This window comes from Morus notabilis, unplaced genomic scaffold (assembly GCF_000414095.1).
Source record: "Morus notabilis unplaced genomic scaffold, ASM41409v2 Scaffold521, whole genome shotgun sequence".
NCBI lineage: Eukaryota > Viridiplantae > Streptophyta > Magnoliopsida > Rosales > Moraceae > Morus > Morus notabilis.
In genome coordinates this window covers 464,487-533,119 of record NW_010357686.1, presented here as the reverse complement: position 1 = coordinate 533,119, position 68,633 = coordinate 464,487, and the positions used below count along the sequence as shown (strand labels likewise).

The following is a 68,633-nucleotide window of genomic DNA, read 5'->3' as shown; positions in this document are numbered from 1 at the left end:
CGAATAAAAAACTCGAATCAGCGAACTAAACGAGCGAAACATACTAATTGCATATAGAAACAATAGATAAAACGTGACTTGGTGAGCTCATTATCACCCTAAATGCAGATCTTAAAGATTGCTCAGATACAATTGAGCATAGTATATTCCGTACTTTAGCATTGTCAAAAAATGAATTTTATATGGAGTTCAAAGCTGTGTAGACATGAAAATCAAAATTCTCATTTACCATAGTCCGAATCATGAGGTCCCGGCGATGCTTCAGGGTGATATTGAAGAGACATAATGTTTTTTGCAGGATAAGCAAGGCCAGCACAGCTTTCATCATTAAGATTTACATGAGTCACTTCCACACCCTCCGGGAGGGATGCAGGATCAACAGCGTAGTTGTGATTCTGTGAAAAGAGAACCCCGGAGGAATAAGGAAATAATTAATGATTTGAGCATAAGTTGCAGTAATCTCTAACATGGCCAAGAATTTATTTCATTGCTGCATTTTCTAATATCAAGTTATCAACTACGTGTAAAATGCACATCACTTTTTTTTTCTTTTTCTTGTTCAGTCCATTCAACTCCTAATCAGTGTTAAAGAGCAAGGCCATAAGATTCTCGATGGTATTTGGATGGTTTTCCAGGTAGCAAGATGCAAGATGCCTAATTTAAGCCCAGGACTTGCTGATCATCCACATGATTTACTGAGCCATTGATAAATGCAAACAAAAGCTGATCTTTTCAAGTTTATATACCTGCGCACTAATCTCAACATGACCAGTTCTAAGATTACGAACTGGATGATTTCCTCCGTGGTGACCAAACTTCATTTTAAAGGTTTTCCCCCCTAGTGCCTGGCCGAGCAACTGATGACCCATACAAATTCCAAAAACAGGAACCTTTCCAAGTATTTGCTTGACTGTTTCAACAGCATATGGAACGGCTGATGGATCTCCAGGGCCATTGCTGAACAGAACCCCATCTGGCTTCATCTTTAGGGTCTCTGATGCCAGCCATGTCGATGGCACAACAGTAATTTTACAGCCGTAAGACGCCAATCGCCTAAGTATGTTATGCTTAATTCCAAAGTCGTACGCAACAATCTTCAAACCATATGAACAAATGATGAGTTAATTACCAAGGGTACATAATCATTTAAACAAAAAACCTTCATGATAGATCACTTACCCGGAATGTTTCTCCACCAGTGGAGTTAAAATCCCATTCTGAATTTGTTTTATCAACCCATTCATAAGGAGCCTTGCATGAAACACCACTGATTAAGTCAATTCCTACAAAGACAAATCAAGTTACCGAATCAAATTTTCTTTCGTCCCTACAAGTTCTAAAACCCTATTATTTAGTGGTCTGAAATTCTTACCAACAATGTCCCATGACCATGACATTTTTAATAGTTCCTCATCTGTCTTAGATTCCTCTGTACTCAAGACACCAATGAGGCTTCCATCTTCCCTTAATCTACGAGTAATTGCACGTGTGTCAACATCATCTGTTATATAACAAAAAACCATCATCGTCAGAAGTCAGAAGTCATAGAGGAAAGGCTAACAATAATATGCTCAATGCCTCTGCAAAAAGCAATAAATAAATTCTCTGCATGATTAACTTACAAATTCCCATGATGTTCCTTTTTGCCAAATAATCACATAGTGTTTCTTTGCATCGCCAATTTGAAGTACTGGAAAATAAATTGTGAAGGAAAACAATAAATAACAATCAATAAATAAAGACAGCTAAATCAGCAATTCACCTAGATGAATACTCGTGAATCAGCAACGGAAGAAGAATGTACCCGATACTTAAACTTCTGATCACTAAACCAGCAAGGAAGCATTCACTTGACTCCTCATCATCTAACAAGAATGAATCCACATAAGAATTTATGATCTCCAAGACAAAGAAGTCAGCAAAAGCGAGACAAAAACTTCACCTACCAAAATTTACACCAGTATTTCCAATGTGTGGATTGGTCATCAGCACAAACTGACCAGCGTAGCTAGGGTCAGTAAGAATTTCCTGATACCTGCAGTGTAGATGTAGGAAACCATGAAGCCAGAGTCTAGACTCCCACAATATAAACTTTAACTTTTGAAAGTAAACGGTGTACTTTTCCTTTTCATTTTCCTTTGGTCAATGTGATTACTTTGATTGACAGTTAACACAACAATTTAATTTTAAGTTATAGGCTTTTTCTTATGACAGGTTAGATTAAATTCAGCATCCTTCAAAGATCAAGTTATTTGGCATAATTTAGTTACCTGAACGGTTGAAGATAAAGAAAAACACATTTAAGCCTCAAAGTTCGGATCTGTATGAGATTTTCTGAAGCGGGTTAGATTCAATTGGTAAAGTTATTTAGTTAACATCAAACCACCCTCACAGAAGTTTGAAGTCATCCTCAAAGTCTCCACCTTAACAAGTATCATGCTACGTGCAAAACAATATTTATGTTTGAAAATTCCACATTAACCGCTACATAAGTTTAGATGGTTTATCCTCACTCCAGTAGTGTATTCTATACTGTAGACTTTTCTCAGAGTTTTATGAAACCAAATTTCAATCAAACAATTTCACGCTTTGGAGAATCTTGACTAATACTGCAACTTTGGTGAAAACATCTAAGCATGGCTCACATAATACGAGTGGAGAAACGTGCAATAACTAGGTACCAAATGTCAGCTTTAACACCTTTCTTTAAGTTTCTTCACTTGTATATCTCATGTGTACTTAAGTTACACCCTTCAATTGAAGGAGATTTGTATTTTACCATTTATATAGATATCTAGCTTCTGTGCTTCAGATTTTAGACAGCCACAATCTTCAACTGCAGGGAGTCGTGGAAGTTAATATCGTATACATGAACAGAAATGACTATCTGACACTCAAGTTCATCAAGGCTGCAATTACTAAGACTCTTCTAAGACAACATCACCGACGAGTCTAAAGATAAATCATGTGAAGTTTTCTACAATAAACAGCTTGACAAATTTATCTTCCAAATAGTCCGTTGCCTTCTAAAATTTCACTTTCCAGCTAAAAATTCATGTTTAGACTTATAAACCTTATAAAACTCAATGGAATTTTCCAAAATACAACAGCAACCAAACAAAAGTAATGCCATCGCCATGTTAAGCCTATACAACTGAGTAACACAGTTTCTTCTCAAAATCCCATTATTTTTTTTTCCTTCAAACATCATTAAGCTAATAGATTGATAACTCATGAATTACAACGTTTTAAGTTATCATCTCACCCAGTCAAAGATGTATTGAATACAACTTCACCAACTTGGGTTCCTGAAGCACCAAATGACTTGGCTTTCCACACCGAACCATCTTCAAGCACCAATCTAGCATCTGACACCTTCCAAGGTCTTTCTGCTAACTCCAAACAATGAGGAAATGATATTTTTTTACTCACAATGTGAAAAAAAAAAAAAAAAAAACAAAATGATTTTCTTCGAGAATTGTTCATTATCTAAGTATTTTATAAGAGAACTAATGAAATTCAGATGAACTTGGAAATCCACAGACAGAGAAACGAATAAAACATAAGGCAGTAGATACATAAAAGTAAAAATAAAGTATAATTAGAAGCATAGAAAAAATCCGAAAAGCAGAGAAATTGTAGAACCCTAAACCGACATAGAAAGAGAGAAGACATTCTTTTGATTACCAGAGGCGGCAACTTGGGAGGAGCATCTGAGAGTGAAAACCCTAAACCTGGGAGACGTAGAAGAACAAGAAGAAGAAGAAGAAGAAGAAGAATACTTGGGGAGGAAGCAAGTGGAGGGCTTTATAAGTGTGAAGGTCATAGAAGCAGACGCCATTGTTGTGTCTCCAAGTTCTGAAGAAGAGACGGTGGGTTTTGCGAAACAAGTTTCTGAGTTTTCTGCTAGAGAGAGGAGAGAGAAATCGGAGTAGGGAGTAGAAGTGCGGACAGCGGAGGGAGAGTGTCCGAGATGGGCTGCTGCCCTGTCCCTTTGATTTTTTGAGAAATGAGAGGAACGTATAGAATGAACCCTAATTTTTTTCTCTTTTTTTTATTTATGTTTTACCAAAAGTCCAAAAAAATGCCGTTAAAAGAAAATCCGAATTTCAAAACAAAATTCCAAAAAATAAAAAATTAATAAGATAATAGCAACTTACTATTGTTTTAATTGTTAAATTTTTAACAGTTAAATATATGAGTGTTCACCTTAAAATTTGAAGATAAGAAGATAAATAGCATAAAATTATTAGTAAACTATAATATATTTTTTAAAAATAATAAATTATAGCCTAATTTAATATTTTAAGTTTTAAATAATATTGAAAACCTAAAAATACCTCTAAATCTACTTTTCAACCTCACCATTCTCCCTTAAACATTTATTTTTTTAAAAATAGTAAATTATAGCATTTTTTTAAAAAAATATGTAGATTATAGTCAAGTCTACCATGTCTGGGACCCGCGACAAGCTCCGGCGACCCGGTAACCTTTGACCGTTTTTCGATGAGCAATGACCGTTTTTCCGGTGATTGTTTTCATGCAACCGTTTAACACTATATTTACCATCTAATACCGAATTTACTAGGAAATATCATATTTACCTGAAAATTTGACTACCGACTCTGGCGATCGTTTAACGCTGTATTTACAGGTAAATATCATATTTACCCGAAAAGTTGACTACCGACTCCGGCGATCGTTTAACGCTGTATTTATAGGTAAAAATCATATTTACTAGTAAATATCATATTTACCCGAAAATCTGGCCATCGACTTCGGTGACCGTTTAACACTGTATTTACTAGTAAATATTGTATTTACTGGTATATATCATATTTATCCAAAAATTCAGGCACCGATTCCAGCAATCATTTAACATTATATTTATTAGTAAATACCTTATTTACCAGTAAATACCGTATTTACGAGTAAATATAATATTTATTCAAAAATTCGACCGACTTCGACAACTGGTAAATATTGTATTTACCGATAAATTCTGTATTTACTCGTAAATATATACTTACCCAAAAATTCAACGACTGGTACATACCCTGTTTACCGATAAATATCATATTTACCATACTGTACTTACCATATTTAAACTTATTTAGTAAAGTATTTACCATATTCAAATTCAATTTTTAGTAAAACATTTACTGGTAAATATAGTATTTACAAGATCTAAAAATAAATTCAGTGAAATATTTACTAGTAAATATAATATTTACCGGATCGAGAATTGGATTTGAGAATTAGATTCAAAAATACAGTATTGACCCAAAAATATTGTGTTATTCAAAAAATCTGGCCACTAACGCCAACAAAATCACAAAAAATACACACACAAAAATAGCAACAACAATAAACTCAGAAAAACACGAGATCACAAACTTAATCTAAAAAAAAATCACAAACTCAGACAGATATAAAAATAAACAAACTCATATCTTCAACGGCGATAACGGCATGATGGTTGTCTGGATCAGCAATATCTGAAAATTCTTGTCTCTGATCGTCATCGAAAAGCTTCAGACAGCGTCACGAGGTCAGAAAGGGAAGGCAAGAGAGAAAGAGATCGTGAGGAGATTCGTCGCTGTTGCTAGTCGTGGCTATTAGCTCCGGTCTTCACAACTCCATCGCTAGTCATTGTCCTATCGCTGTCGCTGGTCGTGCTTAGAGGATAGAGAGGTGTGGGTGGGCGACCAGAGAGCAATGAGAAAGAGAGAGAGAAATGGTTGGGTTGGAAACATCGGTGTTACAATAGATCAAACACTCTAGCGCCATAACAGATCAGAAACAACCGTGCTACTCGCAATCGAAGATCTCGGACCATCATCAGTTTAACCATGGCGGAATTGCATTCCATATCAATGATCCAGAGCTTTGCGACGTCGTTGACGACCATGAGATCGAAGTCCAGGTAGATCTCGTGGTTTAGCTCTGATGGAGGGGAAAGAGAGATCCGGAGAAGGTAGAGAGAGAGAGATACTGAGGGATGAGAGAGAACGGAGGAATGATGAGATAGAATATTGGATTAGGATTTCACATTTAGGATTAGATCTGAAAGGGGTATAATTAGAAATAAAAATATATATTTTTAATGTTTAATGAGAATGTGTTATAATTTGCCAACATTTAAAAAATGTGCTATTTACTTTAAACATAGATGTTAAATGTGTTATTTGGTGTATTTTCCCTAAAATTTGAGCGCGTGAATTTCAATCTCCTTAAAAAAAACTATTCGTCTTTAGTATATGTAACTAGTTTATATGTGCGTTTCGCGCTCGTGACATTCTTTCAAAATAATAGTTATTCAAATTGTTGGAAAAGTAAAAAGAAGAAGGATAGGAAAAAAACAAAGACAAAAACGGGTGGGAAAAAAGCAAAAGAAAAAAAAAGTTTCGTACTTTGAATGTGGAGGGAGAACTTTACAAAACGTATTGTGCGCTCTTAGAAAAAAAAAACAAAAAAAAATATTTAATTTTAAAATGTGGAAGAGATGATGCCGATTAGCTAAGGGGTTGTTCTTTTGCAACAAATTTTAAAAAAATTTAAACTCAAGTTATAATTTTATTAAAGTTCACGTTCTTTTAAGTTCTAATTTTATTCAAGTTATAACTTCAACTCAAGTTATAACTCAAATTCAACTCAAAAACTACAATCAAGTTACACTTCAAAAGAACAAAAGTTACTTGGGCCTCGTTCACTTCGCAGATTCGAGTTTTCAATTCGAGTTAAAATTTGATATTTTATGAGAGCTTTTTACTCTAGCAAAAAAAGTTAGATGTGACATTTTTTGAGAGTTTTTTACTGTAGAAATTTAAAACTGAAAACTCGAATCGATAAAATGAACGAGATCTTGGTGCATAACTACGGTGGCTCTTTTTAGAGATTCACCGGAAAATACCTAAATCAAATTAAATTGTTTAAAGAAGTATTTACACAAATGATAACTTTTAAACTCTCTATTTAAAATGTGTATTTGATTTGACAATATTATTAATTTGTCTTTTTATGTTATTGAAATGATATTATTACAAAAGTACTTTTTCATGTAGGTAGTTACGAATTGTATAACCGGTTTTATAGGTGGCTAACAAAGGATTATTTTACGGACGTAAGAGTAAATATCACAAATTGTTTACATAAACAAATTACTTTTTCATCTCTAGACATATGTGTAGGTCATGTTCATTTAACTGATTTAAATTTAAAATTTGAGTGTTGCTACAGTAAAAGGCTTTTAGAAACAATTACATTTAATTTTTTTTATTACAGTAAAAAGCTCTCACATAGTCTCGTTCACTTCGCTGATTCGAGTTTAGAATTCGAGTTGAGATGTGATTTTATGTGAGAGCTTTTTACTGTAGCAAAAAAGTTAGATGTGATTGTTTGTGAGAGCTTTTTACTGTAGAAAAACTCGAATTCTAAACTCGAATCAGCGAAGTGAACGGGAATCACATCTCAATTCGAATTAAAAACTCAAATCAACGAACTAAACGGGTCTGTAATTAATTCTTTTTTCAAACTGAACTTAACCGACTCTTTTATATTAAATTATGTTTGTGCAATTGACAGGAGCCGAACCTCTGACGCGCGCATAACAACTACGCCACAACCTTTCGTTACGTAATTTTCCAAAAGCAATAATTTTTATTATGTTTTAGCGTTTTTAAACTTAACTTTTTTATTACAGTAAAAAGTTCTCACATAAAATCACATCTTAATTCGAATTTAAAACTCGAATTAAGGAACTAAACGGGTCTGTAATTAATTTTTTTTTCAAACCGAACTTAACCGACTCTCTTATATTAAAAAAAATTATGTTTCTGCAATGGACGGGAGCCGAACCTCTAACGCGTGCACAACAACTACGCCACAACCTTTCATTACGCAATTTTCCACAAGCAATAATTTTTATTATGTTTTAGCGCTTTTAAACTTTACACCAACAGATGTTTGGAGTACCACATCAGAAATTTCAGCCCCCTTGTGTCTATAAAATGCCCTTAATGCTTCAGTAAACTTCTCATTTCATATTTATGCCTCAATGGCTTTACATATGGGCCTTTTAGTTTTTGAATTTATTTAGTGAAAATTTTTTAAAAAAAAAGGCTTAAACTTTTATTTTTTCCTGCAGTTTAAACGGAAACTGATAATTTTTGGTGGTATTGATTTTGGTTATCCCCCTCTCTTGGGTGGTTTCGGTTGTCAATGGAGAGCAAATTGAAACCGATTATTCAAAAACCACCAGAAAACCGATGAACACTCCTAAATACATTTTTGGTGGTATTGATTTTGGTTATCCCTCTCCCTCGGGCGGTTTCAGTTGTCGGTGGAGAACAAATTGAAACCGATTATTCAAAAACCGCCTGAGAATCGATGAACACCTATATTAAATATTATGTACGTGTACGTAACTAAATGATCTCAAAAGGTGAAGGGAAGAAAAAAAAAAAAACTAAATTGAAGCTATACAACATAGCCAAATCCCCTGTTTTTTTGCTAATCGCGAAATCCCTTCTTTTGTCCTAAGCATGTGATTTTTTTTTTTTTTTTTCAGTAACATTCCGTTATATATAATCCACAAAATAATATTTGCATGCATCCAAATACAAATACAATTATTTTATGTCAAAGTATATTTATGCACTTAGCTCATAGGTGGAATGTTGTTATTACTGTTTCCCATTTTATATTCAATAAAATTGACATTCGTCGACATGTTATTTTTTTTCTTTTTTTGTTATTTTTTCCCCTTTCGAGTAGAATTATTCTTTAGTACAAAGACTGTCACCAGCACAGCATATGCATGCATGCTTCTTCTTTCCCAAAAATGCTTCTATAAATTCCATCTTCTATGTTAATATTTTTCATCTCAAAATTGATGTAATGATTAAGTACTAATTTTTAGTGTATCTTCTAAAAAAATAATTATAAGTCTTTAATACAAATAATTTTCTTTGGTATGTCAACATATTGGTAAACTAAATTTTTTAACTGTTAGATATATATAAAATTATGTAAAAGTAACAAAATACACAAATTTAACTTACCGGTGCATCAAACGTACCAAAAAATCTCCCTTAATACAAAAAGTAGTATACCATTGTTTCAAAATTTGTTACACTGTTTTTTTTAAGAGACATTCTCCGGTACGTCAATATACCGGTATATCAAATTTTCTATCCGTTAAATTTATATAAAATCACTTAAAAGTCAAAATATACACATATTTAACGGTTAAAAAATCTCCATATCAAAGAATCTTTTTTTTTTTTAAGGTTGTTCACTACTTTTCTATACCAAATTGGCAAATTCAAAATTTATTTTTAAAGGAAATATATGATTAAATTACTTATCATAATTTATTCCAGAAAAAACAGAGAGAATACTAACCACAAATTTGCCATTAGCAGATATTATGTGTTCTGCAAATTTAATGTTAAATTAATTGCCATAAATATGCATTCACAATTTGATAATAATCCAACAAAATCAAAGGGATCCCACACAAGAAATCTTTAGAAAGAAAAAGTTGAAGGTCAAACACTACAAAGACAGAAAGCACATAAATTCATCCTCAACTTTTCAAGTCCCAAAAGTTCACATCTTGCTTGACCAGATGCACTCAATCTCTGCCAACTTTACTTTCTTTTTCTCTCATTCTAAACCAAAAAAAAAAAAAAAAATTAGCGGAAATGACGTGACAGATTTCATCTTATCCAAACTCCAAGAGGGAATAGGGGGCGGCTGAAGCATCAACATTCACGAAAGCGTGGAGTACGCGTGTCGCACAAAGTGAACATGAAGCCCTCGCTTTCGATCATATCCCACGAGGAGTTAGAAAAATGCTTTAGGTATTGTTTGGTATAAAGATTTTGAATTTAAAATTATGATTATGATTTAAATTAATGTTTATTTATAAAAAGTAAAAAGTATGATCCGTTCAGTTCGCTAATTCGAGTTTTTAATTTGAATTGAAATGTGATATTGTGTGAGAGCTATTTATTGTAGTAAAAAAATTAGATGTGACTTTTTTTAGAGCTTTTTACTGTAGCAAAACTCAAATTTTAAACTCGAATCAGCGAAATGAACGATGCCTTATTTTAATTTAACTCTTCAGAATTAATATTTAGTTTGGATGATTCTGATTCAAGATTTTAGCTATGATGTGATGTTTTAAATTATAAATTACTCATGATTTTAAAATTACATCATTTGGTTTTAAGTGGTTCAAACTCCTAATTCTCGTTCTTGTTTCAAAACCATAATTTACACTTAAAATCATGAATAATGGTTTTGATTTTAAAATTAAAACTAGAATAATCATGGTTTAAACTCTCATACTAAACGAACCCTTAGATACACATTTAAATGGCAAAATAAAACTCAAATTTTATATATATTGTGTAAAAATAAATTAAATTTATAAGGATATACGACTATCTAATTAATACGTTATAAAAGTTTTAGACCCGTTCATTTTGTAAATTTAAATTGTAAATTTGAGTTGAAAAGTGAATTTACGTAAAAGGAAAAATTGTAATATAAAAACTTTAATTTCAAATTTTGGGGAGAAAATACAATAATAAAATTTTGAGTTGTGATCTAAATTATGAAAAGAATACGACCTTATTTCTTATTATAATATCATAATTTAACTGAATTAAACCCGTAATTCAATTAATTTATGGGTTATTTAGTTAGAGGGTTTGAACTTAAAAATATGGTTTGAACCCTCACTTGGTTGCATAGCATTTTGAACTTCAATTTAGGTTTAGGGATCATTTGAACCCAAAATTAAAGATTGAACTCAAAGTTCTTAAGATTTTAATCCAATTTTACTATTTAAAATTCAATATAGAGGTTCTCATCAACCATTTTCATTTACATTTTTTAAAAATTTAAGCTATGTTCATTTCACCGATTCGAGTTTAAAATTTAAGTTTTACTATAATAAAAAGTTCTCAGAAACAGTCACATTTAATTTTTTTAGTGCAGTAAAAAATTCAAATAAAATTATATCTCAATTTAAATTAAAAATTAAAATCAACAAACTAAACAGGTCACTGTAATTTTAATAATATAACTAAAGGTTAATTTAAATTTTATTTTGTATTTAAATTTTACACTACTAAACGTCAACCACGTGAACCTGTGTATAAATTCAAACCCAGGAAGGGACGCGGTAATATAAGATTGGCGACGGAAAAAGTCACCTCGGAGTCGTTAGCGGTAGCTTCTAGAAGGATGCAATTGGTGGAGTGGTCGCTTTCAGTAAACGGGCCAAGGTGGGGACGCCATCTGTACGGACACGCCAGCTGTATCTTCCACGAGAGGCGGTTGCCGACTTCCTCCACTGTTTGTAGTCTGCACTTGTACACGTCACTCCCCCACCAAAATAGTCCGGTCAAAGCTAAACTGGTGGGCCACACCACCACCATATTTTATCCACTTTCGTTTATCCATTCAAATGATTTTAATGCACCACCTGCTTAACGTGTGTTGTCAACTTCTTTTTAGAAAGATTAACGGTTGTGAATTTAGTATAAATTTTTTTAATGCGTGTTAAATAAAATAATATCTTACAAGTTATCTTGCTTTTGAAAATGCGAATTGTCATCATTGATTTTGTACATTAATTTGATCTGATATCTAAAACACGCGCTATAAATAAAAATATTTATAATAAAATATCTTTTTGAATATACTGATTAATTGATAAATTGCTAGGTTGTAGTGTTGATGCATAGGATTACATTTGTAACCATTGAAATTGAAATAATTAAGAGCTCGTTTAGTTCGTTGATTTGAGTTTTTAATTTGAGTTGAGATGTGACTTTATGTGAGAGTTTTTTACTGTACTAAAAAGTTAGATGTCACTGTTTCTCATAGCTTTTAAAGCTCCGTTCATTTCACCGATTCGAGTTTAGAATTTGAGTTTTGTTACAGTAAAAAGCTCTCAGAAACACTCATATCTAACTTTTTTATCATAGTAAAAGGCTCTAACATAAAGTCACATCTCAACTCGAATTAAAAACTCAAATCAACGAATTAAACGTGCCCTAACTGTAGCAAAACTCAAATTCTAAATTCAAATCGGTGAAATGAATGAGACTTATAATTATATGATAGTTTTTAGTTTTAACTTTTTTCATTAACACTTCATATTATTCTAATAATTATATAGCATTTATTACTACTACAGTACTATTTATGATGGTGCATTGTATTACTGACATTATTATAATAGTTGCGTATTAAAATAAAAGAAAATAAATTATGGTAGTATTTATAAAATATATATTTATTGGTTATAGAACAAATTAATAGAGTTAATAGAATCAAGCTTGAGGACTGTATTAGTTAAAGAAACAATACTTCTAAAACGGTCAATAGCGCTGCAGTACTACATCGTACATATGTACTCATATTGTGATGTAACGTCATAGATATTGATTGACACTATTTGTCTATTTAGTACTCGTAAGATTTTTTCGTGGTAAAAAACAGAGATCATTAGGGATATTTTCGATTTCCTTCATCTACAATAGGAACTTAGAGGTCACCGATAAATCAAAAAGGATATGATTCGATACTATCCAAATGGCGGGCTCAATTTTAGTCACATCACCGAGAAATATGTTATCGTCATTTTTTTGTCATTTTTTATATTTATTATTTTAATATATAAATTCTATTAACATAATATATTATTATTTAAAGACATATAATACACCGTATAAGTATTCCGTATTGTATTATTTAATAATAATATAATGTTTCGAGATATTTATACATTATATGATTTAATACAAGATTTAAAATTAATATAATACGAAATGTGATATCTAATACGAGAAAAAAACCTATGTATTAAACTGTATTTTACAATTTAACTTAAAATAATATATTAAAAACATATAAAATATTTCACAAATTTCAAGGCATAGGGTTGTGTTTTGAGACTGATGTTGGGATCGAGTTTCGAGACTCGAGTGATATTAAAAGTTTATATTTTTAAAAAATTATATTTCGACCTCTAAATTTTAAAAATTATGTTTGACCCCACAATTTTATCAAAATTATATTTTGACCCTCAATTTTTTTCAAAATTATATGTTTGCCCCTTAATTTTTTTAAAAATTACAATTTGATCCCATTTTTTATTTTTACAAAAATACCCATATGTAGCAACTCTACTTTCTCCCTTGCTTTCTCCAAATGTTGGGTTCGGGTCCAGTTAGAGTCAAATTATATTATGATTAGGTTTAAATTTTATCTTATTACAAACTAATATATAAATAGATTATAATGGTAAAAATATTATAATGTTTAATAATATTATCAATCAAACACCGTATTATATAAAAATTATACAATGTAATATAATATTATGGGATATAATATAATACAATATAATATGATGAATCAAACATGCTCTAAATAAAAAATGATATAATAAAATTCACGTGTCAACTAGTATTTCTGTTAGACAAAGAAAGTGGTGCATCAGATAAATCTTAAACTCAACCAAATAGGATGAAAAAAAAAAAAACACTTAAACCCTTGCATCGCCCCGTTGGTGGTTCCACCAAGCCTTAAATTGGCATGATTTGATTATAACTCATGTAGAAGGTATCAAAAGTTCGGTCTACCGCTAGTACTATGATCTGTTGCAATAATCTTACGTGTGCTTAATTTATTTACAAAAATTGCATAAACTAATTGATGATGTATCCCATTGCATAAAACTAATTTTTATTATAACTCGTTATTTTATAATTAATTTTTTGAATTGTAGAGTTCATTAAGGAAGTCGACTTTGAACCAGAACAAATATATAGTGATATTAGTATTGCTCTAAATACATTGTTCTAAATATATGAACCAGCACAAATGTATGGTGACATTAATTATTGCTTTCTTACCCTAAAAGTCGGGAGCCGTTTTCTTTCCTTACATTTGAATTGAATTAGAATATTTTATTCCCCTTCATAAAAAAATAATTGAATTTATTATGTTTTCTTTCCGAACATTTGGTGGATTGAATTAGAATACTTTATTCCCTTCACAAAAAAAATCGAATTAATATGAATTAATATTAATAATAGTTTTGATTTGTTTAATGCATAATACAATAAAAAATTGTTAGAATTTCCCGACTTAAATGATTAGAATTGAGGACAAATTCGGTCCTCGTACGCTATTTTAATCATCGTTCTTGACTTAGTTGTTTCTAAATTCCATAACAAATATAATTGAATCAAGACAAATTCCTAATTCAATCACCATACGTGTATATCTGATGTATAAGATACTAAGTTGTATGCGTATTTTCTTCAAAAATTGGCTATGGTGAGAACTGAGAAGCACTAGCAGTCCTTTCGTTGCTTATATATTACTTATTGCGGCAGATTGACTTTTTAATCAAACAAATCAGTTGAATATAAAATTTGGTTTCAAACATTATAATATTTATATGAAATAAATCTTTATTTAATTTCTAAAGGGCAGCCAATCTTACTCTAAAGACATAATTTGATGGCAGACTTTTGAACAAACACCCATAAATTAATTGGACGGAAATTATAATATTTTTTTTAAGGCAACTGGAATGATTTTTTTTTTCTTCCAGTTTTGAAATGAATTATAATAAAATTGAACTTCATTTTTATTGTATTCTTATAAATCTATAGTGTTGGAGAAAAACACACCTTTATATTCACAGAACGGAAAAATAAACTGAAATAGAAATAACAAAAAAGTAGAAAAGACAAAAATTTTAATAGTTCGGACAAATTTTCTATGTCTACAAAAGAGAGAAAAATAATCACTAATAATTTTAGAATTACACATTCAACAATTTTCTCAATCTCTCTCTACCCAATACCTTTTACACTCTTTACCTATATTATATCTCTTCTCAAACTTGTATCTTTCTCTCAAACAGAGACACTTGCTTTTTCTCCCCTTTTTCTCTCTACACAAACACCAACACAAAACATTTATTTATAAACTCTTAATAACCTTTGTCTAAAAACAAAAAATAGTAATTTACCTAAGAAAGTTAACTTTCTCAAAACCAATTTGAGACAATTACCTAACAATCTTCACATTGACTCAAATTATCTTAACTCACTCATTTGGGTATCTAATCTCGACACTCGTCATTGCACCCCTCACGGATGAGATGACGACGATGCTATTTCAACAAGAATAAACATGTGTCAAGTTTAAACTCTCATCAAACTTGACACGATGAATTGATTTCTTCTTCTTCAAAGTATTTCATTGTTATAAGTCTTCACCATCTTATTTTTATTGCCTTCAACTGTCATCATCATCTTGTTACACTTTTTTATTCATGCAACTTCTTTCGCAACAAAAAAAGACTCTTATTGACATGACTTCACCTTCATAGTCATTTTATTGCAGTGCTTTTTCTTATAAAATTTAAATTTATGTTCAAATTTATAAACCAAACATGCCATTAATATATCTATTTTCAGCAGTAAAAATGAAAGAAAAAAAAATCAATCAACAGTGATGGTTTCGTTGTTTCCTGTTGAAGGTAATCAATCTCCTACACCTGTTAGTACGGGCTCTTAATTGGTCTCTTGTTTGAAGCTTTTTTTTTTTTTTGCTAGAATTGTTTTGAAGCCGTTAATAATTTTTTTTAGGGAAATTTGAAGCCGTTAATAATAGTGTAAAAGTAAATATTTTCAGAAATAAGGTTTTTAAAATAGACATTTCATGATTTAAAAAAGACTTTTATGTAATTATTTCTTAGTAATACGAGTTGTGTGATATGTTACTTTTCTTAAAAAGGCTACTAAAAAAGAACTTAATTAAGGTTATGAATAAATGAATTATTGAAAAGTTTTGTTTTTAACCATCAGTTTTGTATAAAAACAATCAGTTTTATTTGTAATATGTTGTGATTTTAATAAAATTTAACAGTTAAAAACTCGTTTCTAAAGAGGTTTTAGGAGAGAGAATCAACGGAAAAAGAAGAAAGAAAAAGCAAACAGAATACACATGTAGATTTATATAGTCTAACACATGAATAATAGTTTTTTTTTTGGGTTCAATATGTTATGTAACCGTCCATTAACTATGGAATTGGATTCTTTTAACGACCACTTGGAAATTATTCGGTTAAATTCTCTTTTTCCCCTCGTAAAGTCTGGTCGGTAGTGAACGTGTAACCCAAAATTCTAAAGTGCTGCGGATCTTGTGAACTTTTCAAACAAGATAAGTTTAATTAATAAGAAGAAAAAAAAAACACAAGAGAGATTTTGGGTATTTTGACAAGTTGTTATTGTGTTGTTTTCTTGATCCATTCCAGGTCATTATGGGTTCGCTTATGAGTCATGCCCATGTGGAAAGGATTTGGTAATTATAGTAAGATAAAAATATTGGATGTATATATCCGTTCATTTTACTGATTTGAGTTTATAATTTAAATTTTGTTATAATAAAAAACTCTCAGAAACAGTTACATCTAACTTTTTTGCTACAGTAAAAAGCTCTCACATAAAGTCATATCTCAACTCGAATTAAAAACTCGAATCTGTGAACTAAACGAGCCTTTTGTCTCGTTCGCTTTGCGGATTTGAGTTTTTAATTCGAATTGAGATGTGATATTTTTTTAGAGTTTTTAACTGTAGTAAAAAAAATTAAATGTAACTTTTTATGAGAGCTTTTAACTATAACAAAACTAAAATTGAAAACTCAAATCGGTAAAATGAACGAGATTCTAATAGAATATACCATGAAAAAGGTGTGTGCTTTTTCCGTATTTTAATTGAAGTTTCTCAGGGTACACAAAAAAAAGGGGATGTTTAACTTTAAATCCTGTTATTTGATTTTTAAAAAAAATTAAAATTTGCTTTTATAAAATATCTCAAAACCAGTGGCCAGATCACATACTTTCCAAACTAGTGCAAAGCTTCTCATTCAACAGAGCATAATACATTTATAAAAGAGGAAATTGGCTATAATATATAAGATAGTGAATTTCTTCAGCAGACCGAATCAGATTATTGAATTTAATTTAAAAATATATTAGTTTTAAATTAGTTATTATACGTGATCTTAAACAGCTGTTCTAAGAAAAGCTAACATGATTGGGACGAATATAATACGCTTTGGCAGTTATTTTGACAAATCACACTTATATATATATATTATATATATATATATAACTATTTTGACAAATAACATCATATTACAGTAGCAAAATTGCTTCAACAAAAACCAGATATTATTATGTTAAATTTTAATGGATTTTTTTTGGTAATCAAAAGTAATATATACATAATTAGGAACTTAAATTCGAAACTTTTCGTTTTCTTTTTTTTTTTTTTTTTTTGAGGAAAAAGCTTTATTGTTTCTTCACACAATTCAGCACTTTGGAGAGAAATTTTTTTATTTTTAATTTCATTTTATCTTATCTCCATTTGGTTGACGAAAGCGAGAATGTATATGACTAATAGGCTGTATTAATATATACACCAAGTCACTTCTTCCAGCTATTTTTTTTTTGTTTCATATTTTTGCATCACAAAATTAAAAAAAATATATTCCAGCTATTTTTCTTTGAAAGGAAATCGCAGGTTCGAGTTGAGAGATTGGTAATCGCTTCTTAGCAAAAATCAGTTGGAAACTAGCTGCCATGTTAAATTGGAAGCAATTTCTTTCAGGAAAAAAAAAAGAGGAAAAAAGAAAAAAGAAAAAAAAAAGAAAAAAAGAAAAAAAAAGGTTAATACTGAAGAAAATTGTACGAGTTAGTTGCCAAATGTATCTTCCTCGTTAAGCTTCAAACATCTCCCTAGAAACATGTATGTATAGTGAATTAAACAACCAAAAAAGAAAAAAAAGGAAAAAAACAAAAAAACCCCACCAAGAACCATTGAAGACATTTCAAAAAATTGACTTTTGAAAAAGTTCAATTCAAATTAAGGGGATGTTTGGTTGGAGAATTTAAACAATGATTTGAATCATGGTTCATGATTCGTTACAGTATTTTCTCTCACAAAAAATACACGTAAATAAAAAATGATTATAATCACATGATTCTAATCCATGAACCAAACATCTCTTAAATTACTTCGAAAAGTTTCCTTAATATTTTGACTCACAACTTAAATTTTTAATATAATATTTTTCTTATAAAAATTTAAAGTTATATTTTTTTACTATATGTATTTTTTCTTACATAAATTTAATTTTTAACTTGAGTTGTCCACTTGAATGAAAAGTCTAAAATCTATTCATAAATTTAAATTACTGTTCAAACATTTTTATTATAGTATTTTCTCTCATAAAATTTAAATTTATATTCAAACTTTAATATTGTAAAATGTTTATTTGATCAACTAAATTAGTATACAATTTAAGTGCTGGAATCTAGAACATTTAAAACAAAAATAGAATAAGCCAGCCAAAAAAATTAAATAAAAATAGATAGATAATAGAAAAAAAAGAATAAATTAGAAACTCCAAAAAAGAAAAAAACAAAAACGTGTTGAATTTGAACTCTGTTTCAGTTGGTACCCTGCCCCTAACAAAACTCCAAAACGCCCCAATTTTAGAACGTCTTTTTCACAATACATCTCTGTCGCGCTCTCTCTCTCTCTATATATATATACGTGTGTATAAATATAGAGTCCAAAGCAATCGAAATCTCCCACCAAACCCTCAAAACGCGAAATCCTCAGTCAGAAGAGAAAAAACCAAACCTACACAAAAAAAAAAAAAAACACTTTGACAGAAACAACGACAACGAAAACGAAGATGTTCCAAGACGATCCGTGCTGGGCACTCGGTGTGTCAACTCAGTCCGCGTCGACTGGGTGGACTCGCGAGGAGGACAAGCTGTTCGAGCAGGCGCTGGTGAGCATCCCCGACGGCGCCCCCGATCGCTGGGCGATGATCGCCCTCCGCCTCCCCGGCAAGTCAGCCGCCGACGTGGCGATGCACTACCACGACCTCGTCCACGACGTCGGTGAGATCGACGCCGGCCGAGTCGAGCTTCCGAGTTACGCCGATGACTCGGCGCTGAGTCCGCGACGCGGCGGCTGGGACTCGGCCAATCAGATCTCGTTTGGGGTGGCGAAGCCCAAGCAGGAGCCCGAGAGAAAGAAGGGGACGCCTTGGACTGAACAAGAACACAAGTAATTTTCTTCAATTTCTTCTTGATTTTCTCCTTGTTTTGAATTCTCTTTTGTCTGTTTATGGCGATTGTCTTTCAGTTCTTCGGAAATTCAGCTTGTTTTCTGACTCTTCAATTTTTCCTCTTAAAAAATATGCACTTTTAAATTAAAAAAAAATTCTGGTAATTGGGGAAAATAGAGAAGAAATGGAGTCCGTACTTTTTTTTTTAATTTTGTTTTTTTCCCCTTTTCTTTTCAGCTGAAGAAACCTTGTTTGGCTTGGAAGTTGAGATTGTTTATTTTTTTTCCTATTTTCTGCTGGTAGCTCTTTTCTTAAAAAAAAAAAAAGAAAACAAAAAGAAAGACAGACATTGAGATTGAATATCTAAAACGTTGTTGTAACGCTTCTTCGTGACATTTTCCAGGATTTTTCTTTTGGTGTGTTTTATTGGCGCCCATTGGAATTTTTTTTTTGTTTTTTTGTTTTTTTTTGGATAAATTTTGTCTGAAGTCTTCAATAATTCAAGGGCAATAACAGTTTATGGATAATATGCTGAGGTGATAAGTTCTCTTTTAGTAGTTTAGATAGATGGATGCCTAGCTTTGCTAAAGTTCGATATATATATTTTTAATTTATAAAAAGATATGCAAAAACAAGGGCTTTAGCACGGTTATGGTGTTCTGGGTAAGCCAGTAGAATTTTGTTGTTCGAGGATTTTATTTATCTAAATTTATTGAAAATTTTCAACTGTCTGGTAAATTTGGTCAAAGATTTTCTCTGGTTGCAACCCATTAACCTTATCCGGTTCTTTTTTTCTTTTTTCTTTGGGGCAAAATTTGTAGATTTATATCCAAGAATTTTAAGGAATTTGTTTGGAATTTCTTGAACTTTTTCTTTTGAAGCCGTTTTGGTCGTTCAACTAATTGAGTATTTATTTTCTTTTTCCTTGGTAATCTTTTGCAGGTTTGACATTACAATTACATTATATCTTTCTCTATTACACGTCTAACGACACCTTTTTTTGGTGAGAAAATCGACTAATTTTTTATATTTTTCCTTATGCATCAGATTATTTCTAAAGGGACTTCAACAATATGGCAAGGGTGATTGGAGGAGCATTTCAAGGAACGTGGTAATCACAAGGACGCCAACTCAAGTGGCAAGCCATGCCCAGAAGTACTACATTCGCCAAGGTGCTGCGAAGAAGGAAAGGAAGAGATCAAGCATCCATGACATCACGACTGTTGATTCCAACGCGGTTCATGCGGCCCCGTCCGCTGATCAAAAGAACTTCATTCAGCCACCTGCTGCTAATCCACCACCTCAGCAGATGCCAATGTTGATGAACCACCCACAAGCACAAAGCCTTATGCCTAATCAGGGTGGTCCTTTGGGATACCAGACTTATGGTTTTCCCATGTGAAAAATGCATTACAATTTGCAACAATTAGTATACTCTTGTGTATATATATATATATATATATGATAGACAGAGCAATGCCTTGCATTTGGATAGTCCAATCTGTATATTCAGTGTATTTAGGCGATTAGGATTTGGCAGCTTAGATTATTGTCTTTTTTCTTAGTCATTTGTGAAGTATTGGATACATCAGTTTTAGGTCGTCTGGTTATGTGCAGGTGTCGTAATCGATTAATTGAAAAGCCATAGTAATTCTTTATATCTTTTTGCCCATTTGCTTACTTTTGTGGAAAAGCTCGTTTTGTTTTGGCTCAGATATCCTCTTGAAAGATCTCTCGACCTTTTCTCTACAAGTTACAATCATCCATTTTGCTCTCTTATTATTATTATTATTATTTATTACTAATGAGATGTTTAAGGCGACTTGGCAAGTACATTCAGCAGTTGTATAACTTGTATTCATCTAGTAACAAAGGCTTTGGCCGTTTTGGAGTTGGTTTTGCTTTTGTTTTTTTTATGTTTTTGGAGAAAGAAAAAATAAAAACGAGATAAAAACGACGTTTGGTATAATTACAGATAAAAAATAAAAATAAAAATGATTTTTTAGTCTAATGTAAAATGAGAGAGAAATGAAAAATGACTTTTAGTCGTTTTTCATTTTTTATTTTCATTTTCTCCTCTCTCGAAAAATGGAGATTAATGAAAACAATATATTGATAAAATTACTAAATACATTTTTAAAAATGATTTCTGTTTGCTATTGAAAATATTTTTATTTTTATTTTTATATAAAAAATAAAATTATTTTGAAACGAGTTTCAAATACAATATTTTTATTTCAGATTTTTTTTAAGGTATTCATTTAAAGTGGCAAGTGCTGTCCAATAATTTTACTCCTGGAAAGTTAAATTTGGGCGTTAAATGTTGGAAAGTTTTACCTATGAGTGTCTCTATCTTTTTTTGCCCATTTACACGCTTGTATTCAAAAGGTTGCCTGTGTAACAGTACCGGAATATCTGGTTCAAATCTATTTGAATAGACTTTTTGAATGCGACATTATGTTCAACTCCAAATTTGTTTGTCCGCATCTCCTGTTCTAGATTTCAAATTTTAAAATTTAATGAATTTCAATTGATTATTTTAAGGGTATAAGATCTCTTATCCTATTCATAATTTCTATTTATATTTAGTAGATCTAATCAAAATTAAATTAAAATGGCCTCGTTCGTTTCGTTAATTCGAGTTTAGAATTTGAGTTTTGCTACAGGAAAAAGTTTTCATAAACAGTCACATCTAACTTTTTTGCTACAGTAAAAAGCTCTCACATAAAATCACATCTCAACTCGAATTCTAAACTCGAATCAGCGAAAAGAACGAGGTCGTACGTAAAACATATAATTATGATAACGTTTTAAAAGTATAAACTATAGGGATTTCGGTGTAGAAATCTCATTATGGATTGATCTTAGTACATAATTTATTAATCTTAATAAACCAACATCCTTCTAATTTATACTTTCCAATTTCTAATTTTTTTTTAAAATATTTTTTTTTCTCTTTAACTAAACAAAATAACAGTTTTTACACATAAAAACAGTAAAACACACCCGAGACGACGTCGTTATCTATTCAAAGCTGCTTCTTCCACCTTTTGAGGCCACAGAAAAAAAGACCGATAAACTGTCGTAGGGAAGGAAAATGTTGTCCCTCGGAGTTATCTCGGGAATGCAAAAATCTCTGTTATCGAGCTCTACAGAGAAACTCCTATTTTTCTACCCAAGAAACGTTTCTTACGGTATCCCCACAAACAGAAGGCTTTGTTCTTGCTATACCTACTCTTTTCAAAGAAACGTTTCGGGAACTTCCGCCCTTTCCACTTCTCAAACCAGTCTTCCTTTAGCATCGGATTCCACTCCAGAAGAATCTCCTCTTTCTGGTAACCGTTTTCCTTTTTTTTTTTTTTTTTTTTGTGTGATTTACTGAGCAGAAGAGTCGTGAATGGTTATAACTTACAACGCAGTTTGACTTTGGGGCTCCTCAAAAACTTGTCTTTCTTTTATGCTTCTGATGTTGAATTAAGATTGAAGAAATGGGTTGTTGGCATTTGTTTTCATTGTAGATATCTGAGCCCATTCATGGAAACTACAAATGATCCATTACGTCTTTTGTTTGAGAATTCTGATATGAATGATATGTTTAGGAGTTGAGGATGTTTTGGCGAGCTACGTCTTTGGCAAGAAGAAGGCCACTGAAGTTGCTCACAGGTAAGTAAAATGTACCGTGTTTTTGTTTCCGAGTTATTTTGTGCTTTTCACTTCCAGAACTTTGATTGAATTGGCAAGTTGCTTTATGAACTTTTAATTATAGCAAATTATTTTTGAATTTAAAGATTCGTGTTAAAATTTATAAGGAAATTGCTATGATCGTCACTCGAAATTTCAGTCTATCACTTCACACAAGTCGACGGCGTTTACATCTAAATTTCGTCGGCCTTCATTGATTTGAGGACACTTTGCAACACTCGATTAAATTCGGAGGATGATTTGCCAAAACAAAAGGATTAGGGTAACTTGCCAGTTGTGAAAAGTTCATGAGGCAGATATGTCAAATACCCTGTGTTTTATATTTCTTTATTTTCATGTGCACTAATTAAAAAAAAAAGAAAAAAAAGACGCTCTATCTTCTTTTGCTGCACTAGAAAGTTGAGGACTGTGTTATGGCTACTTTGTTCACAAGAACATTGCAATTGCGAATTGAAAGAGTTTGTTTTTGTCTCTCATTTACTTAAGACTTGGAGGGGCGTTTGAAACTCGTTTCAAAATGATTTTGTTTTTTGTATGAAAATGGAAATGAAAATATTTTTAATCTCAGTCAAAAATCATTTTTAAAAATGCGTTTGGTAGTTTTATCAAGAGATTGTTTTCAGTATAAAAAAATCCATTAATCTCTCTGTGCTCGAGAGAGGAGAAAACGGAAACAAAAAATGAAAAACGACTAAAAGTCGTTTTTCATTTCTCTCCCATTTTACACTAAATTAAAAAATTGTTTTCATTTCCGGTTTTTTTCCTTAATTGTGTCAAACGCCGTTTCTCTCCCATTTTATTTTTTCTTTCTCAAAAAACGTGAAAAACAAAAACAAAACCCACTTCAAACACAGCCGCTTCCATGAAGATGAGAAGGACTTTATCTTGTTTCATTGACAAATTCTGAGTCATAATTTTCTATCCACTTACTTTTGATCATGATGTTTACGTTCCTTCACAGGGTATGGGAGCGAGTGGTCCGGAAAGGAGATACAGTCATTGATGCAACTTGTGGCAATGGTTATGATACCTTAACATTGCTAAAAATGGTTGCTGATGAATCTCATCAGGGTCGTGTTTATGGTTTGGATGTTCAGAAAGCTGCTTTGGAGAGCACATCTTCTTTGCTGGAACAGTCAGTCAGTTCAAATGAGGTAACCTTATTGCGGACACTTTTTCCTTTCCCCTCTCTAAGATAGAAGTTTTTTTATTTCTTTATTTTTTTATTTTTTTATCTAATACACTATATTCTGTGGAGAAGTGATGTCGAATCTTACTCAGTTATTTAGTATTAGTTATCACATATTGGATTTCAATCACACCTTAAAGTGGGCAAGTTTTACTGTCAAATGCTTAAAAAATATAATTACTTGAAATTAAATGGACAACATACAGTAAGCTTAATAAGGCATGATTATGAACTTGATTACACACACACACACACACATATGCTGATATAGTTTTAGTTCTATGTTATGTTGAGATGATCGGATAAATTGGTAGACTTTACCTTTGTTTGTTCTTGTGTACTCAGTATGTTTTGTCATCGTGTTCAAGAACATTTCTGTAAATAAACATGTTCATGAACATAGACTTTAATTTATCTATATGATATTTGAATGAGGGATGTATGATTTTATGACCGATTCAGATTTTCAAAATAAAAACTATTTTTCTTATTGCTAATTGCTATTGCATTCAGGTTCACAGGAGTGGAACTTAGTGCAATACTGATCCTTTATAATTTATGATATTGAGCCCATAATAAATTTGTAGGCTAATGCTTCTGAGTTTCATTTATCTGCAGAAAGAACTTGTTAAGCTCTTCCACAAGTGTCATAGTAAAATGGCAGAAGTTCTTCCGGGAGATATTTTGGTGAGGTACTGGCTACTAGAATTCCTAGATGCTAAGTCACATTTTGAATTTATATATATATATACACATATATAAATATATATGTATATATTTCTCAAAACATAAATTGTTTTTGCATTTCACCCTTTCTCTCCAACTTTCTCTCTTCCTTCCCCGAAACTTCTTTTTTTACAATATTTCTTGTCTAAGTTGAACAAACAAGTTTACCCAGCATAAAGCATTAAATCAAGACTTGTATGCTAAGAATATCGAGAAGCTACAGTTTCGCAGATACCTAATATTGAAGGAACTTGTAAATGGAATAAGATTTTTTATCCCTATCATTCTGATTGCTTTAACGAGAGTGGGAGGCACTCATCAACATTGACAAGTCTTAGAACAAATAAAGAGTATATAAAGGCTTTGTTCGCTTCGCCGATTCGAGTTTTCAATTCGAGCTGAGATGTGATATTTTCTGAGAGTTTTTAACTGTAGCAAAAAAAGTTAGAGGTGACATTTTCTGAGAAATTTTAACTATAAAAACTTAAAATTGAAAACTCGAATCGGTAAAATGAATGAGGCTAAAGAGTATTTGAATTTCTTAAAGAATCTAGTCTGTAACATAAGAGATGAACAATGGGGCCAAAAATTTTGAATGCTTGACCACATTTTTTGCAGATTCTATTACTCCTATGCTACTCATTGTAGGAAAGAAAATAAATTTTGATGTTCTGGGAATTTTCAGGCTTGTTGCTTTCAACCTAGGCTACCTTCCTGGTGGTGATAAAACGGTGATCACCGAGCCACAAACGACACTCGAAGCACTGAAAGTTGCAAAGAATATCCTAATGCCTGGAGGATTAATCAGCTTAGTCGTTTATGTGGGGCATCCTGGTGGATGGTAATCCTTATCTGCTGGATTATTTCTGTTTTTATTGCTCTGCTTTTGTTTCCGTTCTTGCTTTTTCATTAACTTGCCTGTTCTGGTTCATCCATTGCAGAAGTTTTAAGATGATGGCTTTGGTTTTATTAGCAGATTTGATGATTTAATCTAATGTCTTTGTGCTTTGTATATTTATATTCTTCATTCTATTCTTGCTGTCCAGCCAAGAATTGGAGACTGTGCAAGAATTTTCTTCTGAATTATCAGTTGACAATTGGATCTGCTGCAAGTTTCAGATGCTGAACAGACCACTATCTCCAGTTCTTATTTTCTTGTTCAAGAAATGTTAAACACCATTTTAACGATAACAATTTTTACAAATTTGATTATAGTTTTTTTATACAATCCTTTCAAGCATGTGACTAGTCAGTTGATCAGAAAACTAACAATGTTTGCTGTGTTTTCCACAAGAAATTAACGTAGAGTTTAAATCCATGGTCCCCGTATCAAAAAAAAAAAAAAAAAAGGGAGAGAGAGAGAGAGAGGGGAAAAGAAAAGAGGGTTATATTACAAGCTAATTTTGTGTGTGATATGCAATACACAATTACACATTCTATAGTTTTATTTGTCAAAAAAAAAAAAATTACACATTCTATAGTTTTATTTGTCAAAAAAAAAAAAATTACACATTCTATAGTTTTTGTTATGAACCATAGTTCACTACTTTTCAAGATAATGTTATGGCTGTATTCTGTTTTTCCCTTCATATTTAACCTAGAAAGAAAAATATACCTTTTAAATAAATTTGACTCTGGAATTTAGTACCCTTTACCTCCCTAATTCCTATTAAGAATTTTCTTTTCCCTTCTTTGGTCCGTTTTATCAAATAAATAAACACGCACCATTTAAGTTCTTCCGAATGAAAATATGGGAACCCTACAACCCTTTGCAGAAGAAGTCGAACTGAAGCGCAAGAATTTCATGACAGGCGCAAGTGGTATATCAAGACTTGACCAAAATTTCAATCCAACAGAAACACCTTTAGTACATCAAAAGAGTGAATACAACAGTTTTGTCAGACTAAAAACCAAACAACCACACTCAATGCATGAGAAGCAGTCTTAGTCTCGGTAAGAGCTAAAACCATGTACAAGTTTTATTCTTTACAATCTCACCGGCTAGTAGGATGATGAGCATTTTAGCCTCAATGAGTCCCCTCAGGTTTCTGCAAAAGGAGAGATGACCAGGTAAACAAATCGATTTGAAGCATCAAAGCAAAACCAGGAACTCAGCAATAATATACACTGAAAATATGACTGATGACTGATGTAAACAATAATACAATTTGCTTCACACATTGCCCTATAGTCCTTGAGCAGTTGAAATGGATAAACAAATTGGATAGAGATTCTTTTACAATGGTGTCAGTACTCGAGCTGATGTCCAAAATTCACAAAGTCCATTTGGTATAAATAAAAGAGTGGAAATGCAGCACCTTCCATATGCAATGAGAATGTATGGTTACAGGAGAGTATCGTTAAAGGCCCCGTTTGGTTCCTATACTTGTTGAACTCATGATTCTACTACAATATTTGTCATCTCACAAAGAATTTAAATTCAGAAATTTCTTCTCCTACAATACTCCCGCCTCACTAACTTAAACGCGTGAACGAAACGGACCCTAAAGCTTTTAAATCACATTACATGTGCTGTAAAGTGTTAATAGGATTTTTTTTTTTTTTAGGGAGTGTTCATAGGATTCTGTACAACTTTATGAGCCGTTTGTTTAGCGGCTTTGAACCACAAATTTTGCTATAGCAATTCAACTTTCATCAAGTTGCATCAATAAATGAAAAAGAGAAACAGAGCAAAATTGCACAGCACAACTAAGAGTTACGAGAACGCAGTGCTCTACTGAATCCAAATCCAAATTGCTTAAAAGAACTAAAATGTTGAACTTAATAACAAAACAAAGTTCTTAGGTAAATTATATTGTACAAAATTGCATAAAAGAAGTAAACTTGCATCCATAACGCATCTAATCTCATGCAAAAAATATATTACTAAGAAGGGCAGAACAAGCCCACAAATTAAACAGCTAAATTTTGTTGGAAAAAGGAACTTTCTCAACCTCATTTTTTAGTGAAAAGCAAGGAAATGTATTTTACTGGATAATATTCCTAAAATAGAGATTTCAAGAAACTTAATGAAAAACTTGACCTTATATTTCAAGAATCGATTTACCTTGTCAGCATTTTCCTTCTCCTTTTGGGCCTTTTCCTTTTCAGCTTTCTGCTTCAGTTTCTCCGACCTCTCCCTCTCCATTTTCTTCACAGATACATACACGATCATTCAAAGAAAACATTAAAATAAGCTCTTTCAGTTTTTTCTTTTGTTATTTTCTCGGGAAACAAACAGAGAGAGAGAGAGAGACCTGGATGTAAACGTTCTCAGCAGCGCGTTCCTCCTCGCTGAGAATCCTGCCCTTGCCATCGCTCAAGTAACGAGTAGCTCCCCGAGTCGTCTCCATGGACCGAGTCAAAATACCAACTCGTCTCACCACTGATCTCATCGCCATTTTGTGCTGTCTCTCTTCTCCCTTTCGCTTTCTACTGGAAGAATCGACTAAGGTCTGTGTAACAGTCGGGTCAAAATGCCCTAGATGTTTCGTCCTTTAAAAAGGCCTATTCGGGTCCAAGGCGGGTTGTATATTTTTTATTTTTTATTTGGGTACTTCTCTGGTATGCCTCCCTATTCTGTCCTACCGGTTTACTAATATTTATTAAGCGTTCGATGGAAATCGTGCGGTGTAGAGCTTAATCCCATTCAGTATTGCTTTTTTAAATGTAACCTATAGATTGATGCCTGAATAACCCTACGTGGATTGTGGTGTCCAGTAGGAAATTAGAAATATATATATAAATTATATAATATATATATTTTCCTTTTTAATTAGACTTTGAATTTGAAATCTGGGTTGAAAACTCAAACCCAGATCTGGAATTGAAACCCAAACGCCGATCAAACATCCCCTTTGGCTATGATATCCAGTGTGAACCAGCTAACGGAGATAAGATCCCAACAGAAAATCAGGTATCGTTTATTTTATCAATTTAAGTTTAGAATTTGAGTTTATATTTTGAGTTTTGCTACAGTAAAAGCTATCAGAAACAGTCACATCTAACTTTTTTACTACAGTAAAAAACTCTCATATAAAATCACATATCAATTAAAATTAAAAACTCGAATCAACGAACTAAACGGACCCTCAGAGTCTTTCACGAGGGTTGACAGATAAAAAAAAAGAGATTTCAATCATAAATTTACATAAAATCAGCTAACGGAGATAAGATCCTCAAAAAAGGGGAGACTCGTTGAAATAAAAAAATGAAATACATAAATTTACTAAAGGGATTTCAATTTAGTTGATTTTTCAAATCATATTTAGGCCTATTTATTTCACCGATTCAAATTTAGAATTTGAGTTTTACTACAGTAAAAGCTTTCAAAAACAATCACATTTAATTTTTTTACTATAATAAAAAGCTCTCAAATAAAATCACATCTCAACTCGAATCAACGAAGTAAACGGGCATTTATTGTATTTTGAGTTCGTTTGGAAAGAGAAAAAAAAGTTGAAAATACTTTTTGATTGATTTTTAGATACCACAAAGACTATTAACCTAAATTTAGCCAAGTATTTCTCACCTATAGAAGCCACAAAAGTTGGTCGGTATTTTTTTTATGATGAAATTTCTGATGGTGTTGTTGAAGATTGGCGATTAAAGTTCTTTTACCGGTCAAGTTATAGTTTGGAGACCTATTGTTGAAGATTTGTTACGTCGATTCTTATGATTTCTTTCTATACTTAAAAATTTTGTGGTTGTCAATTAAAGATCAATTAGAAGTAAATTAGGTGATAGTTGTCAATTTGGTTACTTCCCCCTTTGTATTAGTTTTCCTTTTTTTCTTGATATTTCTTCCCCTATAAATAGGATGAGTATTTTTTGTAATATACAAATTAATGAATCAAAATGTATAGTGTCTAGTCTATTTTCGTTCTCCCTTCCCCTTCTGTCTTTCTTCAATTTTCATTTTCTTATATTTCTTTCGTTTTTCATTTTAAAGTATTTTGTTTTTTATTTTTCAATTCCTTCGTTTCGACATTTTTTTTTAGAAAGACGATCCGGTAAGAAGTTATTTTCCAAGAAAAATATATTATAATTAAGAAAAATACAGGATATAAGATATTTTATAGGTACTTTTGAAACAAATAACTTAATATATCAAACTTAGTAAATTATAGCATATCATTAATTTTAAATAATTTATTTTCCAAATTTAACCTTAAGATTTTGTCCCTTTCTCTTTTCTCTTCCAATTCTCTCTTTCTCTACTCTCATGACCTCTTTCTCTCTCTCTCTTCCCCTTGGTGACTCTCTCTCCTCAGCCCCCTCCGCGACTCTCTCTCTCCTCTGTGACTCTCTCTCTCCTCCGCAACTCTTTCTCCACTGCGACTATCCCTCCATTGCGACTCTCTCTCTCTCTCTCTCTCCTCTGAGACCCTCTATCCTTTGCTAGTTTCTCTCCTATGCGACCCTTTCTCCTCCACAAGTCCTTCTCTCCTCTGCGAGTCCCTTTCTCCTCTGTGACCCTCTCTACTTCGCCATTCTCTCTGATATGGTTTTCAGATCAGAGATTGCGATATTCGATCATTATTGAGCAAATCTAGTTCAATGAGTTGCATAGATTGGGTAGTCACCGATCTGGTTCAACTGATCTCGTCGGACTTTGATTGCGACGATTTGATTCAGATAGTGTGCTTCGTGTTATAGAGATCGAGTTTGAGGACGGAGGTCCTTGATTTATGTCGCGATCTGCTATGGTCGAAGGTCTAAGGTGGCGCTGGATTTCGTAGTGTTGGGAATGGAGTCCTAGAAGCATAAGATGTAATAGGATATTTATTATTTATTTAATAAAATAGTTTATTCATCATTTTTATGTGTATATATTTGTGAATATTTTATGAATATCAATGAAAATTTCATGATTATTTATGTGACCTTAAATATTGTATATAAGTGTTATATCTGAGAGGATAATGTTTAAGGATAATAATAACAAATATTGTTCATAATGAATTTAATTAAAGTTTGAAATCTTTAATTAAAACATTATTAATACATGTCATTCCCATTTAGAATGGAACGGTGTTATCTGCACTGTTAATATGGTGAGATATTGAATGAGTGTATTTCGCATAATGAGATTATGTGGAACAAGGACACAGACACAATATGAATTTCTAATAATTTTTGTTAAGTATAGAAATTCTAATTGAGTCTACCGATGGTCATATATAGAATGGTCTTAATCCTGGGTTCTTAACAAACTTATATTTATGGATTTGTGTCTTTTGATTTACTCGGTACGGATTCTGAGATCCTAAATCTCATTCCTTGTATTTTGGAGACATTATGAAGTAAGTAGCCGGAAATATTATTATACGAGATGGAATCCATTCATTCTTGAGAAATAAGTAGATAAATAATTCTCTTGAGGGTTGATTCGGTACTTGGACCAGTAGGAGCTCCGATTCATGAATGTGTTTTATGAATCACTGTCCATTAGAGAATCAATGTTACTCAAGGATAATATGTAATTAGAGAGGTTAACGGATTTTACCTTGCTCTAATTATGAATTATTTATGGAGGATTGATCTATATGCAGTGACTATATCGAATTGACACTTCACAGTTTAGAAGTAATTTATGTTTATAATTTCAAGAGTGCAATTCCAAGTTTATAGTGGAGTAATTATTAGAATTAATTAATTAAAGTGTTTAATTAATTATTAATTTTATTAGAGCTTGGGATTATAGGTCCATTAGTCCCCGCGTCGTCCTAATAATTCTATTAGACATAAAAGGGCAAACTGAAAATTTTAGAATTTTAAAATTAAACACTAAAAAATAATTAATTGAGAATTAATTATTATTTAAATAATGTGATTATTTAAATTTAAATTTGAACACATCTAGATTTATCCATTTAAACTTATTTGACAAGTTGTTCAATTTAGAATATAAATTAATTTAAGTTTGACTTAAATTAGAATTTGAATTTGAGTCAAAATTGGACTATAGGATAAATGATGATTTTTTCTTCCTTCCCTATCTACAAATTGGCGCCACAAAGGGATGAGAATTTCCTAAGGTGGCCGGCCACACTAAGGATAAGGGAATGGGAGATTTTGTTTTAAATTCAGAAAGGAGATAATTAACAAGCTTTATCTTGGAGATAGAGATTGGATTCCTTCTAGAAGTTTGACTTCTACTCTATAAATAAGAGAATGATAGAAAATTGTGTGATAATTTTTGAAACAATTTTGTGCCCTAATCTTAGAGGGTGGCCGAAATTCTCATAGAGTGAGGAAAAATTTTTCTCCAAAAATTCCACATTGTGCATGCGTTGGTGTTTGTGAAAATTCGAGTGTTTATTGTAATCCGTTTTGTCTCAGGTGTGCCAACACACACGTCTTCGTGGATTTTAAAAATTGACGTGGAAGACATTGATTTTCTAAACACAACGTTTTAGAGCAATGATTGTTCGAGGTCAAAGAACTCAAGTTATCATTCCAATCGGCCGCCAGGTATAATTCCAAATTGAGTTCTTAACAAATCAATTAATGAGATTAATTTATTCGTGCATAAATTAATATAATCTATAGAGTATCTCAAAAGTTTTATGAAACTTTTTGTTATACACAATCCGCCTCATCCACGCTTCCGCATCTAAATTCGATTTGGTAACCAACACGGAGTGGGTGCCGGATCTGATCAAATCAAAGCTCAAGTGATGTTGTGGATGACAACCTTGAGGTCGAATGATTTTTGATGAGTTTATGATTGTGATTGTGTTTGCATGTCAGTGGCTTTTTATTTATTTTTTTAAGCTGAGTTTGTGATATGGGATTGTGTTTGTGATTGAGATTCGAGAATTTTTGAAATTTTTAGAATTTTTGTGAAATTTGGTTTTGCATTTGTCTATGTTTATATTTAGAATCGGTATTCAAAATTGTAATTAATAAAGTATTTACCTATAAATACTTTACTACAATATTTACAACTTTGAATTTGGTAAAGTCTCATTAAGACTAAATCTCATGGACCATTTATAAGATTAAGGAGATGTTTGGTTTATGAATTAGAATAATAAAATTAGAATTATTTTTCATTTATGTGTATTTTTTATGAGAGAAAAAACTGTAGTGAACCACGAACCATGATTCGAATCGGGGTACGAATCCCCCAACCAAACAAAAGCTAACTCTTTTTATTAATAGTACCGATGATTCACCTATTTTAAAAAAAATGATATTCCCCATCACTCACAAAATACTTTTCACACTTTTTTTCTTAAGTTTTGTTTTTAGATCTTTTATAGGGAGAAATAGGAAAATAGACGAAGACTTGAGATGAATTAAAATTAATAGGCCAATAGTTTACATAAGTTAATAAATAGGCCAAATTATTGTTTTCGTCCATAACTTGTCTGGTTATGAACCATAACTTGACAAGTTATTCACGATTTTTGTCCATAACTTGTCTGGCTATGAACCATAACTTGACAAGTTTGTCCATAACTTATCTGGTTATGAACCATAACTTGATAAGTTATGGCCTATTAATTTTTATAACTAAAAATTGGCCTATATACTTTCTTAAGGTTTTCATATTGGCATATTTTCTACTATTTCCTTCTTTTATACCACTTTTATGTCTATTTTTTAATATTTTTTTAGGACTTGTATAATCTTTAATTTAAACATGATTAATTACAAAAATTTCTTCTAAATTATACTAATTATAACACTTTTTCTTTTGATATTTAAAACGTAATATCTGTTCTCCTAAACAATAAAATGTTAATAAAAAACCCATTCCATTAAGTTTTAAACTGAAATTGACATTTTATTTACTATTTTAAAGATATTTCGATAATTTTATGATTTAAATTTAATTTTAGTTTAAACAAGTTTAAATATTAAAAAAAATCATAACTTTTTTTTTATTCTACCAAAAAAAATATATAAATTTTTTAACTTACATTAAATCAATAATATATATCATAATTAAAAATTCAAGTTTTAAGGCCCGTTCAGTTCGCTAATTTGAGCTTTTAATTCGAGTTGAGATGTGATGTTGTGTGAGAGCTTTTTACTGTAGTAAAAAAGTTAAATGTGATTGTTTCTGATAGCTTTTTACTGTAGCAAAACTTGAATTCTAAACTCAAATCAGTGAAATGAATGAGATTTTAATTAATTTTAAAATTCAAACCACGCAACTATAAAAATACTAAAAATAACAAATTACATGTTAATTTTTTTTAAAAAATCTATCACAAAATTTTTTTATTAATATTTTATTATTCGAGACGAACGAATATTACGTTAAAAAAGAAAATGTTATATATTTCATGATTTCATCGAGAGTTTTTTTGTAATTAACCCATTTAAATAAATCACTTTCACTTGTAAAAAATAAAAATCAAAAATCAAAACACACAAAAAGGATTTTTAGGATCCAGGCAAAGCCGCCGGTGTATATTCGCATCGCAGAGCCAAAAATCACAAGGCGGAGAAAGATAAAGAAGGGCGTTTTGGTGGTGAAAGATTGAAGATATTAGACTTTCACATTCGCATTCAACAAAATGTATCATCCTACTCGAGGCGGTGTTCGTGGTGGCCGAGATCGTAAGCTCTCTTTCTCTCTTTCTTTTTTTTAGGGTTTTTATTTTCTCTTGTTTTTGTTGGATGTAATTCTCTTGAATATCTTGATCTTCAGAGAAAATCATACAAACATTAGTACGATTCATCACATCATTTCTTAAGTTAAGGTGGAAATTTCTAGAATTGTTTAAAATTTAATGATGAATTTGTTCTTTGAATTCGCATGGGCGTTGAATACGTTTTGGAATTTTTGCTAGTTGAATTTAATGAAGGATTGAACTACTGAATTTGGGACTTAGTTTAGAAGTAGTTTTGCGAGGTATTGAAATTATTTTGCTTACAATTCTTTTCTTTTTTTCTTTTTTCCATCTGTAATGTCTGGTTATGACAATTTTTGCTTCTGAAATACGCATTCAGAGCTGAGATTTTCAGATTCCGTGGCGAAAAATGTTTCTTTCCAGTTCACTGCATACGGGGCTTTCATTTTTTTACCTGCTTGTTTTGGAAATCTGGATATGTTGCAAATTCAAGAAAAACTAAATGCTGAAATGTGCTCGTTGAGTTTGACGCGGGGGTTTAGAAATTTAGAATCACATATGCTGGAGATTATCGTTAGAGTTGCTTGAATTGTTTAATTGGTAGTCATAGGAGTTATATGTTTAGGTTCGTCTCTAAATTTGTGAAACCCTGTTTCAACAATACTTGTTTATTTGCATATGGAACTAATTTGGATACATTTTGTTTTGTTTTGTTTTGGTGTTACGTTTAATTTCTTGCTGCTCTTTTGGTGATGTACAGAATTTAGTTGGGATGATGTGAAAGTTGATAAGCATAGAGAAAACTATATTGGTCACAGTATCAAGGCTTCGGTTGGAAGATGGCAGAAAGGTGACTCTCTTTCTTTTCATTTTCTTCATTTTAAGTTTATTGTTTTACTCTGGAGGAGATACTGATCTTGAACTGTATTTAAAATAAAATGGGGAAATTAGTGTGGGTGGCTGATTTCTGGCACCCACTGTAAACTATGGCCGGAGGCTTCAAAAATTAGGAGAGTGGCCGATTTTTATTTTTTGTTTCCCAAGAATTCCGCTTTTGCCCATTCTTCCCCTTCAACGTCACACTAAGAACGGTGATTTTTTCCGACAGAGTTGCTCAAGCTCCGGCATGAGCTCTGGAGAAGAAAGAACCGGATCTGGGGGAGAGAGAAAGAAATGGCTCGGGGAGAGAGAGAGAAATAGAGGAAGAGAGACATCAGACATGGAAGGTGGGAGGAAACTTTCCAGTGAGATTAAGGTTGTCACCATTGTCGCTGGTAATGGAGGAATGAATGGGCAGCAGCAGTGGAGAGAGGAGAAAATAAGGGAAGCTAGGGTTTTGGACTGAATTTGGGCTTTGGGCTAGGGTTTGATTGCTGAATACAATCAATTAATATAAAGGATTTTTTTTGTCATTTCATTCCTAAAATTTTAAAACCGGCTACATCATTAATTTTAGAAAACAAAGGTCACCTACTTAAAAGTGGGCCGCTAAACTGGCCATCTATGCACAAACCCCTTCAAATGGAGTTATTTCTCTTTTCTTTTTCGTGTTGTTTTATTCTTTGGTTTTTGCGCTTCATATTTTTTGGAACATTGAGTTCGAATGTACTGAACTTTGACTTCTCTCTCCCACCCCCTCCTGTCTAGAGTTTCAGAGAGTCCCTTGGACTTGAATAGTGATTTAGTGACACTGCTTCATGGTTGTGAAGCTACTACAAAAAGTAGTTTCAATCTGTTTCGTTTTGACGTGATGTTTATTTCTTTATTTTCAACAGCAGACTACTTTGAAGTTTATTATTCATGAAGAAATTTCTATTTTAAAATTTCTAATTCGACAGGGAAAGATCTGCACTGGTATACCAGGGAAAAGGGTTCCATGAGTGCAGACATGGAAGCTGCCAAAGAAGAGATTAAAAGGATTAAGGAAGAGGAAGAGCAGACTATGCGAGAGGCTCTTGGCTTGGCTCCTAAGCATGCAAACCGCCATCAAGGTAATCGACTTGATAAACACGAGTTCTCAGAGCTAGTGAAGCGAGGCTCTACCGCTGAGGATGTGGGTGAAGGGCATGCTGAGGCAGCACATGTTCATGGTCTTGGTTTCTCAAGGTATGTTACTAGAAAGAAACTAATAAATTTAGAATAGGTTCTTGCAGGTAATTTATGTGTAGATACTGGCAGTGACGGAGCCAAGATTTGAATTAAGTGGAGGCACAAATAGAGATGAAACTTATAACTAAAATAATAAAAAATAAATAAAGTAAAGCTCCAAATAATAGTTAGTGCATCTAGAATATTAAAAACAAAACATACAAGAAAAGGAATGAGAAGAGTGAAGAGAGAAGATGAATTTTCTTTTTTTTTTTAAAAAAAAAAAAAGAAGAAAAACAAGGCTGACAACGAATTAAAAAGGAAGGGAAGGAAACTTGTAACCTGCAGGGGTAAACCCAAAAAAAAAAGAAAAGAAATTGAAATTTTGAAACTGAAAAAGGATATGCTTAACAAATACTCTTGAGAATAATTATATATAATGTGATAGGGCAATTTTTAAGAATACCTCTTAAAATGGAGCTCCTTTTTATTTCTACCCCTTAATATTAGACATATATTTCTACTTTTTAGACTAGAATTAGTCAAGGGGTAGAGTTTTTTAAAAGAAGTACTTTTAGCAAGTCAAGTACTTGAAGAGATAGAATATGTAATTTTCTCAATGGGATATACTACTGAACGGTGAAAGGGGGAAAAGAACCGGAATTTGTAGGATACATGTTCAAAGTCTACTCACATATATGCTTTTCTAGTTGCTCGGTGGGGGCATGTGCCCCCACAACTATACACATAGCTCGTTGTCGTATTTTGGTCAATCACGTGTATCCTTCTGTTTGTTTTCTTATATTAGATCTTTCTGTGCAGAGCACATCGTCCCCATGTAGAATCCAGTGCTTTTCAATCCACTGTCAAGGACTTGCAACCTGAAATGCCAACAGCACCTGTGCCCAATCCATCAACCAGGAACGCCGAAGAAATGGAGTCGGAGGATGAAAGCAGTCAAAAGAAAAGGAGGCGTGAAGAAAAGAAACAGGAGAAGCGAGAGAGGCGTGAAAAGCGAGAAAAGTACGAAAAACGTGAAAAACACAAAAAACGCCATCCATCAGAGGACAAGAGGAAGCGCAGGAAAGAAAAAGAAGGGAGGAGACATGATTCCGACTCTGACTGAAGAAATCCCTAAACCAATAGAACCAGGCAATATGCTTCTATTTCTGATATGTTATTGTTGAGATTCGATTGTTCTTCAATTTTTTCTGTTGTGCTCTTCTGGTGTAATTGACTAGCCTGTCCACGCCCCTTCTTAGAGAGCCTGACGTGAAAATATAGGGTCTTTTGGTAAACAGATAACGCATATGGCGATGGAATCAGTATTATGTTGGCACAAAGCCAGGTAATTGTGCATGTCAACCGCGCGCTGCAATGCATGTATCCAAATGGCTTAGAAGAATCTGCATGTTCGTTATGTGTTGGTGAATTTGCCATACTAATTACCATATTAGAAATCTGATACATCAATGCGTGTCCTTGTATGGAATTGCCAATAAGTAGTTGTCCTTCTAAGAGAGTGAGAACAAACCGATTTCGTTTATCTTTAGTGTATCATCAGGTAGGGTTGTTTCGCCAAACCCGCCAACGGCCTTGCTCAGATCGCCGGCTAGAAGAGGGTGACTTTCTTGGTGGGTTACATCCCGCCCGACTTCTTTGGCGGGGGCATTTGAGTTTTGTAGAAATCTCATTATTACTCCTCTCCCCCATTCCCCCCTCTCTCTGACTCTCTCTCTCTCTCTAAATTTCTAATGCTAATATTCTCTCTGCGTCGGCCTTTCGAGCCAACCCACGTGAACTCTAATGTCAAAATGTTGCTAGTGCTTCCTTTTTGCGTCCTTCACAACCCACAAACATGCCATGCGACTTAGGGGCTTCTGTCGCGGTACCAAAATTCTGGCAACTGGCGGTAGCGGATAATAGCATTGGTGGTTTCTGATTCGCTACCAATAGTATCCTACCGTGATACTTGTTGGTAGTCAAATGTGATGCAATGAATTGTAGCAAATAGTGGTCGTTGACCATGCTATTTTGTTTTATGATCGGAATATTTGAGAAAGATTGTAGAGGCTACCGTTTTTAATGCAAATTAGAAAGCTCCTCATACCTAACCTCCATATATCTCTAATAACTCTCCATAGTCTATTATTGGAATTCTTGTCTCCTTATGAACTCTAATATTGTAAATTCACCCTTCTGTTTTATTCTATTATTGTATAATTTCCAAGTAAAATTATTCTTTAAAGGCTATTTTGTACGAACACAACCTGAATTTGATAATATAGTGCTTAAACTTTTTTTTTTTTCTCTTTATGTGGCAATTAACTTCCAAAACTTCTAATTTTTGACACTTTTAGTCATTGATACTCAAATTCGTTAAAATTTTAATGGTTTTTTGTGTACCAAACTTACAAGTGATAGCCTGAAGAGCTCATTGATAATATTTTTGTTTGGTAGTAATAAAATTTCATATTAAAATTTAGAATAAAGTTTAAGTTATAATTAAATTAAGCTCAAATTTTAAAATGTATTTATATTGAAACTAAACAAAAATGAACATCAATTCTCTTATTAGGCTATTATTTGTAAGTTAGGCGTAAAAAACTGTCAAAATTTTGATAAATTTAAGCAGCAAGGTTGAAAGTGTCAAAAATTATAAATTCATGGTGTTAATTGTCAGAAAAAAATTTAAAAACTAAGGGGTTGTTCTTTTGTAACAAAATTCAGAAAAAGTTTGAATTCAAGTTACACCTTTATTCAAGTTCGTGTTCTTTTATAAAACTTGAGTTTGAACTCGAGTTTGAGGCTAAACTCGAGCTCAAGTTTTCCCTTCAACTGGAGTTCATAAACTCAAACTCAAGTTAATGAACAATATTTTTTCCATTCTTAAAAATACCATAACTTTTTCGTTTTGATTCTGATTGAGATGATTTTTTTTCCTATGCGTTCACAATGAAAAGACGAATAAAACCCCACCATATATCTTATTAAAATTTTTCATCACCATTGAGTTTTTATTAACTATCTAAATAAAAATTTAAATTTTGATCCACCCAAATACAAACTCAAAAAGATTTTTAATTTAAATTATAACTCAAATATGCACATTCAAACACAAACTCAAGTTATAACTCAATCTCAACTCAAGATCATCACTCAAATCACCCTAACTCAAAAATACAAAAAATAGCCCCTAAATTATCAAATTCAAAAAAGTTTAGGAGAGTGTTCGTGGAAGACAGCTTTCTTTGAAATAGGTGCAGGAGCCAGGGGGTTCTTTTTATCAACGTGCCTATTAAAATTAGAAAAAGACCCAATTATGTGGTTATTTTTTTTCTCTCATTTCAAAGAAAATGAAAAATAAACTAAAATAGAATAACTTTAAATTAATAAATAAAGATAAAAAGACACATATGGAATCCCCAAAGAGGTCCCCACCTCCAAAAAGAAAGGGAAATTGTGCTTTTTTGTTGGGTTGTAATTACAAAGAAAAGTGATGGGTAATATGGGAAATGAAAAAATTGTGTTTTTTTCTTTTTTCAAATATACACGTATATTTAACGAGAAATGGAATGGAAAACACGAGAGAGAGAGAGAGAGAGAGAGAGAGAGGAAAGCTTCTTCTTCTTGTATCCTCAATTATTTGTTCTCCGAAGGAACCAACCTCTCTCTTTTCTTCTTTTTTGTGTATTTTTTTTCTTGTTTGTTTTCTTTACATTGAATTTGATTCGAAAAAACTTCAAAATTCTGATCAAATTGATCTGTCGTAGTAATAAAATAGTTTGGAGAATTCTCAGAAAACCCAAAAAGAAAGAAACGAAAATGGTGTCGGCGAAGAAGGAAATGGTGGTCTTCTGCTTCGATACCCTCGTCGCTTACTACAACAGCGAGGAGGCTCCTCCACCGGCCTTCGATGATGGTCAACAGTAATAATCTCTCTCTCTATCTCTCTCTCTCTCTCTCTATATATATATATATATATATATATCTATATATAGTAACACACACATGTATAGATGTTTACTCATGTGCCTTTCTTTGCATGTGTGGAATTTGGATGTCTTAACATCAGCTTTTGACTGATCATGATTCATTGAGCTCAAATTGTTTGAACCTTTTTCGTTTTTAATATTTCAATTTTTTTTTTCTGGGTTTCGTCTGAAATTGTTTGGATTGTGAGAAAAAGGTCTATGTTTTGAGTGGCCTTTTAAGGTTCTGAACAATTTTGGATTTCATGTATTGGGATTTCATTTTTTGAGGTTTTTATCATGTTTTGATGACTTTTCCCTCGGTCTTGTATTGGCTATACCGGGTTCCGTGGGTACCTAGGAAAGAACAAGGAGAGAGCAAGAAGAGTTCAAAGCTTTTTTATTTTTTCTAGGGGAGTTCAAGGCTTTTTATTTCTTGATAAATCCTCTTCTTTGTTTTGTTTAATGTTTTTGTTTTTGTTTTGTTTTGTTTTGTTTTTTGTTTTTTGTTTTTTTTCAATCATGCAATGTAATGATGTAAGCAATACTTTATACTATGTGAAGGTTAACTCGGCTCGCTTGAATCATGATATTTTTTGAAGCTCTGTGGAAATTTACATTTTTGGTTTTTTTTTTTTCTTGTTAATAACATTAGCTCTCTAGGAGGAATTTTAGGGTGATGGGCGAATAGAGGCGGTGTCTAACTCTATAAAAGTTGGAAGCGAAAATTTGCTTCTAGAGATTTGATGAGAAAGGCTTAATCTAGTTGGTTAATCTTTTTGCTATATTGTAATAAGAAGGGTTGTTATTCTTTTGTCAAATAAAGCAATAAGCTATTTGGAAATGGAAAAGCTGAATAAGGTTTGAAGAAATACTTTAACCTTTTAAGAAATTTGTTTCAAGGGAAATGCTAGCGAGGAATGTGGGCGTGTCAATAATTTCTAAACTTCGTTTCTTTTGGCTGTGAAGAAAGTTGTTTCTGGAAATGCTGTGCTTACTTGCTCTCTTAGTCCTCTTGTTACAATCACAGATTCACAGCTCTCTAGTTGTCGCTGGCAGATTGTCAACACGTGACAATTATGTCAATTTTCTACATATTCACTTTTTTTCTCTCTCACATTTTAAATAAAATTACTTGTTGTTCAATTCTTTAAGAAATTTGTTTCAAGGGAAAAGCTAGGGATTTTATTGGTTATGTCATTTTATGCTTTCGAATGCATTGGGTTTTGCGAATTTGATAAGTACAACAATATATATATATATATATATTTTTTTTTCACTTGCAAATATCGTTTCATCTATCCCACTGACGACATTGAGTTCTTATTGTCTCCATAACAACATATTTTCTTTTCTACACTATTTGGGATATGATCCTCTTTATTTGTCTTTTGATTGTTTTTTCGTCACTGCATTGCCCGAGTCTGCGTTCAGTTTAACTCTTCATTTTTTCTAATTATATGCCTTATTTACTTCAGTCCCTTTACTCTTTAGTACTTTATGTATCCGGTCAAAGTGCAATATATGTTTTGCCTTTTCAGGTTATCTTTCACTGTGTATATTTCAACTTTTTTAACTTGAGTTCTGGCTCAGGAAGAAGCCATGAAGACAAAAACATAAAGCTTTATATTTTGCCTACGATAATCCTTTAATCTGCTTATCTGATAATAATTCTACTCGTCTTAGCCCATTGTTTGTCACTTGGAAAAAAGCTGTGAATGGTGGGGAGCCTCGTTTGCGTGGATGTATTGGAACTCTGGAAGCTCGTTGGTTGATTAATGGCTTCAAGGATTATGCTCTAAACAGGTATCATTATGTCTTATTGGGATGATCAGATCATGGAAGTTCATGTATCTGCATGCTTACTTCCTTTTTCGTTTTATTTCCGAATTTTGACCATACCACACGCACAACAAAATGAGAAATGATGGTTGATGTATCTGAAACCAGTTGCTGTTTCAGGAAAATGAAGACCCTTGTGGAAAAGAAACAATAAATATATAAACAAAGGATAAGGAATGAGAGCTTAGCATAATCTTCCTGTGAGTTACAGTTGGGCACAATAATATATAGGACATGAGGCCAAGATTCTTATCATCATACCATTTCAATTTTGCATTAGTTGTTTAAGTTGTCTTGGTTTGGGATTATTCATAATTGTGGACCATGAAACAATCGCATTTGTCACTATTATCTGGCTTTTGGATTTGTTTTTTTTTTTTTTTTACTTTCAAGTACAGTGTAGTATATTCCTAGTATCCTTTCTGTTTTGTCATGGCATGGCTGTTTACCTTTCATTGTATTTATGAACTAATACAATCCAATCTTACACCTCCTGCCTGCTCCTAGCAAAAAATAAATTGATAAGATAAGAAATGTAAAGAAGCACCTCTTGGCTATTGGATGCAAATTCACTTACCTAAGTTTAACATGAGGTGGTGAGTGGACTCAAAAGTTCCAATCTAAGCATGAATGCCTAGATTTGACATTTATTCGTATGAATGCTTTCAAATCATATATTTACATATGAGTGCGATATTTGACACATTCACATTAGTTTGAGGAATTGGAGTATTGGTCTAGATTTCGCACTTATTTACAGGATTGTCTTTAAATCATCTATATTCCAATCCAAGCATGAGTTTGTTAACTTAAGTTTGGTATAGTGTCACTAATTGTACTAGCATGTCATCTCCTCCTCATTCTTTCAAATAATAGCTCTGCCAAAAGAGATGAAAATATCCTAATGAAACTAATTTAACATTGGTTGTGAACTTGGTTCCCCCGTTATTCTGAATGCCATGCAGTTTAGGGCCTTGCTTCTGCTATTTTCTTGTAGGAATTTACATTTCTTTTTCAGTCATCCTTTATCTGAGGTTCCCATGAAGTTAGCTTCTGTTTTAATTTCTGTTTCTTGTTTGTATATTTTGCAGTGCTTTGAGGGATCGTAGGTTTCCCCCGATACAACCAAAAGAATTGCCTTCTTTGGAGTGTACAGTGTCCATTCTTACTGATTATGAAACTGCTAACAACCATCTTGACTGGGAGGTATGTATCTTTTAATCTTTCCAACTTTTAGGCACTTTAGGATTCTCTTACATATTCTAACTGGTAACCATTTCTAAGCTTTTAGTAGCTAGATCTCCAATTATATCTGTGGGCTTGGAATTCTTATACTTGAAATTTGAAGCTCCTCTATAGTTGGTTCCTCACATGTTTTTCTATTGCTACATTTAGAGTTTAAGAACTCCGGGCGGTTGGTGGTCGTCATTGTTATGTAGTCTCACAATGAATCAGTCTTCATATTTAACTTAAGTAATAATCCATATGAAACCATGGTCATAAGATATAGCCTATAGGATACTTTATTAGTTTATGCTTTCATGTACATAATGTCTAGTTTTCTTCCTTGTATCTTACCATTGTGCGTTCCTTTTGCAGGTTGGGAAACATGGTATAATAATTGAGTTTACTGATCCTGATTATAATACAAGGCGCAGCGCCACATATTTGCCTGAGGTAGCTGCGCATGAAGGTAATTCATTCTACTCTTTATGACCTACCAAAACCGCGAATGTCATTGCATGTATAAATATTTGTGAAGTAAAGTGGGAGTGTAAGAGTGGGGAATGGAAGTGTTTCCGCCTTTTCAACAAGTCAATGATAGTAACCATGAGCATTTTCAAAATATTAGCACAAATTATGCACTTACTGGTTCTGTCTTCCTTGTCATTGACACTGAGGGATGAAATTAGAGTCGGGAATTCGTTGTAGAAGCCGTGTTTAATCATTTCATGGGATTTTTAAATCGCTTTGTGATCACTGATGAGTCAATTAACTCGCAGTTATACTGCAAATCTGCTTACTAATTCTCATAGTCGCTCACATCCACTAGCACATTCAAACTCAAATCATAGTCGGAAGTTCCATCGGCTGCTAGTCGGAGGTTTTATTCCGGGTCCAAGTGATTATCTACTTTCATGTAATGTCTGTAAAATTTTTTGGCTGATAAGTTGTCGCATGTCATCTAATTCTTCCGTTTTAGGTTGGACAAAAATCGAGGCAATCGACTCGTTGATGCGGAAAGCAGGGTACAACGGGACCATCACCGAGTCAGTCCGGAAGAGGATAAGGCTGACCCGTTACCAGAGCACATTGTACACTATGCGCTATAGTGACTATGTTTCCTACGTCAAGACGACCAGGGGTGCAGCTCCATCTATTGTTGGGAGCAAGCCCTGAAAACCATTGATTTCGCCAAACCGCTTTCTCCAAGTCCAGAAAGCTAGTTTGGCCTTGAAAAAAGAAAAAAATAAAAAGAAGAAAAACATTTATTTAAATTAAAAAGAAACATCTGGGTTGGAATGGATTAATTTCCTAGTTGTTTCAGCCCTTGAATGCTTTTAGTGATTGTTGTAACCTGTTCATATCATTCTTCAAATTCATTTGATTTTGAAGAAAAAAACTGAAAACCACAGGCTGATCAGCTAAAGGTTTCTCTGTCTTGGCTACCACAAGACATTCATGTTCTGCAGCTTCTCGGGGAGGCTGTACTATGTTAAACTTAATTTCTGATTCATGATTATCATGGATTATTAATCTGCCCATATTGTGCTTTGTCTTCATCTCAATTGGAGTTGACACTAGTTCTCCTATTTAGCTTAGTTGTGTTCTTGCCTGATAGATTTTTCGCTTCTGCCCGGGGCCGAGTTTACTGAAATTCAGTGATCTGGTGGTGAGACTTGGCTTACTATTTGAGCTCCTCTCGTTTCACAATTCAAATTTTTTATTTTAGTATTTTCTCTCATAAAAATTTAAATTTAACTTTTTTATTATAGTGTTTTTTTTTTTCACATAAATTTATTTTTGAACTCAAGTTCTCTACTTGAAAGATCTTACTGTGAACCATAAAATAGATCAAAGTTCTTGGTCTTGTTGTCACTTGAAAGATCATAAGTGAACCATATAGATCAAAGTAATTTCATTGGAAAGGAAAGAATTATTTTCTTTTCAAGTAGAATCTGTAGAAAGTGGGTTAATGTGAATGCATTCACAGGGAGAAAAAAGAACCGATATAAATAATATGAGTTTAATTTTGAATTGTTTTATGGGACTTTTTTTGGTAAGTCACTGGTAAGTTAGATTTTTTGTCTATCATATTTGTATAAAATTACGTAAAAATTAAAAAGTATACAAATTCAACAATAGGCTGACCCGCCCAGTGCTTGCACCGATTTGCCCGTGGCAGCCACGCCACTGGGGGTGGGGCAACCACAAGGAAGGTGGCAACAAGGAAGATACAAAAAAAAAAAAGCACAAAAAAAATAAAAAAACGGAGAGAGAGAGAGAATAAGAAAAAATTAATTGATGAAATAATCTATATTGGTTTATCCTTAAATTGATGATTGATTTTGGTTCATTACTAATTTACTAATGTTTATTAGTGGTTTTTTTTGCTAAAAAAATGTTTATTAGTTTTGCTAAAAAATGTTTATTAGTGGTTTACTAAAGAAAAGTGCTGTTTTTTTCAATAAAAACGCCATGTTTTTAATTAAGAAGATTACAGAAAAAAGTATGCTTTTAGTTTTACCAAAAGAAAAACTTTGGGTTTTAACCAAAAGGGAAACATAAAGGCGCGTTTGGAACTCGTTCTAAAATGATTTTATTTTTTGTATGAAAATGAAAACGAAAACGTTTTCAATATCAGTCAGAAATCATTTTTAAAAATGTGTTTGATAGTTTTATCAAGAAATTATTTTCAGTGTAAAAAAACTCATTAACGTCTCTCTCTCTCTTTGCTTGAGAGAGGAGAAAACGAAAACAAAAAATGAAAAACGACTAAAAGTCGTTTTTCATTTCTCTCTCATTTTACACTAAATCAAAAAATCGTTTTCATTTTTATTTTTTGTCTTTATTACGCCAAATGCCGTTTTAGAAACGTTTTCATTTTTTCTTCTTCAAAAAATGTGAAAAATAAAAATATGATCAATTCCAAACACGATCAAAATAACTAATTTGTGTTTCTTAAAACGCAGACCTCAATTGTTATTGAAGTTATTCTTTCTTTTTTTTCCACTTTTTGTCCATTATATTTTAGTGTTATTTAAGAAAGTTTTTATTTATTTTTATTTTTTTAAGTTTTGATCGGTACATTTTTAAATTTTACGGTCAATAGATTACAAAAATGCTCAAAATGTCTTTAAGAGAAAGAAAAAAATAACAAAAAAATTCCTAAAAAAATAAACAAAATGGAACAAAGGTATACAATTTTTTTTGCTCATTTATATTTCTTTTCTAATTTTTAACTTTTGTATAACACTAAAAATAAAAACACTTTAGCGAAAAAATAAAAACTTTATAATAATTTTTAGGGTATTTTGGTCACGACAAACAAATAATAAAAAAGAAAAACAAGAAAAACGCCTAGACCACGTCGCCATCGCTATCGGAGTAATAACTCATCTCAAGTCTTTCACACGAAGCAACCTTCCCCATTTCTCACCGGATTTCTTCTTCATCTTCACTTTCTCTCTCTTTTTCTTTCCATTTTCCTTCTCACTCTTCGATTTCCTCCATCGATCTGCGCGTTTTCAAGGTAATTCCTTTCCTTTTTTTTGATCTATCGTGTTAGAAAAACTTTCTATAATTTCTGCAGAATTTGAGAAAGGTATTTAGGTTTTTCTTTCTGTTATCTTGGTGCTTCTGTTTGGTTGCTGAGAAATTGAACGAACAAGACAAAAGAAAAACTTAAATTTAACTTCAATTTACCTCTCTGCTTCTTTTATTCGGGATTTTAAAAAGATAAAAACAATGCGCAACAAATGAAATTGGATGTTTGGTTTCGTCGCGTTCAGTGAATCGGAGCTAATTTATTTATTTTTCCTTCGATTTTTTTTCCTTTCTTGACTACCAAACGGAAAGTTAGAGGATTAGTTCATTGCACGTGGCAAATTGTTAAATTCCTTTCTGCTCGAATCTGGCGCATATTTATGCGTCTTGTTAAATTTGATACTGGGTTTTATCGTGTTACTTATTATGCATTTATATTGTTATTAAGGATATAATTATTAATATATTACTATTGTTGCATTTTGAGACAGAGAGAGAGAGAGAGAGTTTCTGTTTGTTGAACGCATTTGTGGTGAAATCTAAGGATGAGTCACAAAGGGTTAATATATAGCTTTGTTGCAAAAGGAACTGTCGTTTTGGCAGAACATACATCTTTCTCAGGAAACTTCAGTACCATTGCTGTTCAATGCTTGCAGAAGCTTCAGTCGAATAGCAGCAAGTACACGTATTCGTGTGATGGATACACTTTTAACTTCCTTATCGACAATGCCTTTGGTATTTACTCTTTTTCTTTTTGATATACTTTAAAAAAAAATTTCAATTTGATTGTGGCATGAATGGTTGAAGATAATTGTTGCGGGTGCAGTTTTTCTTGTTGTTGCAGATGAATCAACTGGAAGGAGTGTGCCTTTTGTGTTTCTTGAGCGAGTGAAGGATGATTTTAGACAGCGTTATGGCGGGGGCATTAAAGAAGAAGGTCCGCATCCTCTTGCTGATGATGATGAGGACGATGACTTGTTTGAAGACCGATTCAGCATTGCATACAATCTTGATAGAGAATTTGGGTGTGTATATGGATATCACTGTTGAATATTTATGTATTCTTTCTTGCAATGTTGTAACACGCATTAGCACTTAACGTTGTGCTTTATTCTGACAGGCCAAGGCTTAAGGAGCACATGCAATATTGTATGGAGCATCCAGAAGAAATGAGCAAGCTTTCCAAATTAAAGGCTCAAATTAGTGAGGTCAAGGGAATTATGATGGACAATATTGAAAAGGTATTCTTTCTTTGATTCCCAATTGATTCAGATAACCTAAACATTTAATTTTTGATATTAAAAGACATCTTTCGCTTGGTTCTAGTCTGTTTTAGGGATCTAGATAGTTTGTTTGCGTATTCCTTGATCTTTATGTGATTCTGGATCAATGTAGATAGAAACATTATATTTTCCTTGGAGTTTTTGTTTGTCACAAAGATGCCAATTGCGAGAGATAGATTGTTGGTTATCAAGTAGAAAGCCTTAACTTTAACATGTTTTTAGAGAGCTTCTGATAGGAACCTGAAAACCACTTAACCAAACAAGAACTTAAAACAAAAGGGAAACAACGTGAATAACCAGAAAAAGGGTCTGGATCCTATTATTGATGGGAACGGCTCAATCGAACATTACAGCAAGAGCTCTCCTTCTACACCGGAGGAACAAAACGAAAGAAAGCAAAAGAAAATAAAGGCAAAGAACGAGGGATTTCGAGGACCCTCTACCTCCCAATTCTGACCCAGTAGTCTCCACAGATTTTCTCGATATCCCCTCCTTCCTTGTTTCCCCTTCTTATATTCTTCCCCAAGCCAGCTTCTCTAACAGAATTTGCCACCTCAGCACTGCCCTACCCTGCCTTGACTTCCACCCCAGCTATGCCCTTTTTACCCCTTCTAGAATAAGTACTTCGAGAGCAACCTTGTCCTCAAGGTTGAGGTGGGGAAACTGTTGACGGATGCCATCGAGCGGTTCCCATGTAGCTTCCTAATCGGGCAAATTCTTGCCAAGACACCAGGACCTCCACGCGATCCCGACCGCCAAAGGGAATGGTACGAGCGCGTAAAATGCCTGCAGGCTCCACAAGCAGCTCCAAGTCCTCCGAAAGCTGGGGAGGCAGAGGCTGACTTTTATACTCGCCCCCGCGAAACCTCTTCAACTGGGAGACATGGAAAACGGGATGGATATGAGCCGTGGCTGGAAGTTGGAGCCGATAAGCGACCTGTCCAATGCGCTCCAGAACAGGGAAAGGCCCATAAAAACGAGGAGAAAGTTTCTCATTCACCTTCCGCGCGAGAGACTTCAAGCGATATAGTCGGAGCTTAGAGTAACACAAGTTCACTTGGGGCAAAGATCACCTCACAACGACGAGCATCCGCCGACTTTTTCATTCGATTCTGAGCCACGAGCAAGTGTTCCTTGAGAGCGTCCAACATTTGATTGCAGAGCTGCAATTGAAGGTTCACATCTTCCACCACAGAAGGAGTGGCAGGCTGAACCGTCGGCACATCGTGGAAGTGGAGCAAGGTGGGTGGGTTCTGTCCATACACAATTTGGAATGGCGTTTGCGCAGTCAACGTGTTATAAGTTGTGTTAAACCAGAATTCCGCCCAAGGTAAGAACTGCACCCACTCTTTTGGTTTATCGGAAGCAAAACAGCGCAAGTAAGTCTCCAGGCACCGGTTAACGATCTCAGTTTGGCCGTCGGTTTTCGGGTGATACGAGGAACTGTGGTGCAGCCGAGTACCCTGCTGTTTGAAGAGTTCCCGCCAAAATAAACTCATAAAGACAGGGTCACGATCACTTACTATGGAGCGTGGTAGGCCGTGTAAGTGCACTATTTCCTGAATGAAGAGCTCCGCAACATGCTTGGTTGTAATGGGGTGAACAATTGGGCAGAAATGAGCATACTTTGAGAGGCGATCCACGACTACCAGAATTGTGTCCACACTTCTAACCCTCGGCAAACCTGAAATGAAGTCCATGGAGATGTCGTCCCAAACCTTATCCGAAATAGGCAGGGGCTGCAGCAGTCCTGCCGGGGAGAGGGCTTCATATTTGGACTTTTGGCATGTCTCGCAGTGAGCCACATAATCCTGGATCGTCTTTTTCATATCTGGCCAGAAAACATTCGCAGCCACGCGCTTATAGGTGCGGAAGAATCCCGAGTGGCCCCCAATGACCGAGTCGTGGAATTCCTGTAACAGCAGCGGAATCCAAATGGATTGGCGTGGCAAAACGAGCCTGCCCCGGAAGCAGAGTAGACCATTCTGTAGGCTGTACCCGAGGGGAACTTCCTTGTGCAGCTGTAATTGCGCAACCAGGCGAGCACAAGTAACGTCCTCGAGCTATTCAAGCCAGACTTTCTCCAAGTCAACAAGTCCCAGCATGGAGAAAGCCATCAGTTCCCGCGTAGGGGCCTCGTCACGGCGAGATAGGGCATCCGCAACCCGGTTGGAAGCGCCGGGTTTATATTGGACTTCAAAATCGTACCCCATCAATTTTGAAATCCAGCGGATGTGCTCTGGAGGAAGGAGACGCTGATCCAGTAGAAAGCGCAGACTTTGTTGGTCCGTGCGGACCACAAAGTGGCGGCCAAGAAGATAATGGCGCCACTTTTGGACTACTAGGACAATGGCCATGAGTTCCCGTTCATATACGGACTTCAACCGCGAGGTAGGTGACAACACCTTGCTAAAAAACGCTATTGGGCGGCCTTCCTGTAACAGGACAGCTCCAAGATCGGTCCTTGACGCGTCCGTCTCGACCACGAACGTCTTGGAGAAGTCTGGCATGGTCAAGACCGGCAGAGTAGTCATGGCCACTTTCAATTTCTCAAAGGCGTGAGAGGCTGCGTCAGTCCACGTGAAAGTACCCTTCTTCAAGAGGTCCGTAAGTGGCCGCGCAAGGGCCCCATACCCCTGTACAAACCTGCGATAGTAGCCGGTTAGGCCAAGAAATCCTCTAACTGCGCGGACGTTCTTGGGCTTCGGCCATGTGCGTATCGCAAGTATCTTGGTCGAGTCGGCCGAGACGCCATCCTTGGAAATGACATGCCCGAGGTACTCCAACTGTGGCTGTCCGAAGACACTTTCTCCAATTGGCGACGAGTTGCTCCTTCTGCAGAATATCCAAAACGGCAGTAAGGTGAGCCCTGTGTTCCTCCCAAGATCGACTATAAACTAATATGTCATCAAAGAAAACGAGGACGAATTTACGCAAGTATGGGCGGAACACCGTGTTCATCAAAGATTGAAACGTGGCCGGAGCGTTTGTCAACCCGAAGGGCATGACGAGGAACTCGTAATGCCCATCGTGTGTACGGAAGGCTGTTTTCTCCACATCGCCGTCGTGAACCCGGATTTGGTGGTATCCCGCTTTCAAGTTGAGCTTTGTAAATACTGTCGCCCCATGTAATTCATCCAAAAGCTCGTCGATGATCGGAATGGGGAATTTGTCGGGCACTGTGAGCTGGTTTAGGGCGTGGTAATCAACACAAAACCTCTAGCTTCCGTCTCGCTTCTTAACCAACAGAACCGGACTAGAATATGGACTGTTGCTCGGCCGGATTATGCCGAAGGAGAGCATTTCCGAGACCAAGCGTTCGATTTCCCCTTTCTGGACATGGGGATAACGGTAGGGGGGGATGCTCGGTGGTACGGCCCCTTCCCTCAACACAATGTGGTGGTCCGCCGCTCGATGGGGTGGCAGACTGGTCGGTAAGGAGAAAACCTCCTCATAAAGGGTCAAAACGTCAACCAACTCGGGTGGGTGTAGCAGCTCCGGGACAGCCGCCTCTTCTGCCGTGACTGCACTTAACTCGAGAAGTATGCCCAAATGTGTCAGAGTAAACTGCCGAGATAAGGCCCGGAAACTCACCGGGGTGCAACTCAGGGACGGGTCCCCCTTCCAACATACCCAGCCAGCCTTCAAGGTATACTTGGACCAATCGGCACGAACCTCACCTAAACGCCGAAGCCACGTTACACCCAAAACCACGTCGACGCTTCCTAGCTCGAAGGGAAAAAATTCTTCCACAATACAGAAACCATGCACCCACAAGTGTACGCCCTTACATACCCCTTGCTGCCTAAAATTCATTCCATTTCCCACCTGCACCCCATAACTCCTTGTCTCAGCGCATGGCAGGGCCAACTCGTCCACCACCTTTTTGGACAGAAAACTATGCAATGCCCCACTGTCAATGAGGACTACCACCTCTCGAGAACCCAGTCGCCCAAGGAACTTCATGGTATTGGAGGAGGTGAAGCCTAGCAGGGAATTAAGGGACAAATCCGCCGCCTCGTCCGGTAACCCCACCGGTTGCTCTGCCTCTTCGTCCTTCGCGTCCTCCGTCTCCAACTCGTCCCCTGCCACCATGAGGACTTGCAGTTGTCGGTTCTTACATCGATGCCCTGGCCCAAACTTCTCATCGCACCGAAAACAGAGCCCCTTGGCCCTCTGTGCCTGGATCTCGTCATCGTAGAGACGTCGGAACCCAGAGTCGCGGGTGACCGCCGACGCTTGAGCGAGCGCCGAGTCAGATTTTGCTCGGGGAAATGTTCCAGAATCCCTCGACACACTGGACTGAAGGGAGCTCTCAGAATAGGGGCCATTAATCTTAGCCTGGTCGGTAAAAGAATACCCTCGGCCCATTCCCTCCTGTTTCCACCCCCGGCCCATTTTCAGTTTTCTGAACTTATCTTGGGCCTCATTCCTATCTTCTATCTGCTGGGCTAAGTCCATTACCTCTTGTAAATTTATGGGCCTGGGCCTGTGCAATTTCACCTCGGCCCGTATATCTTCCCTCAGCCCATTCAGGAAGGCTCCTCGGAAAATTGACTCTGGCACACCTCTCAAAGTTGCTGCCAGCGTCTCGAAGGAGTCCCGATACTCTACAACCAGCCCCCCTTGTTTCAGCGACATCAGCCTCTCGGTGGGATCTCCTTCTTGGGCTTGGCTGAAGCGATGTAGCAGGGCGGCCCTAAAGTCCCTCCAAACGACAAATGGCTCCTGAGTCTCCGCCCACTGGAACCACCCTAAAGCCCGCCCTTCTAAGCAAACGGACGCTGCCATCACTTTCTCCTCCTCGACATCATTGATCGCGAAATACCTCTCAGTCCTGAACAACCATCCGTAAGGGTCCTCACCATGAAAAATCGGAAGCGCGAGCTTCTTTCCCCGGTGTTCCCCTCTCCTCCGTCTCACCGGCGACTCTGGCCGAAACTCACGGCCACGCTCTCTCTCTCTTGCTGCTCCACGAGGATCAAGGCCACGCTCCCCCCCGAAGTGTTGTCCTAGGAGCGCCTCCATGCGTTGGACCGCATCCTGAACTCGGCCCACCCGATCCGTGAGGATCGTCATATCCTCCTGCAACCTTGGTACCGGATCGACCATCGCACCCAGGAGACGCACCGCCTCGTTGAGGTGCTCCACGCGTCTTTCCACGGCGTCCTCGTGATTCTCAGTCCGTGGTTCCATCGGACGGTTCGCCATGGATCGTCCTGCTCTGATAGCAAGCTGATAGGAACTTGAAAACCACTTAACCAAACAAGAACTTAAAACAAAAGGGAAATAACGTGAATAACCAGAAAAAGGGTTTGGATCCTATTATTGATAGGAACGGCTCAATTGAGCATTACAGCAAGAGCTCTCCTTCTACACCGGAGGAACAAAATGAAAGAAAGCAAAAGAAAACAAAGGCAAAGAACGAGGGATTTCGAGGACCCTCCACCTCCCAATTCTGACCCAGTAGTCTCCACAGATTTTCTCGATATCCCCTCCTTCCTTGTTTCCCCCTCTTATATTCTTCCCCAAGCCAGCTTCTCTAACAGAATCCCCTAACAGAATTTGCCACCTCAGCACTGCCCTCCCCTGCCTTGACTTCCACCCCAGCTATGCCCTTTTTATCCCTTCTAGAATAAGTAAAGTTGATAGGAGGTCTAGGCGGGATCCTATCAGCTTCTCTGATAAATTAGTATTCCTGCTTTTGACTAGAACAAGATTAGGAAATGCTTTTTCTGGTTATATTCTTTTGGCAATGGTTCAGTTCTATAAATGTTGACAGCCTTTAAAGCAGGCTTGTTGTCATGATCTGAATATATTCCGTCACAGAAATACTGGATTAAGTGAGCATTGTGTCTCCATCGATCTTCCTGTAATCCTTCGCTTTTGTGAGAAACTGATGGAAAAAGAAGGGCTGTTGCTAGTTGGAAATAATTATTATTTAAATGAAACTAATGTAAACATCGTAGAAGGCTGAAGTCCTGGTTTCTAAATCCTAGGTTATTGTATATCTGGATTTGAACTGGATGAGATTGTGAAAAGACTTCCAGATATTCTTAGGACCATGAAATATGTATGAAGTATAAACTGAATTAACCGTTACGGTGGTAGTTGCTGTCATGCTGTGAGTATCTTTTGATGGAGAAATATGTGTATATCCAATATGCCTCGAATTCCTTACTAATTTTGTTCGTCTGGAAAGCACCAGAAAGGGAAAGATGTATCACCAATCTATGTTACATATTCTCTCACGTATTGCCACCTTCAATTTCTATTTGTATTCTTGTAAGAACTCGTTTATAATTCTTTGTTTCTTAGCTATCCTATTCTAGAGTATCTTAGTGTGGTCGCAGTCTAGTTACTCTCTTACCTTCTGTCTTATGTAGTATTTAATCTAGGTGGGGACTATATTAACTTTATTAATTGTCCGTTATAGAAGTATGTTTGTCGAAATTATTCAAGGCTCGTTGAGTTGGCATAGCAGTTCTCATTTGAAGCTGAAATCCTTTGTACTTCTTGAGCACAAAAGGAAAGAAGTAGAAACTGTTATTTCGTGTAGGTGCTCTTATCATTATGGATAAATGCTGATACCAAGTAATCGTTGGCTAGTTTAATATGGATGTTTCTTACTAAAACCAACATTTATCAACCACTAAATTAAAAAAATTACTTATAGCAGCTTTCACATGTATGGACATTTGAGGGACTGCCATTAGGTGCTCGCATTAAGCTATTAGCTTTTGGGTTTTAATGTTACTTGAAGTGCATTTACTTTTCGACCCTTGTCAATCAGAAAGATGGGGAGGCCTGAGAGGATGAAAATTAAATTGGACTTGTGAAGGACCAGTTCCATGGGATTTTATCCTAGGTTATGTCTTTTCTCTTTTTCTCGTAGAAAAAATCCTTGTGTTTGTGTTCATGTGCTAGGGAGGGGGAGGTTTGGAATATAATATTTGTTGAATTTCATAATGTAGGAGCATTTAGTTTAGGAAAACATGGGAAATGACCAGCTAGGATATTTGGCCATTTATAAAAGGCTAGGAACCTTTGTAGCAGAGTGTGTTAGTGATATTATGCATCAAGGAATTTTAGACCTTTTTTTTTGGAGTTGGGAGTGAATCCAAAATGTTGGAGTAGATGGTAAAAGCGGATGTTGCCTTGGAGATCTTCAAGAACCTGATCCTTTAAGACAGGACCTCCTGTGATAGTCGAAGGGTGAACGGAAGTTATGCCAAAAACCTAGTTGTTGGGTAAACGTAACAGATAGCAACTGAATTATTTAAAGGATTATTATCACCTATGCCTCTTGAACTTTGGGTCACCCCTACTTTGCCCCCTGAACTTTTGAAAATCTCCACTTTCTATTTGAAATTTTCATTAACTTTCACTTTGCCCCTTCCGTCCCAATTTCTGTTTAAAAGAGACGGAAAACGTCTCACGTGCACTCACATGCATGGTGTTTGAGGGTAAAATCGTAATTGAATTTTTGGTGCAAATCACCAAAAATTCAATGACGATTACGTGGGGGGTGACTTCAAAGTTCAGGGGGCGTAGGTGCAAATCACCAAAAGTTCAATTACGATTTTACCCTCAAACACCATGCACGTGAGTGCACTTGAGATGTTTTCTGTCTCTTTTGAACGGAAATCGGGACAGAAGAGGCAAAGTGGAAGTTCATGAAAGTTTAGGGTAGTAAAGTGGAGATTTTCAAAGTTCGGGGGTAAAGTGGGGGTGACCCCAAAGTTCAGTGGTCATAAGTGATAATCCAAGATTTAAATTATTTCAGCTTCAGTTGCTTGTTGCGTTTAATATTAGATGGTTCTCGTTTTCCATTTTAGTTATACCTGTCATAGTTTGTGAGACAGTGAAAGCAATGTTGTTCTCTATTGTCAATGGTACGACTTACAAGTAATTTTTCAATATCTTCCTGTAGCCAATCAGCCAAGCCATGAAACAATTTCATGGGCAGCTGTGAATTTATTTATTGCCTATCTAATCACCCTTCGTTTGCAGGTTTTGGACCGTGGTGAGAGGATCGAGCTTCTGGTGGACAAGACTGAAAATCTGCAGTTCCAGGTACTGCAAACTCTCTTGGTTCTGTGATTCTGAAGGTACAGCGATTTCATAATTTTTATGTGATTGTGAGGATTTTTTTACCGCTTTGTATCCAGGCTGACAGCTTCCAGAGGCAAGGAAGGCAACTGCGACGGAAGATGTGGCTGCAGAACCTCCAAATGAAGCTGATGATTTCGGGCGCAGTGCTCATCGTAATTGTCATTCTGTGGCTCATTGCTTGTGGAGGTTTCTCATGTTGATTGAATGGCAAAACTAAAATCGGTGATCTTTAGTACCTCTTTAGATGCTATGTTCTTCATTTGGTGTACAAAAGTGTTGCTGATCTTGTATATCAAAAACTCGTGCCAAATCTAGAAGCCTAGAACCTGTTCTACGCTGTAATTAAAACGTCCCTACTCCACTCCCTCTTGGTCTTGTCGCTGTTCTGTTTTCTAATTCAAAGAATTGTGGTCTTATGGGCATTTCTTCTGTTGTTTGTACAAGAGAATAAAATTACTCTTATGGGGGTATTTAGTACGAAGATTCGAGACATGGTTTGAATCATGATTCATGATTCGTTATAGTATTTTTTTTTAAAAAAATATACATAAATTAAAAATAATTTTAAATCATAATTTTAAATTTCTGAACTAAACGTGTACTTATTTTTGTTAGAACTCTCTTCATCTATCTGTAGTAGAGTACCGTATTTGTTTTTGCTTTTTCTTTTCTTTTCTTTGTTGGGGTTAGTTTTCTTCTAGAATTGGGTGACGTGTCAATCTGACTTGGAGGGTTAGATGGTGACCGCACGGAGAGGGGTCCCACGCGTGACATCCCAATCAAGGAGCGGCACTTTTGCCCCTTTTTCAGCTTAACGGCTAGTTTAGCGTTCTTCAAAATTTTGTTAGCAAGATTTAAGCCATTATATTACCGTTAGAGAGAAAATCCAAATTCGACAAATACCAAAAAATGTGGGTTGATATTTATAGGAAGGAAGGCCACTAAAGTTTAAGGTCTCACATTATTTATTCATCATGTAGTTATTTTTGCTGAAAGAAGTCGGGATATATCAAGCAGCTTAAGACCCACCTGAGCTGGACTCCACTTCATATGGTCTGATTATATGAAAGGTCTCACATTCACCATTTGGTTTTAGCTTTTCTTAATGTAACTTTTGTAATATTCAAGCTTACAAAAAATCAAAAAACAAAAGAAAACAAAAAACAAAATAAAAAAGGTCAAGATTTGCACAAGAGATGTTTCTTTTCTGTTTCCTTTCTTTTTTATTTTGGGTTGAAAAAGTCCACATAACTTTTTTCCCAACACCCGTGTAGTGATGTTTTTTTTAATATAATAACATATGTAACACGAAGGTGGCGTTTAGTTCATGATTTTAATTTTTAAAATTTAAATTTATTGTGAGAAAAAAATACTGTAACAGAATTACGAACCATAATCTTAAATTAGACTGAATATTTAAAACAAACGTCATATAAATGTTACACAAACATACGAATAAAATTACATAGAAAAATGAATAATATTACACATACATAAAAAAACAATTACAATTACTAGACTGTGTGATCGCACATAAAGACTTTGTTAATAAAAGTATAGAGAAAAAATAAGAGTCCGTTTGGTTCATAAATTAGAATCATGATATTAGAATTATTTTTAATTTATGTGTATTTTTTGTGAGAAAAAATACTGTAACAAATCATGAACTATGATTCAAATCAGAGAACGAATCATGCAACTAAACAGGCTCTAAATGAATATTAAATTAAATATAGGAGGAGCAGGCCAATAGGTTACTGGAAACTGCAATGACCAAGCTACAGAACCGAATTAATTATTAGTCTACATATGGCACTGAAGTCGAAGGACAGTTTTGTAGTACCAAAACCTAACCAATATTATCCAATAATAAATGGTTACATTATTTGGTCAGGTAAATCCAACTTTGATTTGTTTTTAAGTTTTTCTAGATCGGAAATCATTATATTATAATGGGTAGGAACGTGATGCCGTGCCACCTCCATAATTTCAATACTCAAACATAAGATTTCGTGATTGTTATTATAATAATTATATCCATAATCGTGCCTTCAATTGCTTTTTGGTTGGAAATATTTTGTCTCTTTTATTTTTTATTCTCAAAAGTATATAAAACAAAACAAGGAGAAAAATAAAGGGTACTTTGCACACTTATGACTCTTGAATCTGTTGAGGTTTGGTAACATTTTCCCTACATTTTATTTTCACAATTTACTCCTTTAACTTGCAAAATAATTCATTTTATTAATTTTATTCTTTTTTTTGTCAGATTTAAAGAGTCAGAAAATTGAGTTTGAATTGAGATGTTAAAAGTCCTTTTTCAATACTAATGTAACACAATTATCATCCAAATGTGACGACACAACAACTGTTTTGCAAATTAAGGGAGGGCAAATCACCAAAGTTAAAAATTAGAGGCAACTTACCAAAGCACTATAAATTCAGGGGTTGAAGTGCAAATAAAAAAAAATAACAGACGACGTTGACTGGACATGGCTACAGGTGGAAACCAGCGAGAACTGAAGCAGATAAAGACCCTAACAAACAAACACAACGACTATAAGGAGCGTTTCCACTCTCTCTCTCTCTCTCTAAACGAGGAGTCCACTGGACTACACTGTGCTCCTCCGCCACACCGGATTACTTCCCCCCCAAAAAGGAGGGAATCTCTCTCTCTCCCTCTCTCTCTCCTCTTTCTCTCTCTTCTGTGGACGTTAAACTTACCGGCTCTGCCTCCTTTTTCCTATTCTCTTCCGTTTTAAGCAATAATAACATTGATTCATCTGTCTTATAAATTCTCTCTCTCTCTCTCTCACTTCAACAAAACCAACTCAACCACCGAACCCCAGTCGCCGGTGAACCGCACCTACCGTAGAGTTCCCCAACCGGACAGAACTCCCCTTGTACTTCTCTCTCTCTCTCTCTCTTCTCTCTCTCTCTCTCTCTCTCTCTCTCTCTCTCTCTCTCTCTCTAAATGTGCTTGCTTGAAGTTGAATCTTCATTTCCGTTTTTTCCTGTGTGTCGATTGTTTCTTTTCGCTTTATCCATTCACTGACAAAACCATTTTTCTCTTTTTTTTATACGTAACTCATTGAAGCAAACAAACAAAGTCCCAACGGTTTCACATTTTTTTCTTACTTCCGAGTCCAACCAACTTAGTTTGCTTAATTTGGTGCAAAATTTTCTTTTTTGGGTTTCAGATCTCTTTTTCTCTGAGGCATTTTGTCGAGCAGATGGGGAACTGTTTATACAAGAAGAAGAAATCTCCGCCGCCGGTTTCCGCCGCCGCGGCCGCGGCCAAACCGAAGAAGAAATCGACGGCGGAGATCGTTCCCCACGACCACCACTCATCCACCACCGTCCGTCTCTACGGCTCTCCTATCAGCCCCCACACCGCCTACATCCGCTTCGCGCTCCAGCACAAGGGCGTTCCGGTGAAGTTCACGCCGTCGATATCCGATCCGCCGTTGATCGAAATCGGTTCGGAGCGGGTGTCAGGGACACGGGAGTCGCTCCTCCAGTACATCGAGGCGAAGTTCCCCCACGCGCCGCTTGTACCGCTGGGGAAGCGCGTGGTGGAGGAGGGGGCGAAGCCGTGGGTGGTGACTCTGACGGCGCTGCAGCATCACAGCATGACGTGGCACGTGGAGAGGATGGTGAGGTGGTCGGAGGATCTGTCGGCGCGTGGGGGAAAGAGGCGGAGCGTGGGGATCGATCCGAGCGTGGGGACGCCGAGGATGGAGGTGAAGAAGTTTGGAAGGAGCTATTCGCAGCTGCTGGAGATGATGCTTGAGCACGCGCAGATGGAGGAGAGGGTTCTTTTCCCTATTCTCAATTCGGCCGATCCAGGTTTGTGTTGTGTGTCCTAGGATATTTTGTTTTGTGTGTTCAGAAATTCATGTTTTTGTTTTGTTATTTTTATTGTTCTGTTCATCTTACTCTTATTGAAAGTACGTTTTTGTTCTGTTGATCTGACTCTTTTTTGGTTTTATTGAGAGTGAGAGAGAAAATGATTTTTTTCCTTTGTGGATGTGAGAAATTGGTTTGTGTTATTATATTTTGTTAAATTATACTATGATTTAATTTTTAAAAGTTGTGTTTTACTATTGGGATTATTGCTTGCTAATTTGATTTCTTGATTATTGTGTGATTCTTTTTTTTTTTCGGGGGGGGGGGGAAATTTGGGGGGATTTTTAAAATGTTTCATAGTCAAAGGTGTATAATGCTCTGTAGGAAAATTGATGCATTTCTATCCATCAAAAAATTGATGCTTATGGGAAAATTCATGTCTCGTAGTCAAAGAAAGTGTAATGCTTCCTGTGATTTTTTGGGCAATGCAAATTTAATGCTTGTAGGAAAATTCAGTTTGTGAAAGAAGCTCCTTTTATTCGTTGTACTTTATGTGCTAAAGAAGGATGCTTATTTGGCATGTGGGGATGGGATAAAGTTTATATCTGCTTATTTGGCTTTAGAATAGGATGTCCATTTGAAAAGGTTATAGGTATATGGATAATTAGCTCTCTTTGTTTTTTTAGCCCTAATAACATGTTCGAGCAAACTTAAATTTCAATCCTAATGATTAGAATGATAATAAGATAAGGGATGTTATCTGGATGAACCATCTTTTTCTGTGCTATATTGGAAGAGGTTGCCTCTCTCGGAAGCAACCTTTTTGGAGAATATTTTATGCACGCAACAAAGCTGACAATGATGGTGATGATGCAGGAATATGTAAAGCTGCAAATGAGGAACATGCAAGGCACCTACCCATAATGAATGGCATCAAAGAAGACATAAAATCCATTGGAGTATTGGACAATGGGAGCCCTGCTTATCAAGAGGCTTTCTCCAACCTTTCTAAGCGTCTCAAATCTTTGCTGGTGATCAGATCTACAATGTTTATTTTCATGGCATATAACATATGATGCAATGCAGATATAAACATTCACGCATACATATAGCCAGAAAATCTTTTCAGCGGGGACACTATTGAAAAAAAAGAGAGATAATTTCTTGTCAAATGAAAACATGGTTATAAATTTCAATTATTGAGTGGGGACACAAGTATACTTTTTCTCGTAATATAGGAAGTTTAAAAAATTCTAGGCATAAGAATAAAAACTCATATGTTGAGTGCGGGCACGTATCTTCGCTCAACTATATGTGGCTCCGTATAGATGTACATGTATACATATGCACGTAGATTACACACTACGTGTCTACGTAGGTTCATACACATAACATGCATATATATGTTATAATGCTGTGCCGAATTGCATCTGCTAAGATGGGGATATTTCCATTATGCATATGACACTGTTTAATTTCTTGTTAATTCATGTCAATCAATGTACTAAATATGGTGTTTTGCTTATTGGTTGTTTGTCAATATAGGAGCATTGTAAAGAACACTTCATTGAGGAGGAAATTCAAGTGTTGCCCTATATAGAGGCAACCGAGCTGAGCAAACCGAAGCAACGGAAGGTGTTGGAACAGTCGTTGGATGCAATGCAAGGGACACACTCACGTTTGTTCAACTTCTTCCTTGAAGGGCTACTTCCTGTGGATGCAATGCAGTACTTGGACTTGGTCGCGATGTGCCACGACGAAGAACGAATGTCCTCCATGCTTCAGATGATTGAGGAGCTGTGAGCCGTTGTTTTCGTCGCACGACTAAATGTGTTTTTCATGTTAATACACGGTAGATCGTCTCCTCAATTACTGACATCAACCATACAATATCTGGTTTTTTTACATTGCTTTGATGCTTTTCTAGCCTCTGTGGCATTACTATGTGAACAGTAAGGGTAAGGTTCGGCAGGGTAGAGGGGCCATTATTGTTTTTATTGTTTTTTTTTTTTTTCCTTTTTCTTTTTGGGTTTAAATCTGTTATTAGTTCAGTGTGCATTGTATATATTTCTACTTGGACAAACTTGTACCAAAAGTTTGCGTTTGTTGGATATGATGTACTTTCAAGAAGCAAGAGAAATAAGAAAGAAAAAATGAGACTTTTGCCATGTTGTATCTTCCAGCAAGCTTCTTTTGCTTGAAGTTTGCTTGTTTTACAATTCCAGATTGGTCCCTTCTAGGAATGTGCGTTAATGTGATGTTTATCCTTTTGGCCATAATGAACAGAATTCATTACATTATTGTAAAACCAAAATTCACAAAGTCCGAGCACAGAGAGAGAGAGAGAGAGAGAGAGAGAGAGAGAGAGAGAGAGATGTTTATCCTTTTGGCCATAATGAACAGAATTCATTACATTATTGTAAAACCAAAATTCACAAAGTCCGAGAGAGAGAGAGAGAGAGATTGAGTAATGGGTCCAATCAATGCAGCAGCCACTTTGAATGGAAGATGCAAAACGTTCACATGGCCTGCTGGCTCTGCAGTGTCACGTTGAGCCTGTTTGTGGTAATCCAAAAAGCTTTTTAGTAAAGTGATAAATAAGGTTCCAGAGAGATTGTGAAAAATGGAATTTTGACAGATATATATGATAAACTTTTGTGAATGCCTAAAGTTAATGAAAGAGGGACCCAAAGCCAAGAAAAAATTCCAAAAAAAAAAAAAAACAGTTGAAGAATATTGCATTAAGAAAATGAAAAATGAAACTTGAAGGAGAAAAGAAAGGAAAAGAAATAATCAAGAGGAAGCTTTTAGTTACAAGTATCGTCAGATATTAAGGTCATAAATACTAACTGAATTCTGTGTAAGTTCACGAGTGATGACAGATGAATCATGATTCATGAGGAGTAGTCAGAGTATCATCATCTGGTTCCACAGTGTATAGACCCGGTCAAGATGAACCAAAAATGACTATACAAGAAACTTGTTGTGAAGACAAGTTAGTACAAGTTCATCTCTACGTCTTAAACGTGAAACTTGTTAGGGCTGGCAATGTCTGAAACTCTTTTAACATATAAATAGGGTTAATTTTAGGGGTAGCAGTTCGTATTGGCGGGTCGTGTTTGTGTCGTGTTGACCCCCTCAATTGACACGAACACGACCCGTTTATTAATCGTGTCAAAATACAAAACCTAAACACGACTTGTATATTGACGGGTTGACACGACACGACACGAATAACTCGTTTATTAAACAGGTCATAAATGTGTCGTGTCAACTCGTTGATTACCTGTCAACCCGTTTATAAAATAGGTGATAAATGAGTCATGTTAACCTATTTCTGAACCTATTTTTGAACCTATTTATAAAATAGGTGATAAATGGGTCATGTTAACTTATTTTTGAACATGTTTATAAAATGAGTAATAAACGGGTTGTGTATTTGTGTTACCCATACGTTTAATAAACGGTTCATGGCGGGTCAATTGCGGGTTGGCGGGTCAACCTGAAAATAACATGTTATTTAATCGTGTTTCGCAGGTTCGACCTGATTTTGACCCGGACCTATTTATGATAAACTCAAACCCGTTAATTCGTGTAGGTTTCGAGTCGTGTCGGTATCCAAATTGCCAACCCTAGTTAATTTGTGAAATGGTCGATTCAGGGTGTTAAAATGTACCGTGCTTCAAAATGTCACACATGATTTTTGATAATCAAGTACAAAAAAATAAAAATAAAAAACTTTAAAGTAGAAGAGTTGAACTTTACATTTTTTTTTTCAGTAGCCAGACTATGGTAGAATCAAGACTATACTTGCAAATACTGACTATACTTGCAAATACCGAATATTTATGCATTCAGATGATGACGTTGATGATGGTGATAAGAGTAATTAGTATAAGAGTATTTGTAGTAGCCGTAGGTGACATATTGTCCCCATTTTTTAAATTTTGACGAAAATCATCAAACTCTTGATTGTTCATGGCCCGTTTGGTTCATAAGTTCAAGTTTGATTCTAAATTCAAATTTTATAAGAGAATACATTAGCGGAATCTTTTTTATTTATTTATTTTTGTGAAAGAGCATAATCATAATCATAAATTCAAGTCAGTGAACCAAACGAGAAGTGTTAACAACAAAATGACACGAGTATTCCAAGGGAACAGCTGCACCCCACCATGGGCCCAATGGCTCCTTATGTTTTTGCTCCCATTAGCCTATGTTTGGTAGAGTGGAAAATGGAGAGAAAAAAAATAAAAGGAAGGATTTTAGAGAGAAAGGAAAGAAGTTGTAAATTTATGAGGCCTATTATTTTCTTATCCTTCTAACTTTAAAAAGAAAAATAAAGAAAAAATTTTTAACAAGCAAGTGATAAATAAAATAATTATTTTGACTTTAAATCATTCACTATATTTTATTTGTGTAATGGTATTGTTGTAAAATACACTAAATAAAAAAAATTATAAAATAAATAATTTTTAATATAAATATACAAATAAGGACATCAGAAAAACTAATGATTATTTTATGAGAGTTTTTGGCATGACTAGAAAAAATGACAACTGATAATTCTTATTATTCAACCCTCAGATTTATTAGAACCTATCTGTCTTTCATATTTTTTTCAATATAATTTGAGTTTAACCTAATTTAACGATAGAAACTAACACTGACCTATAAGAGAAACTTCTCCTCATTTCATTACTTGTTTTCCTTTTATTGGCGGGAAGGAGTGAGAAAACGAAGAGGAGAGAGACATTTGAGTTTGAGAGTGGAACTGCGGAACAGTGGAAGTGGAAGAAGGAAGGAAGGAAGGAATGAGATCGGAAGCGGGTCTGCCGAAGTGGGCGACAGAGCCTTGCATCATGGGCATCGATGAAGCTGGTCGAGGCCCTGTTTTAGGTCTACTTCTTCATTCTTCTTCTCCAAAATTTCCTTTTTCTTTTCATTTCTCTCTCTCTCTCTCTCTCTCTCACATAAAATAGTTTCTGCTATGTTTCAGGACCAATGGTGTACGGATGCTTGTACTGTGCTCGCTCCTACAAGAACACTCTCTCCTCTTTGAACTTTGCAGGTTTATCTTCCGTTTTTAATTCCATTTTTTTTACTGTAATTTGGATTAGGGTTTTTTTCGTTTATATTCAGATAAAGGTCTGTTCTTTTCCTGTTTTTGCATTGTTCTTTTTCCTGTTACTACCAATTTGTAAAAGCTTGAGATGCTGGTATTTCGATTTGAGAAACTTGTGGTGCACAATTTAGGAAATTTGAAGGAATTTGAGAGATGAAGTTCTAAATAAAATAAAATAAATGGGCAATTTTGATTTTTGTTTAATTTCCCAACAACTTTGATTTTCTGCCATTTGGTGGAAGAAATAAGGTGAAAGTATTGAGCCCTTTGGACATGAAGAAACTCGCTTTCCGATTTTTAATTCGTGGAAGTATTTGTCACATTATGATTCTCCTTAAGTTTAATAATTACTGAAATTGGTTTCCACATAGCATTTTGGACCTTTTTCGAGTTATAAGTTCTTGTGACTAGTGTAATGCTTGTCCTTATATTTCCCATGGTGAAGGGAAATGTTGGACTCTGAACAGCTTTTGAAGTGTTAATTAGGAACTAGCTAACCGATAAAGCTCGCAAATATCTATTCTGTGGTTACTCCTTAACTTTATTTTCGATGTTGAAAAATGGGGTTTTGATCTTGATTGGAATTGTGGGCTTCTTGTCATTGAATGGGGTTTTATGAATTGCGTGGTTCTCTTCAAGTTTATGTTCGTCTTTCCCGCTCCTTCGCTGCAGATTCTAAGACATTAAAGGAAGAGAAGAGAGAGGAATTATTTGAGAACTTAAAAGCTGATGAATCGATTGGATGGGATGTTGACGTCATTGATCCTAGAGAGCTTTCAGCAAAAATGCTAAAGAAGTTAGTTTAGAATATTTGCAGTTCTTGTCATCTAATATCTTTTGCTCCTTTTACCTTACTTCTTCATTTTTCTTGTCAACAGAAATAAGATAAACCTAAATGAGATATCACATGAGTCTGCAATTGGGCTTATCACAAAAGTACTAAACATGGGAGTCCTTTTAACTGAGGTAAATGTCTTTCCTACATGCATGAGATGAGTGGTCGCTTAATGTTAGACACTAGTTCTTAGGAAGTTAATGGCTAAGAGGGGTTAAGTGAGGAGAAAGGAATTAGTTGGGTTTGGTCATAATTTCTCAGAAATTATGTTAGTGCTGATTTGTCTTGTTTTTGGCTAGGATTAGAGGAAAGTATAAAAATAGAGGGAAGGGGCAGAGTTTGTTATGCTGTGATTTTAAGAGTTTTGGGAAACTGATCTTAGGGAGAGTGGTGGTCTCTCGAATACCACCGAATTCGGAGTCCCCGGAGTACTCGAATTCTCCGTTCTATCCATTTCGCTTTCTTTAATTTTCTCTAGCTGGTTTTGGTTTGTATGAACTAGTGTTGAAGTAAAATTCAATAAAACTCCTCTGTTTGTATCAAATCTGGTGTTGGCTGGTTGTGTGTGTGTGAGTGTTTGGCTGTTTGGTTGAGGAAATTGTCAGGTTCCTAACACTTAACTGCAACTATTGTTTTGTATAATATCAAATGTACTAATTTTCACACTCATGTGTAATACATTCTTAGTTTTCAGTAAAAAAATAATTAAAAAAAAAAGAATTTGGATAGTGGATATATGTTTCTGTTAACTCTAGGGTTATCGAGCTAATGTAATCTTATTGGGTGCCTCTAATGGATAAACTATGTAAATTCATGTTGAGAAATTATGATGAATTTGAAGATAAGTAACCTAAAAAATTGAAAGCCATTAAAAAACATAGGCAGAATGTCATAATGCTTCCTAGGTAAATAAAATGAAGACTTTGCAAGTTCACTTTTAACACGTGGTCAATATAAACTTTATTAATAATGTCATGAATGGTGGTAAAACTTTACCAATGCATATGTTTCAGGTTTATCTAGATACAGTTGGGGATGCTGAAAAGTACAGAACTAAACTGTCTGAAAGATTTCCTGCTGTCAAATTTGTAGTCTCGAAGAAAGCCGACAGTCTTTATCCAGTTGTTAGTGGAGCAAGCATAGTAGCAAAAGTAATTAGCTGCCCCTTCTTTTAGTAGTTTCATAAAGTCTTTGAAGATCCATGCTAGTTTCATCTTAGATTCACATGTCCAGGTTACTAGAGATCGAGCCTTGCGAGAATGGGTGCTTGATGAAACAGCTGAAAACATGCACAGAAACTTTGGTTCTGGATACCCTGGAGGTAAAAGGTTCCCGACTTTTTTTTTAGGTGTGACATTTTGAAAGATTCAAATGCTAATTTACTATAGGTGCCTGATAATGCTTTTCATCTGTATAGATCCTGCAACCAAGGCCTGGCTGCAACATCACAAGCATTCAGTATTTGGCTTCCCAACATTGGTTCGCTTCAGTTGGGGTACATGCACTCCCTATATTAAAGAACTGGTCGAGGTCTTGTGGTTAGTCCTACATTCTCTTGCAAATCTCTATGAGGAAATATTTTATAAGTCCATGCTTTTGGTCATGTACATGCACGCTGAGAATCTTTTTATTTATGCGCCATCTGGAGTCTGAATGTTTGGTTGCTCTCCTGAGTGTATTTTTGTGTGTGCAACTGTGTTTGTGTGCGTTAATCGAATTTATAAAGCATGGTTATATACATATATATATATATATATTTTACGATTTCTCCATAACAAAATGACCCAAAGAAGATTTTGTTTACCAGATCAACATTAAAAGACCTGCAGTCAACTCAAAAATCTTTCTATTCTTACTGCAATCACTATAAGCATTACTATGAGCTGGTAGAAAATAATCCAATGATTTTTCTGGAAACGTGAGAGGAAGAGGGAGAATTTCGACCATGTGTTAAAGTCCGTCTTTATCAAAGAAAATACATAAATATTTATTTCTGGCTCTGTGGGTTCTTTGACCTTCAATCAGGAAGATTCAACCTTTTAATTTTTTTTTATATCTTATATTTTTGCTTTTACTAATGTTATTTGTAGTTTTACATTATAACACTGTTCTTCTGACATCAACTCTATAAATGAGTCTCGAAGCTTTCTATGGAAGGACCAAAAATCTGGCAATTCATTACTGGGATTAAACAAGAACCTGTCTTGGAGTCGTGTGCCCCTGTCCAAATTACTAGTAAAACTGGCCTGGTTTCTTCGTTATCAGCTTTCTGACATGAAACCTTTGCTTGTGCACACAAGGCGGATCATTTAAGCCTGCACACTGGACTTGTCAACAAATTTCCCTCTCAAGGATAC

The 68,633-nt window shown here is 34.8% G+C and overlaps 9 protein-coding genes across 10 annotated transcripts in view; 7 read left to right on the top strand and 2 right to left on the bottom strand.

The window, feature by feature from the left end:
• Positions 1-4,044, bottom strand: part of LOC21401349 (carbamoyl-phosphate synthase small chain, chloroplastic) — a 4,701-nt gene extending 657 nt beyond the window's left edge. Inside the window, exons 1-9 of one of the 2 annotated variants that reach the window (XM_024173645.1) lie at positions 3,688-4,044; positions 3,266-3,392; positions 1,947-2,035; positions 1,805-1,865; positions 1,623-1,690; positions 1,373-1,501; positions 1,180-1,283; positions 747-1,094; positions 230-395 (exon numbers count right to left, since the gene is read on the bottom strand). In XM_024173645.1, coding sequence (XP_024029413.1) covers positions 230-395; positions 747-1,094; positions 1,180-1,283; positions 1,373-1,501; positions 1,623-1,690; positions 1,805-1,865; positions 1,947-2,035; positions 3,266-3,392; positions 3,688-3,841 — 1,246 coding nt within the window. In that variant the 5' untranslated portion in view covers positions 3,842-4,044. The remainder of the gene's footprint in view (positions 1-229; positions 396-746; positions 1,095-1,179; positions 1,284-1,372; positions 1,502-1,622; positions 1,691-1,804; positions 1,866-1,946; positions 2,036-3,265; positions 3,393-3,687) is intronic. The other variant, XM_024173647.1, reaches the window with a different exon arrangement.
• A 14,637-nt stretch (positions 4,045-18,681) lies between these two features.
• LOC21401347 (transcription factor DIVARICATA) lies at positions 18,682-20,849 on the top strand. The gene is made up of 2 exons (XM_010090513.2): positions 18,682-19,190; positions 20,239-20,849. Exons 1-2 carry the CDS (start codon positions 18,811-18,813, stop codon positions 20,591-20,593), a joined length of 735 nt encoding a protein of 244 aa, XP_010088815.1. The 5' UTR covers positions 18,682-18,810; the 3' UTR covers positions 20,594-20,849.
• Positions 20,850-22,258: 1,409 nt separating this feature from the next.
• On the top strand, positions 22,259-26,119 carry LOC21401346 (putative rRNA methylase YtqB). Its single transcript, XM_010090512.2, has 6 exons — positions 22,259-22,526; positions 22,791-22,854; positions 23,855-24,047; positions 24,701-24,774; positions 25,494-25,649; positions 25,855-26,119. Exons 1-6 carry the CDS (start codon positions 22,289-22,291, stop codon positions 25,979-25,981), a joined length of 852 nt encoding a protein of 283 aa, XP_010088814.1. The 5' UTR covers positions 22,259-22,288; the 3' UTR covers positions 25,982-26,119.
• A 489-nt stretch (positions 26,120-26,608) lies between these two features.
• On the bottom strand, positions 26,609-28,301 carry LOC21401345 (uncharacterized protein At2g27730, mitochondrial). The gene is made up of 3 exons (XM_010090511.2): positions 28,066-28,301; positions 27,876-27,959; positions 26,609-26,856 (listed from the first exon to the last, which is right to left on the bottom strand). Exons 1-3 carry the CDS (start codon positions 28,207-28,209, stop codon positions 26,836-26,838), a joined length of 249 nt encoding a protein of 82 aa, XP_010088813.2. The 5' UTR covers positions 28,210-28,301; the 3' UTR covers positions 26,609-26,835.
• A 5,896-nt stretch (positions 28,302-34,197) lies between these two features.
• Positions 34,198-38,679, top strand: LOC21401344 (multiple myeloma tumor-associated protein 2 homolog). The gene is made up of 4 exons (XM_024173651.1): positions 34,198-34,387; positions 35,162-35,251; positions 36,240-36,507; positions 37,312-38,679. The coding sequence occupies exons 1-4, from the start codon at positions 34,345-34,347 to the stop codon at positions 37,613-37,615; spliced, it is 705 nt and encodes a 234-aa protein (XP_024029419.1). The 5' UTR covers positions 34,198-34,344; the 3' UTR covers positions 37,616-38,679.
• A 1,412-nt stretch (positions 38,680-40,091) lies between these two features.
• Positions 40,092-45,067, top strand: LOC21401343 (uncharacterized protein At2g38710). Its single transcript, XM_010090509.2, has 5 exons — positions 40,092-40,418; positions 42,147-42,266; positions 43,394-43,508; positions 43,902-43,995; positions 44,506-45,067. Exons 1-5 carry the CDS (start codon positions 40,315-40,317, stop codon positions 44,700-44,702), a joined length of 630 nt encoding a protein of 209 aa, XP_010088811.1. The 5' UTR covers positions 40,092-40,314; the 3' UTR covers positions 44,703-45,067.
• Positions 45,068-46,906: 1,839 nt separating this feature from the next.
• LOC21401342 (vesicle-associated membrane protein 727) lies at positions 46,907-56,980 on the top strand. Its single transcript, XM_024173456.1, has 6 exons — positions 46,907-47,055; positions 47,561-47,804; positions 47,896-48,094; positions 48,190-48,310; positions 56,366-56,428; positions 56,524-56,980. The coding sequence occupies exons 2-6, from the start codon at positions 47,615-47,617 to the stop codon at positions 56,665-56,667; spliced, it is 717 nt and encodes a 238-aa protein (XP_024029224.1). The 5' UTR covers positions 46,907-47,055; positions 47,561-47,614; the 3' UTR covers positions 56,668-56,980.
• Positions 56,981-59,055: 2,075 nt separating this feature from the next.
• On the top strand, positions 59,056-62,491 carry LOC21401340. Its single transcript, XM_010090506.2, has 4 exons — positions 59,056-59,370; positions 59,668-60,316; positions 61,193-61,347; positions 61,862-62,491. Exons 2-4 carry the CDS (start codon positions 59,701-59,703, stop codon positions 62,117-62,119), a joined length of 1,029 nt encoding a protein of 342 aa, XP_010088808.1. The 5' UTR covers positions 59,056-59,370; positions 59,668-59,700; the 3' UTR covers positions 62,120-62,491.
• Positions 62,492-65,046: 2,555 nt separating this feature from the next.
• Positions 65,047-68,633, top strand: part of LOC21401339 (ribonuclease H2 subunit A) — a 4,108-nt gene continuing 521 nt past the window's right edge. The window contains exons 1-7 of the mRNA XM_024173810.1: positions 65,047-65,215; positions 65,316-65,387; positions 66,114-66,237; positions 66,320-66,407; positions 67,290-67,427; positions 67,510-67,597; positions 67,694-67,814. Coding sequence (XP_024029578.1) covers positions 65,131-65,215; positions 65,316-65,387; positions 66,114-66,237; positions 66,320-66,407; positions 67,290-67,427; positions 67,510-67,597; positions 67,694-67,814 — 716 coding nt within the window. The 5' untranslated portion in view covers positions 65,047-65,130. The remainder of the gene's footprint in view (positions 65,216-65,315; positions 65,388-66,113; positions 66,238-66,319; positions 66,408-67,289; positions 67,428-67,509; positions 67,598-67,693; positions 67,815-68,633) is intronic.

What these genes read in the sequence shown, in the direction of transcription:
- LOC21401347 (XM_010090513.2), top strand. Translation starts at nt 18,811, where the DNA reads ATGTTCCAAGACGATCCGTGCTGGGCACTCGGTGTGTCAACTCAGTCC. An exon ending in TGGACTGAACAAGAACACAA is followed by an intron (nt 19,191 to 20,238) that starts GTAATTTTCTTC and finishes CTTATGCATCAG; the next exon opens with ATTATTTCTAAAGGGACTTC.
- LOC21401346 (XM_010090512.2), top strand. Translation starts at nt 22,289, where the DNA reads ATGTTGTCCCTCGGAGTTATCTCGGGAATGCAAAAATCTCTGTTATCG. An exon ending in AGAAGAATCTCCTCTTTCTG is followed by an intron (nt 22,527 to 22,790) that starts GTAACCGTTTTC and finishes TGATATGTTTAG; the next exon opens with GAGTTGAGGATGTTTTGGCG. An exon ending in GTGGGGCATCCTGGTGGATG is followed by an intron (nt 25,650 to 25,854) that starts GTAATCCTTATC and finishes CTTGCTGTCCAG; the next exon opens with CCAAGAATTGGAGACTGTGC.
- LOC21401345 (XM_010090511.2), bottom strand. Translation starts at nt 28,209, where the DNA reads ATGGCGATGAGATCAGTGGTGAGACGAGTTGGTATTTTGACTCGGTCC. An exon ending in CTGAGAACGTTTACATCCAG is followed by an intron (nt 27,960 to 28,065) that starts GTCTCTCTCTCT and finishes GTATCTGTGAAG; the next exon opens with AAAATGGAGAGGGAGAGGTC. An exon ending in AGAAGGAAAATGCTGACAAG is followed by an intron (nt 26,857 to 27,875) that starts GTAAATCGATTC and finishes CTCCTTTTGCAG; the next exon opens with AAACCTGAGGGGACTCATTG.
- LOC21401344 (XM_024173651.1), top strand. Translation starts at nt 34,345, where the DNA reads ATGTATCATCCTACTCGAGGCGGTGTTCGTGGTGGCCGAGATC. An exon ending in TGTTCGTGGTGGCCGAGATC is followed by an intron (nt 34,388 to 35,161) that starts GTAAGCTCTCTT and finishes GGTGATGTACAG; the next exon opens with AATTTAGTTGGGATGATGTG. An exon ending in GGTTGGAAGATGGCAGAAAG is followed by an intron (nt 35,252 to 36,239) that starts GTGACTCTCTTT and finishes CTAATTCGACAG; the next exon opens with GGAAAGATCTGCACTGGTAT.
- LOC21401343 (XM_010090509.2), top strand. Translation starts at nt 40,315, where the DNA reads ATGGTGTCGGCGAAGAAGGAAATGGTGGTCTTCTGCTTCGATACCCTC. An exon ending in AAGGATTATGCTCTAAACAG is followed by an intron (nt 42,267 to 43,393) that starts GTATCATTATGT and finishes TATATTTTGCAG; the next exon opens with TGCTTTGAGGGATCGTAGGT. An exon ending in ACAACCATCTTGACTGGGAG is followed by an intron (nt 43,509 to 43,901) that starts GTATGTATCTTT and finishes TTCCTTTTGCAG; the next exon opens with GTTGGGAAACATGGTATAAT.
- LOC21401342 (XM_024173456.1), top strand. Translation starts at nt 47,615, where the DNA reads ATGAGTCACAAAGGGTTAATATATAGCTTTGTTGCAAAAGGAACTGTC. An exon ending in CCTTATCGACAATGCCTTTG is followed by an intron (nt 47,805 to 47,895) that starts GTATTTACTCTT and finishes TTGCGGGTGCAG; the next exon opens with TTTTTCTTGTTGTTGCAGAT. An exon ending in CTGAAAATCTGCAGTTCCAG is followed by an intron (nt 56,429 to 56,523) that starts GTACTGCAAACT and finishes CTTTGTATCCAG; the next exon opens with GCTGACAGCTTCCAGAGGCA.
- LOC21401340 (XM_010090506.2), top strand. Translation starts at nt 59,701, where the DNA reads ATGGGGAACTGTTTATACAAGAAGAAGAAATCTCCGCCGCCGGTTTCC. An exon ending in TCTCAATTCGGCCGATCCAG is followed by an intron (nt 60,317 to 61,192) that starts GTTTGTGTTGTG and finishes GTGATGATGCAG; the next exon opens with GAATATGTAAAGCTGCAAAT. An exon ending in AGCGTCTCAAATCTTTGCTG is followed by an intron (nt 61,348 to 61,861) that starts GTGATCAGATCT and finishes TTGTCAATATAG; the next exon opens with GAGCATTGTAAAGAACACTT.